Source organism: Benincasa hispida, chromosome 12 (assembly GCF_009727055.1).
Source record: "Benincasa hispida cultivar B227 chromosome 12, ASM972705v1, whole genome shotgun sequence".
In the NCBI taxonomy this organism is placed as follows: Eukaryota; Viridiplantae; Streptophyta; class Magnoliopsida; order Cucurbitales; family Cucurbitaceae; genus Benincasa; species Benincasa hispida.
Window position 1 is genome coordinate 62,623,070 of NC_052360.1, and position 72,089 is coordinate 62,695,158.

At 35.5% G+C, this 72,089-nt stretch overlaps 2 protein-coding genes across 3 annotated transcripts in view; one reads left to right on the plus strand and one right to left on the minus strand.

Annotated features, from left to right (window-relative positions):
• The window catches only part of LOC120068192, a 27,487-nt gene extending 16,850 nt beyond the window's left edge, over window positions 1-10,637 (plus strand). The window contains exon 3 of the mRNA XM_039019899.1: window positions 10,091-10,637. Within this exon, the coding sequence (XP_038875827.1) occupies window positions 10,091-10,374 (284 nt within the window). The 3' untranslated portion in view covers window positions 10,375-10,637. The remainder of the gene's footprint in view (window positions 1-10,090) is intronic.
• Window positions 10,638-27,612: 16,975 nt separating this feature from the next.
• Window positions 27,613-34,466, minus strand: LOC120067976 (novel plant SNARE 13). Of its 2 annotated transcripts, none has more exons than XM_039019635.1 (10): window positions 33,975-34,466; window positions 33,037-33,129; window positions 32,740-32,833; window positions 31,669-31,706; window positions 29,430-29,524; window positions 29,008-29,087; window positions 28,873-28,929; window positions 28,670-28,762; window positions 28,281-28,345; window positions 27,613-28,094 (listed from the first exon to the last, which is right to left on the minus strand). In XM_039019635.1, exons 1-9 carry the CDS (start codon window positions 34,049-34,051, stop codon window positions 28,316-28,318), a joined length of 657 nt encoding a protein of 218 aa, XP_038875563.1. In that variant the 5' UTR covers window positions 34,052-34,466; the 3' UTR covers window positions 27,613-28,094; window positions 28,281-28,315. The 2 variants fall into 2 exon arrangements, with proteins under 2 accessions (XP_038875563.1, XP_038875562.1); XM_039019634.1 differs by having other exon boundaries at window positions 28,281-28,355; window positions 33,975-34,458.
• Between the last annotated feature and the right edge of the window lie 37,623 nt (window positions 34,467-72,089).

Sequence of the window (72,089 nt, forward strand, 5' to 3'; positions counted from 1 at the left end):
TTGCAAAGAAACATCGAGAGGGTCAAATGATAAAAAAAGTTAACAAATTTTTTCTCGCCATTTTTTTTAGAGAAGTAATGAAAAAGATATGCCATAATAGGTAATAACAAGATTTGATGCAGAATGATACTTGAAGCGTCATAATAAAGAGAGTTCATGAATTATAAATAAGCAAAAGGATACTCCCGAAGACTTGCGCCCCAGATGATGTTTTTTACCGCATAGCCTGCTGTCATGACACCGTTTTGCTCATTCTTTGTATATTTTGGTATTTTCATATGCTTGCGTTCTCCACTCATCAAGTTTGACCAGTTGTAGATTTCTTACATCCCCTGTTGCTTTTAAATCAAAGTTAAGCTTCTTCACCGCACACAGCGTCTTATGCTCCGGCTCCAATGGCAAATAACATGCTTTACCAAATACCAACGCATACGGAGACATGCCTATCGGTGTTTTATAAGCAATTCGGTATGTCCACAACGCATCGTCTAATTTTGTTGCCCAATCTTTTCGCGAAGGCTTTACCACCTTCTTCAGTATCAACTTAATTTCTCGATTGGACACTTCAGCCTGACCATTTTTCTGTGGATGGTATGTGGTGGCCACTTTGTGGAGGATATTATATTTCAGCAGCAGATTCTTGACAAGTGGGAGCCTTCATCACTTATTATGGCACGTGGAGTGCCAAAACGCGTGAAAATATTTTTCTTCAAGAATTTGGAGACTACCGTCGCATCACTTACGACGCATGCTATTGCTTCTACCCATTTGGACACATAGTCGACGGCTAGCAGAACATACTTGTGACCATTCGAAGGTGGGAATGGTCCCATGAAATCAATGCCCCAAACATCGAATAACTCTAGTTCTAGAATGATATTCATGGGCATCGCATGTTTCCATGAAATTTTACCCGTGCGTTGGCACCAATTACACTTCATTGCGTAGTCTCTAGCATCCTTAAATAATGTTGGCCAATAGAACCCACTTTGTAAGACTTTTGCTACAGTGCGCTGCCCTCCAAAGTGTCCACTATATTGTGAATCATGACATTGCGATAATATGCGTTGATGAGCAGCCTCTGGTGCACATAGTCGCATAACCTGGTCAGACCCCCTCTTATACAAATTCGGCTCATCCCAATAATAATATATGCATTTATGTTTGATCTTCATCTGTTGGTGGTAGGTATAATCTTCAGGAAATTGCTCGCACACCAGATAGTTGACTATGTCAGCATACCATGGTAATTCTTCGATCTGAAACAACTGCTTATCTGGAAACACTGCGCTCACCTCTGACTCCTTGCGATCAACCTCAGGATTCTCCAATCTGGATAAATGATCCGCAACTTGGTTCTCCGTTCCTTTGCGATCAACTATTTCCATATCGAATTCTTGAAGGAGGAGAACCCATCTAATTAGCCTCGGCTTTGCGTCCTTTTTTCTCATTAGATATTTTATCGCCGAGTGGTCAGTATGGATGAGCACTTTTATTCTCAGCAGATATGCTCTGAACTTTTCTAACGCAAATATTAACGCAAACAGCTCTTTTTCTGTGGTGGTGAAGTTAGTTTAAGCAGGATTTAATGTCTTACTTGCATATGCGATGGGATGCAAGATTGTTTTTCTCTTCTATGCTAGTACGGCTCCCGTCGCATACCCGCTTGCATCGCACATTATTTCAAAAGGAAGTGTCCAATCTGGCGTGAGCAAAATGTGTGTAGTCGTTAATAGTTCTTTAAAATCATGAATGCGTTGGGGAAATTATCATCAAAGTCAAATTTCCTATCAGCTTCCAATAACGGACTCAACGGTCTTGCTATTTTTAAAAAATCCTTGACAAAACGTCTGTAGAATCCGACATGCCCGAAGAAACTCCTTACAGCCTTTACATTTGTTGGAGGTGGGAGTTTTTCAATTGTTTCTATTTTTGCTTTATCCACATCCAACCCATCCCGAGATACCTTGTGCCCCAGCACAATGCTTTCTTTTACCATAAAATGGCATTTTTCCCAGTTAAGTATGAGATTCGTCTCCTCACATCTTTTCAGTATCTTCTTTGGGTTGGCAAGACAAACTTCGCATGTGTGCCCATAGACAGTGAAGTAGTCCATGAAGATTTCAACAGAGTCCTCAAGATATTCTGAAAAGATGGCCATCATGCACCTTTGGAATGTGCTCGGCACATTGCAGAGGTCGAACGACATGCGGCAAAAAGCAAAATTTCCATATGGGTAGGTGAATGTGGTCTTGTCCTAATCTTCTAGAGCAATCATAATCTTGTTATACCTGGCATACCCATCTAGAAAGCAGTAGAAGTCATTTCCGGCTAGACGATCTAGCATTTGGTCAATGAACGATAGAGGGAAATGATCTTTCTTCATTCCCGCATTCAACTTGCGGTAGTCCATGCAAATACGCCACCCGGTGATGGTTCTTTGTGGTATCAGCTCATTATTTTCGTTTGGGACTACTGTCATGCCACCCTTTTTTGGCACGCACTGCACGGTGTTGACCCACGTGCTGTCTGCTATCAGATAAATAATGCCCGAATCTAACCACTTGATGATCTCCTTTTTAACGACCTCTTTCATCGTAGGGTTGAGTTTGCGCTGATGTTTGATCGATGCCTTGTGGTTTTCTTCAAGACGAATTTGGTGCATACAGTATGCGGGGCTAATTCCTCGAATGTCTGCAAGCGTCTAGCCAATCGCCCGCACATGTTTCCTATGAATGCTCATCAACACATTCTCCTGGTCTTCATTAAGCTTAGAGGAAATAATGACTGGCAACTTTTCATTCTGCCCAAAAAATGCATACTTTAGGTCATTCTGAAGGGTCTTCAATTCCATTATTGGTGGTTTTACTAAGGACGGTTGCGTTGTTTTTCTTTCTTTCTTTCTTTTTTTTTCCGTTGGCTCTTCTTCTTGGGTTGCGATCATCTCTTCTTCCTTGTTTGTTTTTTCTATGATCGCATTACATGTTGCAATGGATGCGCTTGCATCCTCATCTTCATTTTCATTGTCTGGTCTTTCTTCTTCATTCAAACTCTGGTCATCATCAGATTCATTCAGGTCTTCGTCGTCAGGAAACTTCATGGCACGGATGATGTTGAACTTGAGCTTCTGTCCATTTATGTTCAAAGTGATCTCTCCTTCGTGCACATCAATCTGGGCACGACCTGTTGATAAAAATGGTCGCCCCAGGATGATGGGCACATCTTTGTCGGCTTCGTAATCTAAGATGATTTAGTCTGCTGGTAATATAATTTTGTCAATGGTAATTAGCACGTCCTTCACCTCCCCTTCTGGATGCACCAGAGATCTGTTTGCAAGTTGGAGAGTCACGGTTGTGGGCGCAAATTGCCCCACATTCAGCTGCTTAAAGATCGACAGAGGCATCAAATTGATGCTGGTTCTAAGGTTACACAATGTTTGCTCGATGTACAGTCCTTCAAGGGAGCAAGGTATAGTAAATCTCCCAGGATCGCTCATCTTCGGTGGAATTATTGATTTCGAACTCTATGTTAAAGCCACTATGGAAAACTTACTAGTGCCCCTTTTCTTAGTTACTATAACCTTCAGAAACTTCGTGTATGCAAGCATCTTCTTAATCGCTTCACTGGACGGACTATTAATATGTAATTGTTTTAACATAGTCACGAAGCGTTGGTATTGTACCTCGTCATTCTTTTTCTTTCCGAGTCTCTGCAGGAAAGATGGTAACTGTACTCTCACGGTCCCATTCTCTATTGGCTTTGAGGTGGATGCAACTTCTGGCTCTATCACTTCTTTTTCCCCTTATTCTTCTTGAGTCATCACAATCTCAGGTTCCAACGCAATGGGAGCCGTCCGGCTAGGCTCCTTCCTTTCTCCCTCCACAGTTTTTCCACTCCGCAATGTCACGACTTGACATTGCTCTTTACCTGATCCCTCCGGGTTCCATGGGAGTTCCGTTGAACTCGACAGGGCCCCTTGTGGTCTGTTCTTTAGCTCACTCGCAATCTGGCCCATATGTAATTCTAGATTGCGGATGGACGTCGCCTGGCTCTGAAGCACAGTTTCGTTTTTCTTGATATACTGCTTCCGCAAGCTTTCAAAGGAGGAAGTTTGCAATGGTTGCGAGCTACTGGCTTGACTGCTCGTCTGACCGTTATTTCGTGGGAAGAATCCAAGTGGCCCTTCTTTTTGCGCCACATATGCTGCTGATTCTTCCATGCAAAGTTGGGTGGTTTCTCCACCCGGAGTTGTAGGTGTTAGAGAATGGATTATTTTTCACAAAGTAAATAGACTGTGAGTTCTGTGGGCTTTCTTTCATTGCGTGTCCGTCACCGCAAGTCGCACACCTTGCAGTGTTCTGATTAATTGCGTTTACTTGCCCATTTTGCGGTGTTGGGCTGTTGATCGCGATTCCTTGAATCAGGTTCATCATTGCGGTCATCTGATTCTGTAGTGAAGCAATAGCACCATTGTTTGCGTCGTTATCCTTGATTCTCAGTCTCTGATCGCTCTCTCTCCAATTCTCGTGATTTTTAAAGATGCGATCCAAGATGTTTTAGCCTCGTCATACGTTTGTCTAGCAGACCACCAGCGGCTGCCGCATTGGCAGCGGTCTCGAAGTAGGATTTAAACCATGATAAAAGATTTCCATTTGAAGGAAGTCTGGCAACCGTTGTATGGACAGTCCCGGATCAACCTTTAAACCTCGCTCAGGCATCGCTGAGCGATTCGTCCATGTCTTGTTCAAAATTGATTATTAGTTTCCTTCATTTAGCATTCTCAGTAGTGGGAAATATTTCTTCATTAAACTTCTCTACGACCTGTTCCAATGAAGTGATCTCTCCTAGCTCGAAGGAATATACCCATTTTCTTTTCTGATCACACAGAGAAAATGGTAAACAAAGTTAGTCGAACTTCTTCGGCAGAGATGTTCGAGAACACAAAAGTGTTGCAGATTTCTATAAAGCTACGGAGGTGGGCGTGCGGGTCCTTGCCATGTTGTCCTCCGAATTGTCCTGCAGTCTGGATCATCTACAGCATCGTCGGTTTCATTTCGAATCGACTTCCATTAAGGGTAGACCTTATGATTTCTGGCGAGAAATCATAGAGGTTTGGCGATGCATAGTCTCTAATGGGCCCATTACGATCGTTTGCCAGTAGAATTGGATTCGCCATGACGTTGTTTTCGTTTGGTGCTCCGTTTTCAGGCTACTCCGCCATATTTTCTTTATTTGGTTGTTGTTGTTGGCGGCTACTTCTTAGTCTCCGTCTGAACGCCCAATCTCCAAGTCGTAATTCGCCAGAGATTGAGAGTTTGCAAAGAAATTAGAAAAATTACCGTTAGCACACTGATTTGCCAAAGTCCCCGGCAACGGCGCCAAAAACTTGATGCATTGTTTTATAAGGTAAAAATATGTAATGAAATACGGTGATGGAATTGCGTTGAGAAACAAGTTTTCTTAGTGGAATCTAAGTATAAACCCCTTTGAGTTTCTTGGTAAGTCCAGGGTTGAACTTAGGGACTTGGAAAAATAATATGCGGTGATAATTTTTCACGAAAACTTTGTGGTAACCAGTAACTCAAATAGTTGTTTAGTGTTGTTGGTTGCGGTAATGAAATAAATAAATGCGGCGAATTTGAGAAAAGTTTGATTATGTGATAGATGCAATGAGTATGTGGAGGAACAGGTTGAGAAGGTCTTTAGCTAGCGTTTCCTGGGAATGCGTCAGACTATGCGATCGTGTTACACTCATGCAATAGCAAATCATTTTCCAATGCAAATGCGGTGCTCCTAAGTCTAGGATGCATGTGTTGAATGCAAAAGTGTCCATAGAGCTTATTTCTAAGTCTCTTCTTTTCCTATGCGATGATGCAAGATGTACATAAAAACAAGGTGATAGCACACAATCATATCCTATCTCTAGGATGCATGCGATGCGTTAATAGTAAACAGTGCTTATTTCTAAGCTCCTATCTCTTGATGATGCATTCTAATCTGACTCTTCCGAGTCTAGATTCTAACCTGATTTTTCCAAGCCTAGATCCTGTCCTTAGACTACCCTCTCGAGTATCTCTAATGGACGAATGAAGCATACATAATACAAGATAATCACATAGAATGAAGATCCTCAGTTATGCTAGCTAAGTGCTCCTCAACCCATTCAACAGATTTAGCTACTCATGCATAATAAACAGAGAGTGAAAAAATACAGAGAAGTAAATTCCATTTCTATAAATGAGTTTGAATACAAAATAACAATAGAAGAAAAAGGTAAAGAGCCTGGTAGCAATCCCTTGCTACCCAAGGCTTTTACACTGGTAACTTTATTCGGTTCAAAAGATATTCCTGCTTCTACAGGAGCTGGCCCTCTCTCTGATCTTGATGCTTCCGGCACTCTCCCAAGCTCACTGAGCGATCTATCGGCACAACCTTTTTCTCTCGCTTCCGCCTTAAAATAAAAGAAAATCTAAGAACAAAGCTACTCTAACTATGGAAAAATTCTCTAACTCTCCGAACCTACTGAACTTCTTTTCTGAAGGATGCCTTCGGTATTTATAGAGCCTCGGGGTGAAAGGCGGCTTCTCTCTTATGATTGCACAGATGAGATGACTTTAATTCTCTGACTGATACGCCGATTATTTGTCACTGAAAAGCTGAGTGTACTTGTTATCGTTAGCGGCTTATCAAAATAATTCGAATTCGACCGTCATCAGCTTTCTGTCCCATCGTGATTAATTATGCCTTTCACCCAGATGCACCCACCAAGTTGCGCTGGCTCTATGCAACAATCCTTCTTGAGTAGATGTTTGCGAGCACAAATCACCGCAAAACCTTACGGTAATACTACGCTCGACCGTTGATTTCTTGTGATCGCACTTTTCGCCTTGCGTCAATGCATATTATGCATAAAAATACAACAATTAACTTTTTTTATGCGATGAACGCATGCGACTGCAATGTTATGAACTTAATGCTTTTTGGACGCAATCTAACATATTTTATCAATGTAAACCTTCATTGTTTAATAACTATGCACTGTTATAACGTGCATTTCTACTCATTATTAGGATCCTCCCTAAGGTGATCGAATGGGAAAGTTGTAAGCCTTTGCGGGGCCCTTCCCACAACGATCAGGATGTGCGAACGGTGTTACAATGTAGACCTTTTCAGAATCCTCCCTAGGGTGATCGAATGGGAGAGTTGTAAGCCTTTGTGAGGCCCCTCCCACAACGATCATGATATGCGAACGTTGTTACAAGATAGACCTTTTCGGGATCCTCCTTAGGGTGTTCGCATGGGAGAGCTGTAAGCCTTGGCGGGGCCCCTCTAATGACGATTAGGATGCACGAACGAAGCTGCAAGGTAGTCGGTGATCGAAGGAGGGGGTTATAAGCCTTTGCGAGTCCCCCATGACGATCAGGATGCACGAACGGTGCTACAAGGAAGACCTTATCAGGATAAGGTGATCGCATGGGAGAGTCGTAAACCTTGGCGGGGCCCTTCCCATGACGATCATGATATACGAACGGTGCTACAAAGTAGACATTTTCGAGATCCTCCCTAGGGTGATCGCATGAGAGAGTTGTAAACTTTGGCGGGGCCCCTACCATGACGATTATGATGCACGAACGGCGCTGCAAGGTAGTCGGTGATCGAATGAGGGGCTCATAAGCCTTTATGGGTTTCCCATGATGATCAGGAAGCACGAACACGGGCATGAACAAGGATACAATAGATAGACCATGCCAAGGTCGTCCTTATGTGCACCAAAGACGGGTTGGTGAGATTAAAAAAAATTGTTTTGTTGTGCTCCTTTGGTTGCACTGTAACTCCTACAAAAAAATAGTAAGGGGGCGAGTTAGTAAAAAAAAAAAGAAATAAAAAAACATGTGAAAAAAAAAGTGTTGGAAAAAAAAGGGAAGGAAAAAGAAAGAAAGAAAAAAACATTGAAAGAAAGAAGAGGAAAATGAGAAAAAGGAAAGATTTAGAAGAAGAGGAAAATGAGATAAAGGAAAGATTAGAAGAAGAGGAGGAGAGGATAATGAAGGGGTTGATTCCTAGGTTCCATAACAAATTAGCTAATCTAGATCAAATAAAGATTTGATTCAAAATATTAGATTTTTTTATTAGATTTCCTAATTTGATTATATCCTAATTTCAAATTAAATTAAACAAATTCTCTATCTAATTTGATTTTATTAGATTTTTTCCTTAAATTTACCTTCAATTAAGATTTGGACATAATCCAAATTTTATTCAAAATCAAATTTAAATTATGGATAAAATCACAAATTAAAATTTGGCCATATTCCAAATTTTATTCAAAATTAAAATTTTCAACATTGAGATTAAATTGTAAATAAAATCTCAAATTAAAATTTGGACATATTCCAAATTTTATCCAAAAATCCAAATCATCTACTTTTATCCTCAAGCCAAATTTAGGATAAAATTTCGAATTAAAATTTAAGCATATTTCAAATTTTATCCCAAATCTAAATCACCAATTCAAGCCAAATTATTAAGGATAAAATCTCAAATTAAAATTTTGACATATTCCAAAATTTTACCTCAAATTCAAGCTAAACTTATGTGCTAAATTCATAGTTTGACTACACATCAATTGAGGTCAAATTCAAGAACAAATATATTTGGATTTTAATTCCAACTTTATATTTTTTGAGATTTATTCACCCATATATGTGCATAAATCTCGAAAGGGGCATTTGTTGAATGAAAAATTTTGGACCAATCACAAGTTGTCATCATTTACTAAATTAATGACGAAATTTCAAATCATTAAATTTGAGCTCAATTAGGAGTGGACATTTGTCTTGAATTGAAGTCGAAGACAATTTTCGATGACGCCACGTGGTTTTATCATGGCCGTTGAAATTTGGCTCCATTTGATATTATTATTTGGGTCAAAGTCCAACTAAGCCCAAAAATAGGTTGAATTTAACCCCCAAATGTCAAATCAAGCCTAAATTCGATTAATTGGGCCCAAAGGCCAGACCCATTGATCAACCAAGCCCAAGTCTACCTGTGAACTCTATAAATAGAGAAGCTCTCCTCATTTGGAGGGGTCAACAATTCTGCATTCTAGAGAGCTTAGAGGGAATTCTCTACAATCGGAAGACTCCTTGACTCATGAAGCTGACCACACTTGAATACTGAAGTCTTTTAAAGATACAAACATTCTTCCAAGACTCGAAGCTTAAGAACATCCACACGCCCTACTTCTAAACATCAAGCGTACACATTCAACCGAGAGAATCAAAAGATCAAGTACTAGAAATTGAACCACATCGCATCAAATTAACATCAACATCAATACCAACTTATGTTCAAGTCCACGAAATAAGTTTCTCTAGAAGCCTTGTGCAAACACTGATCATTCAAGAAGATCAACAAACCTAAAGGTCGATCGTCCCAGAATATCATCAAGCCCAAAGGTCGATCATCCAAGAAGATAAACAAGCCCAAAGGCCGATCGTCTAAGAAGATCAATAAGCCCAAAGGCCGATCGTCTAAGAAGATAAACAAGCCCAAAGGCCGATCGTGCAAAAAGATCAAAAAGCCCAAAGGCCGATCGTCCAAGAAGATCAACAAACCTAAAGGCCGATCGTCCAAGAAGATCAACAAGCCCAAAGGCCGATCATCCAAGAAGATCAACAAGCCAAAGGCCAATCATTCAAGAAGATCAACCAGCTTAAAGACTATAGTTTATTTTAAAAGCATCAAAATATTATGTACTCACTTTCCACAAAATTAATACAAATACAAAATTCAAGTTCCACGAAATAAATTTCTCTTGAAATCTCATGCGAACATGTGTATATATATTTTTTTTCAGTTTATTATTAATATTAATAATAACAATATTATTAGTATTCTTATTATTATTATCATAATTGTTATTATTTATTAAAAGAAGATAACAAAAAACCCTAAATCTCATTTTCTTCATCTTCTTCACTTAGCCATCCCAAAAATCTCATTTTCTCCTTTGCAATCTCATGTCTTCGATCGTTGGTTTTGATCGTTGGTTCAACAACTCTTTCTTGAATTTTATCATCTTGGCTAGCTTTTAACGACCACCCTCACCAGGTTGTCGATCTTTTTTCACTTGCACACATATTTTCTGCTTTTGTTTATACTTTAAACTTCATTTTCAACAATGACGTTCTGGGATTGATAGTGTTTAAAGTTGGCTTTCAAGATCCAATGAGCAAAATAGTCACAGGAAATGAAGATGATGTGACTCCCTACAACTGGTTTGGTGTCAAAAGCAATCATACTTCCAATGGTCACATCGTCATAAAGTTGCAATTCCTTCACATATTCATTTGCCAACAACTTTACTGGTAAAATCAACTTTGCTCTTTCTCATCTTGGAGGAAGTCCATTGTTGTATACATCCATAAGTTTCTAATGATCCTCATGGACTGCTCGTCATCTTCCCTTGCATAAAAGATCATATTGGATGATTTTTAATTTTGCTTCTGGAATGTTTAGATCTATGTATTTGTGGTTCTGGAATGTCTAAGTAGGCTGTATTTTTCGTATTCCTATTATTTTGGAAGGAGTGTATCTCTACATTTTTATTTGTACTTAATTATGTTATTTTAGAATAGTTTTGTCATTTACTAATTAGTATTTTTTATTATATAAATTCGTTTTGCTATTTTTATAATTTTGGAACTTTTTTATCATTTTTCCAAATAAAACTTTAAATTTGCTGTTTCTTTTTTCCCCTCAGAATTAATATACTTTTGAAGGTTAATTTTAAATCATTACTTAAGAGATATACGTCTGAATTAAACCTTAACTCAAAACAAATAATCTAATGTCTAGCTTGTTTCAAAATCTTGATGTCTTTTTTAGGTTTGCAATATAAATGATAAATGCATGATGAAAATGTAATGCAAAAACTTGTATATATATGTATTTCTATGTAAGCATGAAATGAATCAATACTATTGCTCACACGAAAAACTAGGATTAATAAGGAATTATATCCCATCGAATTTGAGGACTAACAGACTCCATAACAATGTTTTTGGAGAAAGGGTCAAGTTTAGGGATGGCAACGGGACTGGAGTGGAGTGGGGATACACCCCCATCCCCGTCTCCGTGAAGATTTTTATTCCCCATCCTCGCTCCATTTCGTTTAGGGAGGTCGGGGTTGGGGAATCCCCGTGGCAAAAAATTTCCGTTTTTTATTTTTTTTATAATAATAATTAAAAACAAAATCAGTAACAATGTTACTGTGTCGGTTTTTTAAATTATTATTACTATTATTATTATTATTATATATTAACAATTCAAAAAAATCGGGGCAGGGTTGGGGACAGGGCTCCTCTCCCCGTCCCCGATCGGGAACCTGATTTAAATCCCCGGTTTGATCCCCGTACCCGGTCAAATCGGGGATTCCCTACCCGATCACCTATGAACTTATGCATCACAGGGACTTTATGAACTCTACGAACACCTATACACGACAGTTTTGTAAGGCATAAATGCTTTTAGTTAAATAGTCGATCTTCTTTTAATCTATTGGGTTGTGTTCTTTGTTTTAGTATAAAGTTAAATTTGTGATTCTTTTCAATGAAATTACAAGATAATATTATCATGACTAATGTGCAATGGTTTATATATGCACGATTAAGTAAATCACGTGTACATGTGCATTTTGCAATTTTTTAAAGTTGTTATTAACGTTACTTGGTTTTATTTATTTATTTTTTTTTCTAATTTGATATATAATGTTAATTAGGATGTTCCTGGAAAAAATCAAAGAGAAAGTGTAGAAGCAAGAGGAATGAAATGATTTAATATTATTTTCCAATTAAAAAAAGCATTGAAAAAGGGTATAAGTTGTTTTATAATCGAATAAAATTGCGATAAATATTTTATATCATTGCAAGTATTCTTGCGATATTTCAAAATATTTGTTGCAACTTGCAACATGATACAAGACGTCGTAAATTGCGACGTTTTTAAAACATCGTCGCTAAATATCTTTTCTGATGGGGCTTTACCAGTGTTCAATGTGACATTTTTTTAGCAAAGATTTTTTTAGTCTTTAGTGACATTTTCATTTTGTTTGCAAAATTTGCATTTTGTTGTAGTGTTAATTCAATACAAATTGTAAAGTATAAGGATCAAATTGTTATTTATTAATGTTCAAAGACTAAATTTATATAAAGTTGAAAGTATAAGGATTAAATTGTTACTTTAATGAAAGTTGAGGGACCAAAAGTGATTTTTGACCTATTATAAACTAGAAGCAAAATAATAACAAACATACATGTATATATGTATGTATATTCACAACCATTTTTTCTACAATTACCAGTATTATGTTAACTTAAGTATAACTCAATTAGTTTAAAATATATATTTTCCAACAACAAAAAAAAAAAATTATTTGTATTTGTTAAACACAAAAAATAAAAAAGCATAACTTACTAAATAAAATCCGTTGTTACTAAATAAAATATTTATTATCTTCTCTAGGATGAATCATTGATCCTTTTGACAAAGGAAAAAAATATAGGCTATGAATAGAAACATAAATAGAATAATTTATTGAAGTCTTTTTAGTATAATGGAGATAAGGGGATTCGAACCATAAACTTTTTTTTTTTTTTATGTTACTAATACACTTATTAAACTTGATGAATAAGTTAGTTGGCCTATTATATATAGTGAAATTTTCGCAGATAAAAAAAAATGTCAAACTATTTACAAAATAGTAAAAAAAAAAAAAATACTGTAGACACTAATAGACTTCTGTCAATGATTATGTAGTATTAATGATAAACTTCTATTTTGTATAAATAGTTTCTCTTATTTTTTTTATTTTTAAAAGAATCCTTAAATGTATAATATTTATTATAACTATTTTATTTTTAAGAAAATAGCCAAAGGTTCGTATGCCCTCTGCCGCGTTGGCATAAATTTCAATATTAAAATTGCCAACATATTATATAAATGATCAATGATTCGTCCACTGATGTGTCCCCAAGTCACAAGGTGGTTGGAAGAAATTATTGGAGTTATGCCATTTTTATTTTCCATCCAACGGCAAAAATAAAATAAAATAAAATAAAATAAAAATTTAACGGCTTAAAAAAAGTGTTTATGTCAATATGTGGATAATTCATTTGCTATGTATTGGTATTATTTCTCTTGAAATTGGAGGTTCAAATCTTCATATCACACATTTATTGTACTAAAAAAAGATACTTGAAAGTCATTTCCAAATACCAAAGTTACGAAACTTCTCATACCATCTTTCCATCATTTCAATTTGTCCCTTATTACCAAACACACTAAGAATTATATCCCTTATTTTCATCATTTTCATATGTTTATTTGCCAACAAGAGCGTAGTTCAACTGACATAATGTTCATACTATTAATCTCGTGGTTTGAGGTTTGATTCCCCCACCTCACACTTTAATTACAATACCTCTTCAAAAAAAAAAAGTCATTTCCAAATATTTTTAATTAGTTCTTTTAAGAAGTGATGTCTTCTTTAATTATGTGAAAATAGGCATGCATAACAATTATTTTTCTATCTAAAAAAAGAGAAAAAAAGATATCTTTTAATCTATAATAATTATTATTGTTGAATGTCACAGTCGTACTTCTCCAATCGTGCGGCACCATGATTCACACGCTTTCATGATCAACCTTAAGGGAAACTCAAGTCCCAATTCACTTTTGCTCGACTCTTTGAACCTTCGTCAAACCTTAGGCAAGATTCTTTCATCCTTGTCGTATCTCTCTTCATCATCTAGGTTCTCAACAACACGTTTTTTATACTTTTACATCACTTTGGAACTTCACCAGGATGAGTTTGTACCCTTCGTTGGGCCAAAACAGGCTTATAACATTTTATTGATGCTTACTGGATGATTTAGACACTTATCAGTGCTTACAGGGACATAACAATGCTTATCGGGCTCTATCAACCTACTTCAATGCCTATCAGGCATCTACCAGCCTAATGGTCGACTATCGGGCTTTACTAGGCCATTACAATACTTATCGAGACAACTCGAACAAGTATTAGGCCAACCAGGAACTATCGAGTACCACTGATTCTTCAGGATGCCATCCTGAGTGTTGAGAAGTCATTAGCTTTCTCTCTCCTGCTCGGACATGCAACAACCCATAGGCAACAATTAAACTCGTAACTTCTCGGACATCCATCCATCCGGACATAATCGAGACTTAGACCCTTCCGAGTCCTTGTTGAATCAAAACAACATACCGGGTGCTACCCCAAACCTCTGGCCCATGGGAAAGGGTGCGATGCTGGTACTCCCGTGCTGTCCGACAGTGTCCATGAGATCATATTCTCAATGGAAGACACTCAAGACACTTGTCTTGCAATGCTCGCTCACGCCATGACACACGCATGTGCCATGAGATAGCTCACTTAGGCCAAAGGGCTCAGGGGTGGTGGAGAGTTAATACCATGCCTCCCCCCATAGTGCATTCTGAACATTTTTCTCTTTGCCACCCATGCATATGAAATGTGGTGAATAGTCACTCACTAACGTAGAGCACCCGTTTGAACTTTGATTAACATGAAATTTGATGTGCTTACATGTCTTACCAATATGTATCTAACTCTAGAGCTGCACGTCCAAACTTGTGACGGAACCCCACCTTCCAAGGTCACGTCCAGGGCCTCATCTAGCTCTCACTAAGCTTGTCACTAATACCATCAATGACATGGTTGCTTGTCTTTCTACTTAATGTTCAACATGGCATGCTTGCCCACTTATGTTGGTTGGATGATGCACCATCCTTCTTGGTCGCATTATGGCACTTCTCTTGACCCTCTATCTTTGCCTAATGTATCGACACTCGCGTGTTGCCACTGAACTGTCTACACAAGTGGGTTCACAATCTATTATCTCAAAGTTAGATTGTGACACTCTCCATCACTTAAACTATCATCGTCCTCGATGACAAACTTGGGGGTGCAATCCACATTCATTCTCTTTGGATTTCAACACTCTCCTCCACTTAATCTCGACATTGTTTCGATGATGATCCGAACACGAGTTGGCTTGCTAACGAACTCACTGAAATAATGTGTGTCAGACCAAGTATGGAAAGTGCCACTACGTATGAGCTATCCCAGCCACGAGCCATCTCGTGCCCTATTCTAGGACTTGGCCTCCGAGACACAAAATACGCATGGCAAAAGCTTCAACATCCTCTCGCCTCCACTAAAAGGGATATCTTCTCATCCCACACAACTTGGCCGTCATCACAGCCATAACATACTCTCTGAGCACATATTAAGATACACCACTCGGGGTGAGGCTTATAAGCCTACCACGGAATTTCACTCATCATGGAACCTATCCACACGTTTGCAAAGTTTGAAAACAAAAACACAATCCTCTTCTTGTCGGCGCTACACTCCAGCCGACTCACTGGCCATCTCATGTGGCAACGCTACGAAGATACGTCTCTTGCTCTTGAAGCAACTTCTTTTCTTTCTCTGAACTGCCAGACTGTTGACCATCTTCAACGCATACTGGCCCAACAATTGTGAAGCCGTCCTACTTAAGCATGTGGAATGACTTAAGGGACACACTGACTCCACATAAAGGGAGCATTCTCGTGGGACAATAACCCATTCTTGCGAGTTACTTCCCAATCACTTGGCTCTGCTAGCCATGACGCTCACCCATACAGACTCTTGATGCACAAATGCAATTGATCGACACATGCCTTCCTGACCCCTGGTTCTTCTACTTGCAACCATTAACACTATCCCTCTGGTGGTGATGGTTGTTTCAAAGGCACTCTACCTAGTATACCTTATGTACTTCTTTTTGCCAACAGAACACCTAAACTCTTGGTAAACAAGCTTGGTTCTTAATTCCTAACGAGACGAATTTCCCTCAATGGCGAAATCCGGCTTCAACTCACACACTAACTCTGATACCGACTCATATCTACCCTGTTAAATTAGCACTCTTGACACAATTGTGAAGTCTTCAATTCACCATCGATTTTCTTTCTTCTGTCTTGTCTGACTCCACTAAAAAGGAGTGGCTTTGATACTAAGTGTCACGGTCGTACATCTCCAATCGTGCGACATCATGATTCACACGCGTTCATGGTCAGCCTTAAAGGAAACCCAAGTCCTAATTTACTTTTTGCTCGACTCTTTGAAGCTTCATTGGACCTTAGGCGTGGTTCTTTCATCCTTGTAGTATCTCTCTTTATCATCTAGGTTCCCAACAACACATCCACGATACTCTTACATCGCTTTGGAACTTCACCACCGGCATGAGTTGGATCCTTTGTTGGGCCAAAAAAGGCTTATAACACTTTACCAAAGCTTATTAGGTGATTCAGACATTTATTGGGGCATATCGGGACATCAAAATGTTTACCAGGCTCTACTGGCCTACTTTGATGCCTACTAGACTTCTACCAGTCTAATGGTCGCCTACCAGGTTTTACTGGGCCATTACAATGCTTACCGGGACAACTCGGATAAGTATTGAGCCAATCGGGAACTATCGAGTCCCACTGATATTTCAGGATGCCATCCCAAATGCCCGGATGTCATCGGCAACAATCCAACTCGTAACTTCCTAGACATCCATCCATCTGGACATAATTGAGACTTAGACCTTTCTGAGTCATTGTCGAATCAAAATGGCATACCAGGTGCTACATCGAACCTCCAGCCCATGGGAAGGGGCACAATGCCAGCACACTCGTGCCGTCCGACATTGTCCATGAGATCCCATTCTCGATGGAAGACGTTTAAGAAACTTGTCTTGTATTGCTCATCCACACCATGACACACGCATGTACCATGAGGTAGCTCACTTAGGCCACAAGGCCTAGAGGTGATGGAAAGCTGACACCATGCCTCCCCCTATAGTGCATTTTGAACATTTTCCTCTTTGCCACTCATGCATATGAAATGTGGTGTACAACCACTCACCAACGTAAAAGCGTCCGTCTGAACTCTGATTGATATGAAATTCAACATGCTTGCATATCTTATCAATATGCATCTAACTCTAGATCTGCTCGTCCAAACTCGTGACAGAATCCCACCTTCCGAGGTCATGGCTCGGGGCCCATTTGACCCCCATTGAGCTTATCATTGACACCATCGATGACATGGTTGCTTTCTTTTCTACTTAATGTTCAACATGGCATGCTTGTCCACTTATGTTGGTGTGTTGGATGATGCACCATCCTCCTCGGTCACATCTTGACACTTCTCTTGGCCCTCTGTCTTTGCCTGATATGTCGACACTCGCGTGTCACTACTACACTGTTTGCACAAGTGGGTTCACAATCTACTATCTCAAAGTTAGATTGTGACACTAAGCATTCAACCTTGCAAAAGTGGGGTACTACTAGTTAGACATGTATGACAACTTTTCTGTGAGTATGTAAAAGCATGCCTTGTGCGTCAATAGGACAAGGTTGAACAAGATAGACTCTGAAGGCTCTTAGAGTCGTACCACAAAGAGTCAAAGACCATAGAAGAGTGTCTCCATAGATTATTTTCACAACCTTACCAAATAAAAAAGAGAAAGAGAGTTTTAGTATTGATCTTGTAGTGGATCGAGTTGCAAACAAAAAGACAGATGTAAATCTTTTGGAATGAGACCTTCAATATTTCTTATGTCATCGTACCTCTATAAAGATTTTTATTATAGATTTCTGCCTAAGACGAGTAGTTAAGAGATAAAATACAAACCAAATTGGCCAAAGTGAGCTTAGCTTAGTGGTATTGGTTTGCACTTTGATCCAAGAGGTTAGAGGTTCAATCCCCTACCCTTTTTTTGTTGTACAAAAAAAAAAAAAAGATGAGAATTGGATTTTACGTGCAACTTTGTATTTTTGTTTTTTCCTTGGTATTTTCTGAAGAAACCTATGATGAAAGTTTATAGCTTTAAATTAACTTTTGTATCTTTCTTTCTAATGCTGTTTGTGCTTTGATCTCCCTCTTCAGCCCAATACGGGGAAGACACAATCACATCCATGATCACTTGAATCTCACCTCGGCAAGCTTAATTCAAAGCTTAATCTTGCTTCTGGGAGCTACCTTAGTCAACATATCTGCATTGTTCTTTTCAATGTGAACTTTCTTCAAACTCAATCTCTTCTTTTCAATTACATCTCGTAGCCAATGATATATAATGCAATGTGTTTGGTATGAGCATGATACATTGAATTCTTGCTCAAATCCATAGCACTTTGACTATCGCAGAATATTACACACTCACCTTGCTTCAAACCCAACTCTTGAAGGAACCTTTTAAGCCATAACATCTCGTTGCTTGCTTCCCTTCTACAATATACTTTACCTCAATTGTAGATAATGCTACGTTTTGTAGCTTGGATTGCCATAAGATGGCCTCTCCTAAAAATATAAACACATAACCTGAGATGGACTTTTTTTTATCAAGATCACCTGCCATTTTGCATCAATATAGCCTTCGAGTATAGGTTTGCTATTGCACTGTTTCACCCCAAAATGTCTTAGAAATATTGGACATTCTAAGCATGCACTTCATCTTCTCCATGATAGTTCTATTTATCCTCTTAGCAACTCCATTGTGTCGTGGTGTAACGGGCTCTATCTTTTCATGTCTAATGCCATGTTATAAACAATAATACTTGTACTCATTCGAAGTATACTTACCACCATTGTTAGATAAAAAACACTTCAATTTTCTTTTGGTTTCCCATTCTACCATGACATGAAACTTTCTAAAATGTTGAACACTTGGCTTTTTGTCTTCAACATATACAATCAAGTTCTTTGAGTAGCATCATCAATAAAAGTGACAAAATATTTACTACCAACAAGAGACTCCACCTCAATAAGACCACAAACATCATAATGTATTAACTCCAATTTTCCTTGCTTTCTGGTGGACTTTCCAGAAAAAGAAATTATATGCTGGTTATTTGCCAAAATGATCCCAAAAGTCAAGAGAAACTATTTATAAGAGGGATGAGAGATCTACCTGCCAACAATTTAATCCTCTTATCACTCATATGCCCTAGCCTTCGATGCCACAGATTTGGAGAATTCTTTTCTTCAACTGCATTCAGCTCAGAAGAACATATACTCAAGTTTGTATTATATAACGAGCAACACAACTCACCTTGAACAACTATTATTGAACCCTAGATAATTTCCACCTACCATCTCTGAAGGCATGTCGAAATCCTTCTTGATCAAGGACATTTGCAAACAACAAATTAAGACATAAATCAGAAATATGACACATATTCTTTAATGTAAGTGTGCACCCAACTCTTGTCTTCACACAAATATCACCTAACTCAACTATGCTAGCTGAGCTTTTATTTCCCATCTCCACACTACCAAAATTACCAGATTGATAGTGTTAGGGTTGATGCCCTAAATGTCGTAAAACCCTATAGTTTGTAAACATTATATGAACAAACTCTTTATGTGATTAATAAAACATGTGATATTTTATTCACTATTTCTATAAAATATGTGATATTTTAGTTGCATTAACCACAAACCAATAAATTAACATCCAAGGTGTTACGAAATCGATAATTAAAGAACACAGAAAGGAATGTAGAGATAGAGAAGATCGACACACAGATATACGTGGTTCATTAACAGTGTGTTAGCTACGTCCACAAGCAGAGGGAGAATAATATTATTTGAGAGAATGTTTTCAGAAAATTACATCAAAACAGCGCCTCTAGGGTTAGAGAGTTTATATAGCACACTACTCTAAACCCTAGGGTCATAATCGTAAATAACTATAAATAAATAAATATGCTGAATACGAAATCTGAATAGGTTTCGGGGGCGAGACCCCCGTACTTGGTTATTCGAAGTGCCAACAAACAGATTCAAGGCATTTCAACACAAGGTTATCTTTGTAACTTAAACATGTATGTGGAGACATACGGTTGGATCATATTTAAGTGATAACCTAAATGGTCTGTAATATATGGATAAGGCTAGATAGCTTATCCTGGTGTATCCTAGTGACACTACGAGTATGGCCCACTTTGTAGGTGTTACAATTGTTGTAGAATGCTACAAATGATCTAATCCTAATCATTCATGTATTACACATGCGAGCGGGGATGTTCTATACAAAAGAGTTTGTGTAAGACCGGACCACAAAATTTTTAGTCTCATTATATAACATTGTTCATAATAGAGACTTACATTTCACCAGGATGACCATAGGTAACATGACCTGAATCCTGGGGGTTGTATGGGGCGCTGAGATGATATAAGATGTGGGGAGTTCTGATGTTTGGAGAGTTCTGATGTCTGAGGAGTTCTGATCGAGTATGCTCAAGCATTGAGATGATATATGATACACGGAAGGAAAATGACGATGAGATATAAAACACGTTTCGAAAATGGACTCACAAATAATTAAAATCAGTGAGATAGGATAATGGGCCTCCAAACACTGAGATGATATAGGATGTAAGGATATATCATCTCATGTTGGACCCCTAAACAACCCTTGAGTGAGTTGTGAATTTCTACCTATGAGGGCAGACCTTTGATTTGTATGAGTGAGAATGGTCAGATTGTTGACTTAACAAGCCTACCATTTTGGAGATTTGTCTGATTGGGGAGCTGGGAACGCAGCTACACAAGATGAAATTCACTCCTTTCCCAAAGTAGGGGTAAGTAGATAAATTGCTCCCTTAAGGGCTGATTCCGGGTCTTAAACAATGCGACGCCACACCCTCTCTTGGCCCAAGAGAGGTTTAATCATAGTAGAACTATGATCTATTATTCATTAGAGAGATCAATGGTACTTACGGAGATAGATGTGACTACAGAGACAAAACGGTAATTTGACTTAGTTGTATTTACGAGCAATTTGTGAAGCGGTCATCATACTATTAATTGGTTATATCCAATAGACACAGAAAAATATCTGTAGTGCGAAGAGTGCAGCTGCTGGTTTTAGTGGAGTGCCCAACAGATAACGGATGGTGAATAATGTAGTTAAAGAGTTTAATTAATTATTCATGTAACGTTGGAGCTTCAAGCTACAGGTCCATGAGGTCCCCTCAGTAGCTTAAAAGGATTTAATTGAGAATCCGTTTTTGGATTAATTTGAATTATTTAAATTAATAGAGAGATTTAATTATATATGATATAATTAAATTATTTCAATTATATGTGATATAATTGTCATAATGTATTTGATACATTATATTTTAATGGGAGAAAATTAATATTTGAATGAGATTCAAATATATTTTTTATGAATGTGATTCGTAGTTGTTAAATTTAATATAAATGAGATTTATATTAAATGTCATTTAAAAGAGAAAAGAGACTATAGTTTATATTGTATGTGATACAATATTAAAACTATAGGCTATATGTTATTTTTGATATAACATATAATTTAATATAAATATAATATGATAACTATATAAATATAATATGATAAGTTAGTTATCATATTTATTTATGTTATTTTATTATTATTATTTGAATAATAAGGAAGGGAGTTACAACTCCCTTCCCCATTTTTAAGTGGGTGGTTATGTTCTTTATGACAAAAAAGAATAAAAGAAAAATTATTTTTCTTCTTCTTTCATGTATTTTTTTATTTGCAAGAGTATTGAACGATTGAGTTTTACAGAAGAGTTCTGTATCTTTTGAGTGTTTGTGAGAAAGCTCTCAATCTTCTTCCTCCATACATTAACCTTTCCCTCTAAAACCAAAATAATCAGAGCCCACCACTCCTGGGTTCTCAATCCAAGAATACCGAGAACTCCATTGTAGTTGTGTCTGGGTTTCTGTTCAAGGTTATTTTGAAGAAGGTCTTCAAAAAGGTTCGTGTCCGTTCGAGGGAGGATTCGTGAAGAAAAAAGCTTTTCAAAGATGATATTTTCTGAACTATTTTCTTGTAAAAGCATGTTGTAGTTTAGTTTAAATGCATATCTATTGTATGTTTATTGTAAACTTTGTATTCGATAATTAATAAAATTTGGTCTATCCACTTCGTTCAAGGTTCTCCTCACAAGCGTTCCTTCAAATAGTTCATGAAACACTATTTTTTTTTTTGAAACACAATGGTATGAAGCATCTGAATCTACCAGCCACTTTATGTTTGAATTCTCTACATGATGACACCCACTAGTTTCACAAATCAAGGTGACAACATTATCACTCCAAGGAATAATTGCTGCAGTATTTTTATCATCTTCTTCTTTTTATGAATCTTGCTTCTTATCTTGTTCTTTCTTCCAACGGTCGCAAAACTTTTTTATATAACCAGGCTTGTTGCAGTAATGACATGTTCTAGTCTCTTTGTCTCTAGACTTGGACCTTCCCTTTGAGTTACCATGACCTTTGGGTCCCCTACTTTTATTTCTTCCACGATTCTTAGCAACAAGAGCATGTGAATCATCAACTTTCATCTTTGTTCTTCTTATCTCTTCATTGAACATGCTTTGTTTGATAACATCTAAAGATAAAACACCTTCTGGAGCAGAGTTATTAATAGTCGTTTCCCAACTGTCTGGCAAAGAACTCAACAAGAACAAAGCCTACAATTCATCATCAAGATCAATCTTCAAAGCAATCAACCTATTAATAATATCCTAAAAGTCACTCAAATGCTCAGAAACAGAATTCCCACCCTTCAATTTCAAATTAACAAGCCGCTTGATTAATGAACCTTTGTTATGTGCGGTCTTCCTTTCATAAAGACCTTCCATTTTTTTCCACAACTTATATGGGTCGGACTCCATAGAAACATGGTTGAAAATGCTAATATCAATTCGTTGCCGAATAGTCCCCAAAGTTTTTTTCTTTAACTTTCCCCAATCATTTTCTTCCATTCTCTCTATTTTTTTTTTTTTTTGTTTAGAAATTGTGCCATCAACTTTTGTGATTGTTTCAATTGGATCAAACAAATCTTTGCAATACAACAAATCCTCCATCATCAGTCTCCAAATGGAATAATTGGTTGATGTCAATTTAATCATTAAACTACCTCCATCATTACTAGTAGACTCTATAACAATGATTAAATTAAAAGCTACTCTGATACCAAATGATAGGACCCAAATAATATATCAACAACCCATTAGGATCTTCTCCAAGATAATCAACCAAACAATTGTACTCTAAAATACCAAAAACTAATCATCAAATAAACATCAAGCAATCAACCAATAATGGACAACAATAAACCATAAAATTTTGGAAGACTAAAAGCAAAGAGTACACATGAATTATATGTGAAAAACAGGCGGACCAAATTTCAACACGATCCAACAGTTCAAACTCTGACAATCAATAACTTTGTGAAAGCTATTGCTGAAAATTCGAACTGTTGTCTCTCGCTCCGATTTTCTACTTCTTTTTTTCACTATCTTCTTCCTTAGGTCATACCTATATCACATAGCAGAAAACCTAGGGCTTTCAAGATGGGTCAACCCAAAAAAAAAATTAGCCTCAATTAGGTCAAACATATTACCCAACATCTTGGGTGACAAAACACAAGTTTAAAAATAAGTGATTTTTACATAAAAAGCCATCTTTGGCCATATATTTCCATAAATGTCTCTAAATTTGATTTTTTTTTTTTAAAAAATTTAATATTATTTTTTTACAGTTTTACCTTTTTTATATTTATTTATATACATTTTTCATATATATTTTTTCTATTTTTTTTTTTTTGAATATGTAATATTATTATACAACCACAAGAGAGATCCCACTGACCGGGATCAAGGCACCAACGCAGAAAGAGCACCTACAAAGTTGCATAATGGCGAAAAAACAGAACCAACAAAAAGGACAATACGAACAAATAACAAAACATCCAGAAGAACAAAAAATACCTCACAATCCGGGGACCTCAGAAACTAGACAAACAGTGTTAAAGTTACCAAACAAAGAACGAAGAAACAAACAAACTAGATAATTCCATGAAGATCATTCTGCCATGAAGCAACACGTGCACGAACCATAGAAACAATAAATATATTTTTCCTATTTTTGAAGCTCCATTAATGATGGAGTGAGAAATACGTTATTATGGAGAGATAAATACTTTTTTTTCCTATTTAATCAAATTCGTTTTTTTATATTTATCTTCCCTATTTTTTATGTCCCTTAGTTATGAAGAGAGAAATACATTTATTATGGAGAGAGAAAATATATTTAATATATATTTTTTTAATTTTCATTTGGAAAGAGAAAATGGTATTTAATAATATTTTATTTTCCATTTCGTTTTTCATGTTTATTTTTTATACTATATAATATATTTCATTGTTTGTTTTGAGTATTATGTGATATATTGTATGGCTGTAATATATTCCATCGTTTATTTAAATATGTTCCAACAAATATATGAAATATAATGGTAAATATATTTGATATATACTCAAATACAACTCTGGTTTCATGACAACTTGTTGGTTTTTTTAACGAATTCACGGTTATTTTTAAATATACCTTAGAACATTATGTATACTAACCAAATTTAAATATACTAAAATAGATAATTATATCCATATGACAGTACAATATAAACTACAGTATATTTCAACACAGAACATACATATAAGCATATATATCATAAATGTAAATATAAGAGAGAAATGCCCCTTTTTTCATTTATTTATATTCGTTTTTTCATATTTTCCCTATTTTCGAAGCACCCCTTAGAGAAATCTATTTATTATGGAGAGAGAAAATGTATTTAATATAATTTTTTTTATTTTCAATTGGAGAGAGAATATGCATTTAATATATTTTTTTTCCATCTCATTTGTAGAGAGAAAATGACAATAATATGATTTTATTTTCCATTTCGTTTTTCATGATTTTCGATATTATGTGATATATTCTATTGTTTGTTTTGAGTATTATGTGATATATCGCGTGTCTGTCATATATTTTATCGTTTATTTGGAAATGTTCCAACAAATATATGAAATATATTGGTAAATATATTTGATATGTACTCAAATACAATTCTGATTTTATGGCAATTTGTTGGTTTTTCTAGCGAATTCATGGTTATTTTTAAATATACCTTGGACAATTGACATACTAACCAATATATGAAATATAAATATATTGAAATAGAGATAAATTGTATCCATATGACAGTATAATAAAACCACATTATATTTAAGAACATATATATATAAGTATACATATCATAAAACAAGAAATCTAAATACAAAACCATCATCGTTTATATAAAATAAATGATTCTATATATATTACAGTATATATATTTACATATCTGCTTGTCCCACTGTGCTGTCAACTGAGTATGCTCGGCCCGTCGCGCCGTCGACTGGATTTGCTTGGCCCACTGTGCCATTGACTAGATCTGCTCACCCGTCGCTGTTAACCGGATTTGCTCGCCCCATCGCCGTCGATTCGTGTTAAGTCGATCGTGTCGTTCCGTGTCGTGTCGTCGATTCGCCCTATGCCTATCGTCTCCTGCCTGCAACTCACACTGTCGGAAGGAGAAAAGAAAGGGATGGGGAAGGAGAAAAGAGAGGGAGGAAGAAGAAATGGCCGTGAAGCATGGGAAGAGGGAATAATATATATATTTGTTTGTGGTACCAAGGCCTAAATGACATTAGTGGACAAATAAAGTTGAATAGACGTTTTTTTTTTTCTAAAAATATGAAATGTTCAAGACATTAATGTAATATAGTTCTTATTTTAAGGCCTTTTATGTCGAAAACTCTAAAAATAAAGCTTTACTTGTGTAACAAGTGGGCTAGACACCCAACATTTTTGCCTTAAATTTCTCTATTTTCTTGGTAACTGGAAGAACTGGTGCGATTACGATTCGAGTTGCTAGTTCTTAAGGATTGTATTCTTATAACACTTTCAAATTGAAAGTTTCAATTGTTCTGTTTCCTGAGTCGATGATAACGTGACTGAATACGATAGGACATACCGTTGGTAACTTCCTTTTCTTTTGGTAGATTGGAACATTTTTTGACAAGCCTTTTGTTTTTCCAAAGTTCATTAAGCTAACTCATTCCTCTGTCTCTGACTTCTCATGCAGGACTCTCAAGTTATCATGTATTCTTAAAAAAGAAGGTGTAAGACCCTTAGTTAAGGAAATAGTAGGATAATTAGTGAATATTAGTATGGTTATTAGAAAGGGACATATTAATAATTGGGTAGTAAGGTTGTTAGGGTTTTAGTTATAAATAATGAGAGTCAGGGCTTGTAGAGAATGTGGAGAGTCTAGTCCTCTCAAAAAGTTAGGGTATATCGTAGTTTCTTCATTGTTATTGCAATATATATTCTATCTTCAGTGTTCTTTGTGTTCTTATTTAGAAAAAAACTAGTATAGGTCAATTATGATCGGAATTTAGTCTGATGTGGTATAGTCAATTATGATCGGAGTTTAGTATGATGTAGTATTAAGGTAAGATATTCTCTCCCACAAAGCTACCAATTGAAATTATATCTAGAGGTTAAAGTCAACATTAATTCGTCCATGTGTCTATATATAGTACAATTTATTTCTAACTAGCAACCATAAAATTCAAACCAGTCGAAATGGTTGAGACGAAGACTATGCTCAAACAACACCTATTGACGAAAGATTTATGGTAAATCTCTCTTCTAACGTCATTGAAGAATTTGTTCGATTAAAAATAACAGAATGTCTCTATATATTTTTTTCTACAAAAAAAGAAATAATAATAAAATTGTTATCAAGCAAATTTAGACAAAACATTTAGAATCATTTTCTAAATCCTTATCCCAGAAAACAAATGGTTTTAAGATGTGTGTGTGTTGGCATGTTTAATGCAATATTTAATGAATGGCTAGAAGGGATATTGAAGATTCATCACGAAGAAAGTAAATTCTATCAAGATGTTGGATAGCTGATGCAAGTGGCAGCAGTCGCTTTTGTTATCATCTCAATATATGCAATTGATCCGTGTAATTAAAAGTAGACAACAATGGAGTCCCTTGAATTCAGAGTTTAGTCTTTTCATCTTGATATAAGTGACTAGTTTTAAGAAGTGGAATCATACATACACTATTTGCACATTTTTATTCAAAGAAATGCATTTCTCTACTTCTTAAACCGACTAGTATATACTTTTAGGGAGCATTGGTTATAAACACTCGGTGGAGAATTTATAATTAGAGCTGGAACATGTATAGATGTCAGCACATTAATAAGGTTATTAAAAGTTCGTTTTTCATCTTTTCATTTAATAAAGCTACCACATTCTTCAATTCATCCATATTCCACGTTAGATTATTGCATTTTCTTTCAAGAAATGCAATAGGCTAATCTTTTTGAGTTGATATGGACAACTTCAACTTAATCACTCCACCAAATCCTTGTATATGGCCATGATCAGAACTCAAAACTGTACTAAATGCATCTTCAACCACCAACCAGACGTCTCTCCTCATAACTGTTATTTCATTCAGTACTAGAAGACCATCCTGAACCAATAATTACTATTTACTAAAAAGTGAAAATATCATTATAGTAAGAGTGCAATTGAAATACAATAAAGAAAAGAGAATGATTATCAAGCAGTCGGCAGTGGGAATGGAATTGATATGCTATAAGACACATTGTCTAAGTGTACAGAACAATGTTAAGTGGGTAAATTCCGCAAGACATGAATCGCCTCAAAGTAAAACATTTACACAGGATCACAATACTGTAGTCTCTCTTGAATCTTTTTTTTTTTAAAAAAAAAAACCAAAATCACAACCAAACTATATGCACATCTCAGCCAAGAATAGATTGAATTGCATACAAAGTAAAGCAAAGCAGACGAATTCTCACAATTTCGTGCCTCGATGCCATCTTTAAGCAAGAATGTCCTCGAAATAGATAACCGGGAAGACCTACACCTTCCTAAACACAAAAGTACACCTTCCTAAACACAAGAATTTACTCGAAATGTTCGGTTGTCCTCAGATACAAAAGCCTCCTTGCAGGAGCTGGAGGTGCCAGTCCAGGAATATCCCTGATGTCTTTGTTGTTGGGGTTCACAATCTGAACATTTACACATCATAATCAAACTTGTAATTACAAAAAGACACCAAATTTGAATACTTTTTTTTACTTCTTTTTTTATTATTATTTTTAGATTTAAATTTGAATGCACTTCCAGTACCATGGAATGGAACTCTCTTCTTTCAATGTTTTGTTGAACAAAATGAACTGCAAATTTTAATTTACCTTAACTACGATAATGGCTATCACTCCACAGACAATTAGGAACAGAAACAGCATGATGCATTTATCTGTAGCAACCTTTCCAAAGAAGGGGAGGGGAGAGATTAGTCCCAGTAAGAAAACCAAAATGTTTATTTTTTATTACAGGTTAAATTACAAATTTGGTCCCTATAGTTTGGAAAAAGTTAGAATTTAGTACATACGATTTGATAAAATCCTCATAAATAGTCCTTGATGTAGGAACTATTGATGAGAGAATTATCAAACCATAGGGATTAAATTCTAATTATAAACCATTGAGACTAAATTCTAACCATTTTTCAAATCATATGGATCAAAATTTCAATTTAACCATTATTTTATTATTTGGGGTGGTTTGGGGGGAGACTTACCTGTCTGCCAATTTCTTTCACAAGTTGGGAAGCCTTCTTAATTGAAAAATTAATTGTGTCAAGCTCATTTACTATACGGCCCATTTGCTCAGTCTGAAAATTTAATTGGGAAAAGTTAGGCGAATACCTGGGCAATTCTAATAATCATGTCAGATAGGGAATATACTTTTAACCATAAGGTGTAATTTCAATGTTGAACGTACTTGGCCTTTTAATGTAACAGCAGTTTGAGTTCCCACTTCAATAGTTTGTTCAACCACCTACAGATAGAAGTTTAGCATTGGAACAAAGGGGCTAGAAATGATAAAATCACCCGGTTCAAGTAGTTCATTCTTCACCTTTTGCGTGCGTTGAATAGCCTGATCGGTCTCATCCATTGTCTTCTTCCCAGCATCAATAAGTTCTTGATTCGTCATTGCTACAGCACAAAGTCATGCCAATAGAATGAGAAAAATAGATACTATTGCAATTCCAAGCATATAAAATAAGAAGCTGTTTAACGATTTTATCTTCAATTGCTTGCTTTACTAATTACTACCTTATTGGGGAAAAATAAAAGGTCGAGCATGAAGATATTTTTTGTCACTACACTCTTATTTTAGTCAAAGGCCGAAAAAGAAAATGAATAAACATGAAATTGTTTTGGTTAAACAATTTTGATTCTCTTCGTTTTGAATATATATATATATATATATATATATATTCCAGTAGGCATGAGAATTTTTCTATGATGCCTACAAATATGGAAAATATAGCTTACACGACGCCATCTGAATATTATCATCAGCTGTAGGTTCACTTACACCTCCCTCATCAAATAGCTCAACCCTTTTATTACCAAGACTATTCATGTACCTGTAATTCATTCAGCAATAAAAAAAAATTAGGGAACTCACACCTCAAGCAATTTGATTCCAATATGCTGATAGAGCAAACCACTGAATATGCTGAATTATGTGAACCACATTCAATTACCGAGAATGGGAACTAACAATTCCAGCGGCTTGACAACATTTATTTTTAATATGAGAAAACCATGTTTTCATTGAGAAAAAAATGAAAGAAGTGGCATTACAACATACATTAGCACAAGACCAAAATCTAACTGACTCCGTTTTGTCACACCTTTTTTATCCTTTTTCTAATAGGAAAAACTAGTCATTAATACAGTGACAATGTTCGACAAAGGTAATGATTCCCCCACTCCCATATTCAAGAAAAACAAAGAAAACTTCCAGTAAGTAAATTACAAGGCAAAATCAATTACAAAGCCATGTACAACAAGCAACTAGGGTCTGAGTGCTTATTTGTTCACTTTGGTTAGGGATATACTTGTACATAAACCTTTCTGCCCCCATTTCCCACAAGGAAATTTGAAAGGAAGCATTTGGTAAGATAAACAAGGAGAATGGAAGTGCTTATCTGTAAACTTTAAGGAGAAATATACTTGTATACATACTTCTGAACTTTTCAGCTATTCAATGATAGGTATACTAGGTGAGACAAATACCATCAATGCAATTGCTTCCACTCGCTTTGTATGTTCTATTGTTTCTTTTCAGTCATAAACCTCAAAGTAGAACTTCAATTTTCTAAAGCCATATTTTTTCGACTCAAAACAATCAATACATGTTTTACCACCTTCTCTATCTAGCAAAGACCTTAAATCACATACCCTCCTCCCTCCTTGTCTCTCTTTTACATGAAAGGGCTCGGTGAACTGAACAAGCCTTATCATCCTTTTGTAATACTTGCCCTTGCTTCAATTTTGTCTGCAGCTTGAACACTACATCCAAGCAGATTTTCATACTTTCTTCGGGCACTTCCCTTTCCATATACCTCGGTAATATAACTTTTTACAACCCCTCTTTATTGCCACAATGTTATTATATTTTAACGAGAATTCCTCTGATGGACGGATAATCAACATCTGGCTGACTATTTGCTTTGTTAGGAAATCCAGAATTGTACCTTCTTTTTTTTTTTTCTTGAAACAGGGACTTGGCTCCACAAAAAAATCCAGAATTGTACTATTTACTTCTTCAATCTGTTTAGTAAACCACCTGAATTCACCCAAATTTCTCAAAAGTTCTACCCTCCCGGTTAGAAAATGTAAAACTTGGTTCCTGATTTACATCTCAAAACATATATGAACCTCCACGTCCTACCATAATATAAGCCTTTTGATATATATTTTTATTTCCTTCTATTGCACCTTTTCATATGTTATGGAGACCCAACCTCCTTGCATTTCTTTCATCATTTGACAACTACTTTCGCTATCAAAATAAAAACCAATAATTTATGACTCATCATTCACATAGAAAATCCATTTGATTGCAAGAAACTATTACTCAAGTTGTTTTCCCAGATAAAAGTAGTTCTTCTCACCTTGTACGGTTTACAACCTCTAATTGGAAAGGCCAACGCAAGTATTTTCTTTTGGTAATTACTTCCACACCATCAATCTAGATTTGAGGGTCTTTTTGAACCCTTTCTTGGGGAAAAGGGACACCTCAACTCTTCGTCACTTAGGTTGTTCTGTCTGGCTTATTGCTTTTTAAATGAAATTCTTCTATGTTTCTCCTTAAAAATAAAAAAGGGAACCAGACTTCCATTGATCCAATATGTACAAAATTGAGAAGAACTGGAGTCAAGGGCAGGTGATGTATATTTCTGCACCCACAAATATTTTACCGCCACAGAAGGGAAGCACTTTTGATAGTTTTTTTTTTTAACATATTAGCTTTCTAGCTATGTTGTGGTGCAAATGTACATCTTTCTATAGCTCTTATAATCACTCATTCCTTTTTGACCAATTGGAAAATGCTTTTGCAACACATTTGTTCTTTTGTAAATTTCATACATCAATGAAATTTATTTCTCAGCAGAAAAAGGGTAATTTATTTATTATTATTATTTTGCTAAGAACTCATTCGCTCCTAAATGATGTACTAAACTTGTACTATATTGAGCAAAAAAGGAGGAGGAGGACTTACGTTTTCCTCAATGCAACAAATGAATTCAGCTCTTTGATCTGCAGAAGAAAATATTGTAACAAGTACAAGATCAATTAAATTTTAAACACTGTAAAGACAGGTTTCCAATGAGAAATATTTAAAACAATATCAACAACTGATATATGCAACTCAGCAATTAGAAATGTATATTTTCATCCCGTTCATATATATTTTTGTCATTTGACAGCTCAAAGGGCAAGTTGAAAAATTCTCCATCCATGAAAATTGTGTAGGATAGAACCCAACTCGATCCAATCCTTGGTATTCGGTATTCACCTATACACGATTTGTAAAAGACTCAACTTGGGTAATTGGGAATTGTCGACTGCATGGAAAGACTTGCAAGAAATTGAAGCATTCTAGGACCTACTAGAAACTAATTATCACCCATTCTCAGAGTTTCACCTTCGATATAAGGTGTCTCATCCCCAGAAGTAATGCTGGACCTCCCAGTTAACGTGAAAAAAAGGAAACTAGCCTTGTTTGTTTGTTAGTTGGGGGGGATTATAAGCTGTCCAAGGGTCATGGACTCATGTGAAAGGGCATCTTTTGGGTAGGTACACATGTGCAGGAGAGAACCAGCCCTGTTGAATTGCCTGATACCCATCAGCATCAGTTTTGTACAGTGCTATGGCACTCTTTGCAGTTTGCCCTTCTCTGTATGTAAATTATAGACCTGATAGGCTGATACCCATCAGTTCTGTTAAGAAACTTATCGAAACTGATAAAAATTCTTTTAGACAGCTCTGATGCATACACACATCTAATATTCTCGAGTATCTCATTACCCTATGAATCTTGAGTCAAATGACCCATGAAAGGAGATTGAAAAGTGTATATTCTAATACTGAATACGTTATGATACATTATGCATTGGTTTTACAAATCAATTCACACTCTAGTTTATGATTTGGCAACCTCCATTGAAATATCAAATAACATCAAATTGGTTCACTTAAGCTGCTAACCGTCAAAACTTTGTACAAGTACCTCCTTCACTAGATGGCATTCAAGTCCTAAGTTTGAAAGAGAAAATAACAATGAACTAACCATTGATTGCTTCTCATCATTGAGCTGCTTATTCACTTCCGGTGGATTTTTACTCTCGTCCTCCTTGATTTCACGATCAAAATCTTTTATTAATCTGCAAGAACAACTCCATTTTGTGTATAAATATTTACAAAGAACATTAATAAACTAGGAAGCTTGTCAATTGAGCATCAACTTTTCTCAGTCTGGTATTTAGTGCAGAGACTGCATACGCATGACTCAAACTGCAATTTTCTTTATAATGCACCAAGAGAAGCTTCCACATGTTCAAAGAACCATGTGCTGGTTTTTCAATACCTTTTACATTCCCTCATCTTTCCTGTGAGCTCCTCCAACTGCTTACTTTGTCTATTGGAATCCTTGATCTTATCCAGTCTTTGAAACCCATTTCTGATGGACAGTAGAAATCAAAGAGGATATCATAATGCTGATAAATAGGATAACCACCATAATGCCGATACTGTTTAAATAGAATCAAATTCAAGTGATATTGCAGCATTACCATACAAGCCACTAAATTTAGGACTAAGTTTAGGATGATAGTGAGAAAATGGTATCAACTTCAAAGACTTGCACTATAAGGTTCTCATAGAGCTAGTGGCACCCAATTTAATAGATAAATTTAGAGAACCACATATAAACTTAACTACAAGGATTCACAGTACTTAATCGACTTAAGATTCCACTCCACAACAACTTTGTTTAAAGTTTTCTATTTTTACAAAAGCTAAGCTCGCCTACATTTTTGTGGTTTAATTGTTCACTTTTTAAAAAGAGGTTTAGAAATCATTCAAATTTCAAAAATTAAAAAAAGGGCTTTTCAAAACTACATTTTTCTTGTTATATTACGGACCAAAAGAAAAAATAGTTTTAGTAAATCATCATAATATTAAAAACAAAAAAACCTTCTCAAATGAACCCTAACTTTTCCTTCTCCAAATCCCCAAAGGAAGTCTACTGAAGGTAGGATCCCAGAATTCTCGGACAAGTATTAAGTATTAATAAAATCAAATATGTAAGAAACTCCGACAAGGAATAAGATTGGTCTCTCAATTAGTGTCACCAAACACTTCCAAATCCCCTAAACCAAAAAATTACACAAACGAATAGGAGAACATCTACAGTGAATTGGTCGTACGTTTTACACAAAGCAAAAGAAGCTAAAGATACAAGAACACAAAACACAAAACACAAAAAAGATAACATAAATCGAGAGTAAGGAGAATAAAACATACGAAAGAGCCCGAAAATTGTCACGAATTTCACCATGGATCTGCTCTAACTGAGGACTCATCTGCAAGCCGCTGGCCATTTCGCCGGAAGTGTAAGCTGCGACGATCTGGACAGTTTATTGCATCTATAGAATTAGATATATAGCATGTAATCCAAGTAAAAAGGAAGAATGGGGGAAAATCCGAAGGAACCCTAGTGAGAGTGGGAGTAAAGTGGGTGTAATGAAAGCGGAAAAAATGGTGAAAAATAGAGAATCGAAGAACACAGACGGAAATTGAAGAGAAAAATGAAGAACTCGAATTGACGAAAATGATGGAGATGGAATAGAAAAGATGAAGATCGAGGGAAAGGAAGAGAGAGAATGTGTGAGATAGGCTGGCAATGGAAATGGGGAAAATTGATTAAATTGAATTAATTTGGTATTAAGTTACAGAGAATGAAGATTAATTAATTAATTAATTAGCGGATGAGAGAATTTTAGAAACAGGCGAAGGGAAACAGAGTGGCTTGTTGCTGTTTGTGATAAACTGCTTGTTAAAAAATGGTCAATAAGGGTCCCTTTGGTTTGGATTTTATTGAAGGATTCTTTTGTCCCTTGCTTTCGTGTCTGTCCGCCCACCATTTCAACGGAAAATTATTTACGACAATTTCTAATACCATCCTACTACCTATAATTTTCGAAATGATATATTAATTTATTCGATAGCTTTCACATTATTCTTACTACAATCGTGTTAAACAATAGATAGAAGTAGTATTGAAATTCTTTCTATTATGAAAGCATTATAGTTTGTTTTTTCTAAATTATTATATTTTGCAACAATCATGTGACTGTCTCGTAATAATTGTTTGAATCTTACTCTTGTTTCTTCCTTGTTCTTGTTAGTCGCTTTTGTTAGTTCTCTTTTTTCCTTTTAGTCGATTCTCTCTCGTTTCTAACTAATGTTTCCTTTCATGTGTGCTAACCGAAAGAAATTCAATCATAATCTGTACATGTGCACAATTTCCCCAAAAGAATTAAAAAAGAGCATACGAAAAATGAAAATGGAATACCAATGATAGGCCCACGTTAGTTTCGACGTGTGTTGATACGAAAGGATAATGTGGATGGTGATTTCAAAACCTAATAGCTCAAACAATCAATGGTTATGAATGTTTGTTAAAACAAATGGGCCTTCTTTAATAGGATTTCCTTTCTTTACAGAAGCCTAATAAGAAGAGTATCACTTTATCTGGCCCAGAAACAAAGAAAAGAAATTTTCATATGTGATTCACCTTTAGCCACATAGCAGAGAAAAACAAATTGAGTAAAAATTTCAGGTAATTAGCCTTATCTCCTCATTCTGTCAATTTCATTCTCTCACTTGGGGTTCTAAAGCTCTTTTAACTTCTCTCTTTTGTTCTTGGTCATTTCATGTAGATCGAAGAAGATTTTTTTTTTAAAGAAAATGAGCATGCAACTTATGAGATGAAAAGAGAAGAAGAAAATCTACATAAGATTATAGTGGTTCAGTCCAATAGACCTACATCCACTATCCACTGTCAAAGGTATGAGTTTTTTCTTTTATTCAAAAGATTTTATAAGGTGTTTCAGATCTTTTTAGATTTTTATGTCACATCTATTTTTCCTTCCAAATCTGTTTTATATACACAAATATATTTGTAAGGAGGTTGCAAAATAGGTAAGCTAAAAAAATAACTTTTTCAGATTATTTATTGTTTCAACAAATAATAACAACTTTATGTTTTCTTGTAATAAGTATAGATGAATTGTAACTTCAGCTTTGAAGTTTAAATGTAATTGTTTAGCTCAGTTTCTTTTACAACTCTTCACCTTGAGCTAAAAATTACTCATACCTTGACTTTGTTTTGTAGCTTCACCCTTCAACTGGATGGTCTACTATTTTAAGTAGACCTAGACAGTATTCTAGCTTGGACTGAGGCACTGCTTTAGTCAGAAAATCATATAAGTTTTCTTCTATCTTAACTTTCTCAATTTTTATTTCACATTTTTCTATTTCATTTATGATGAAATGCATTCGTATATCCACTGTTTGGTTCTATCATAAAACTGAGGGTTTTTAGTTAGGCAAATAGCACTCTAAGTGTCATATTTAATGCTCACTGTCTTCTGATTAAACCCAAAGTCTAATAAGAGTCATTGTAGCTATTTAGCTTCTTTTGACAACTTCTGTTAATGCAATAAATTCTTCTTCTGTTGTAGATAGAGCTATAATGGACTGTAAATTAGATTTCTAGATAATAGTATTACCTCCAAATTGGAAAACATACCCTATGAGTGACCTTCTTTTGTCTAGATCACTAGCAAAGTTTAAGTTAGAGTAGCCAATTAGACTTAGGCTAGCTGAATCAGAGTGTCTATATAAGAGGTCCTTCTTTTGAGTGCCCACTAGGTATCTAAATATCCACTTTGTTGCCTCCCAATGTGCCTTCTCTGGATTTCCTAGATGTCTGCTTACTAAGCTAGAATAGTGAGCTAAATTAGGTCTTGTGTGCACCATCAAGTACATTAGGCTACTTGTGGCACTTGAATAGGGAATTTTCTACATTAATTTCTTCTGTTCTTCAGTGGATGGAGAGCCTTTGGCAGATAGTTTAAAATGTTGAGCTAGGGGGTGCACACAGCCTTGGCATTTTCCATGTTAAACCTTTTTAGTACTTTAGTTGTATAGTCTGACTGACATAGGAACAACTCTCCCTTATTTCTGTTTTTGTAAATTTTTATCCCTAGAATTTTCCTTGTAGCCTCTAGGTCTTTCATATCAAATTCCTTGCTCATTTGAGCTTTAATTTCATTTAATTCACCCATATTACTTCCAGCCAATAATATATCATCTATGTATAGTAGAAGATAAACTTCTTCCTTATTCTCATACTTCCTTATGTAGACATAAGAATCATAGTTGCTTCTTCTAAACTGTAGGCTCGATATAAACTCATCAAAACGCTTATACCAACACCTTGGAGACTGTTTAAGCCCATATAGAGACTTCGTCAGCAAACAAACTTGATCTTCTGTCCCTTTTTTCTTGTAACCTTCAGGTTGAGACATATAAATAGTTTTTTCTAGCTTTCTATGTAGGAAAGCTGTGGTCACATCTAGCTGTTCTAGCTCCAAGTTTCTGCAAACTACAATAGTTAAGAGCATTCTTATAGAAGTATGCTTCATCACAGGGGAGAAAATGTTATTGTAGTCTAGTACATCTCTTTGAGTGTACTCCCTAGCTACTAGTTTAGCCTTGTATCTCACTCCACCTTCATCTGCCTTCCCCAACTTTTTCTTAAATAACCACTTGCAGGACACAACTTTCTGTTTAGGAGGTAGGGTAGTCAAAGTCTATGTCTCATTTTTATATAAGAAGCTCATTTCATTGTTCATTGCCTTCATCCACTGTTTGCTTTCTTTGCTGTTAACTGCTTCTTCATAGCTTTTAGGTTCATCATCATTTAGGTCATCATAAAGGTTAGCAAAAGCAACATAATCATCCTCTCTATACCTTTATGATGGCCTTATTTCCCTTATAGTTCTGTCTCTTGTTAGAGTGTAGTCTGTTAAGTTCAGAGGTTGAGGTTCTTGGGTTTCTACTTGGTTTTCTACCTTTGTCCCTGTCTGTTTTTCTTTAGTCTGATCAGGGTGATCGATTTGAATAAGATTGAAAAGAGTTTGAGGAACATTAGAGAATTCAATCTCAGAGTGGTCTTGAGTCATTGTACCATTACCTATTTCAGTTGGTTTATGTTGAGGATGATGCCCTAAACTCTCGCTGGGTCCTGTAGTTTGTAAACACTTGTATTGAACAAACGCTTGTGATGTAGTAATATATGATATTTTCTTCACTGTTGTCTATGAAACATCAGATGTTTTATTTGTTTTATCACAAACCAATAAATTAAAATCCCTAATTTTCGTTGTAACTTAAGCATGCATGTGGAGATATATAGGTGAATTATGCCTTAAGTGATAACCAAAATGGTCTATAGTATATGGATATAGGACGGAAACCTTATCCTGGTGACACTATGGATGCGACCCGCTTTGTAGATTATTACAAGTGTTGTGACGTGCTACAGATGGTCTAATCTTGATCATTCATGTGAAGACATGCGAGCGGGGGCGTTCTATACACAGGAGGTTGTATAAGACCAAACCACGAAGTGTTATAGTCTCGTTATATAACGTCGTTCATGACAGAGACTTCACTTCACTAGGATGACCATAGGTAACATGACCTTAATCCTGAGTGAGTTGGGAACTCCTGCCTTTGAGGGCGATTCTTTGATTTGCATAGGTGCGAGTGGCCAGATTGCCAACTCAAACCTACCACTTTGGGGATTCGTCTGATTGGGGAGCTGGGAACTCAGCTACACAAGATGGAATTCACTTCTTTCCCGAAGCAGAGGTGAGTAGATAGATTGCTCCCTTAAAGGCTGATTCTGAGGCTTGAACGATGTGGCACCACACACATTCTCATGGCCCGAGAGGTGTCCACTCATAGTAGAACTATGAGATATTGTTCATTAGAGGGATTAGTGGTACTTAAGGAGTTAGATGTAACTACAAGGGCAAAATGGTAAATTGGCCCAGTTTTACTTACGAGCATCTGTGAAAGGTTATCGTACTGTTGATTGGTTATATCCGATGGACATAGAAATATATTTATGGTGAGAAGAGTGCAATTGTCGGTCTTTAGTGGAGTGTCCGACAGTTAACGGATGGTGGACTCGTGGCTAAGGAGTTTAATCAGCTATTCACGTACCGTTGGAGCTTCAAGCTACAGATCCATAAGGTCCCTTTGGTGGCTCAATGGATTCAAGTTGAGAATAAGTTTTTAGGTCAGTTTGAAGTGTTCAAATTGACAAGAGGGAGTTTGATTATATATGATATGATTAAACTGGTCAATTATATATGATATAGTTGACATGATGTACCAGATACATTAATTAGAGGAAAAGGATATAAATATGATTTATATCTAGTAGAGGAGAAAAGGACTATGGTTTAAATGTTGCATATAATGTGATATTAAAACTATAAGTTATAAATATAATATGATAAGTTAGTTATTATATTTATTTATAATTAAACAATTATAAGATAATTATTGGTCGTACATGGAAGTGGGAGGTTGCATTTAATTTTCATAACTGATAATCGTTTCACAAGTTATACACTGTCTATTGTTTAGCTAACGAGAGCATACACGAAAACTCAAGTGTTTCCTAAACGATCATGTACACGCGCAGTCTCCTTAAACAATCGTATAGCTTATACTAAGCGATTGCGCGCCCGAGTGAGATTTACTAGATGATCAAGACACCTTACCTATACGATCGTATACCTTTACTAAACGATCAAGCACCAGTCTATACGATAGACTCTAAATTCTTCCACTTGCTTGGTCGTTGAATACGATCGTGTTTCCTCCTTTCCTCTACCAAATCCAACAGAGCCCACACTTCCTGGATTCTCACTCCGAGAATACCAAGGTCATTGAGTGGTGATGTCCAAGTTGCTGATTGTTCGTGTAGAAGACCGTTCGTTTGTTGAGCGACAACGAGATTTGGTAAACGATTGGCTTGGCGTTGCAACGACAATGAGAGGTTTTATTCTTGATGAGAGCGAGAGATAAATAGAAGAAAAGTTCTTCAAAGGTGAGCCTCTTGTTCCTTTGTATTTAATTTGTTGAAAACATGCCGTAATTTCTTCTGAAATGCATAACTTGTATGTATGTTTGTGAATACTTGTTTTTTTGTCACAATGAATTTGGAACGATCTTGCTTCCGCTCATAGGCACTCTTTGATAAGAGTTCCTTTAGTTTAGAATCTTTAGAGTCCATATAGAGTACTTCTTCTCTGAATACAATATCTCTGCTGATTATACTTCAATTGGATTTGAAATCACATAACTTGAACCCTTTAGTTCCTTCTGGATAGCCAATAAACATATACTTCATAGCTCTAGGTTGAACTTTCCCCTATTCAACATAAATATATCTCACATAGTCAAAAGGCTTTAAGAAAGAGAGGTTAGGATGATGCCCTGACCAAACTTCCTCTTTTAAAATCAATAGCTGTGCAAGGGCTTCTATTGATAGTAAAACAAGTTGTAGTCACTGCCTCTGCCCAAAAAGACTCTTCCACTTTAGCTTCTGAAATCATGTATCTTACTCTCTCTAGGATAGTTTTATTCATTCTTTTAACTACTCCATTTTACTGTGGAGTGTAGGCTACTATTCTATGCCTTGTAATTCCATTCTCAGCACAAAAACTGAAGTCATTGCCTAGGAATTCTAAACCATTGTCTGTCCTTAAGTATTTTACTTTCTTAATAGATTGATTCTCAATAATATATTTCCAATTTTTAAAATTTTCAAATGTTTGATCTTTGAATTTTAGCAAAAACACCTAAACTTTCTTTGCGTAATCATCTATTAGAGAAAGAAATACCTTGAACCACTCCATAAAGGAATCTTTGTAGGTCCACACATGTCAACATGTATGTAGCTTATAATTTCAGTGGTTTTGTGAGTCCTCTTCACAAACTTCTGTCTCTTAGACTTCCCATAGATACAATGTTCACAAAAATTCAGCCTCTTAGTACCCTTTAACTTTATCAGTCCCTGTTTCTATAGCTCTTGAATTCCCTCTCACTTATATGTGAGTCTTCTATGCAGCAAGTCAATCTTACCCTCTTCAAGCTTCTGTGCAAGTGTTTGAGCTGACAATGAAACATTTCTCACAAAGTATAGCCCATTAGACTTCCCTATTAAAGATAGGTCTTCCACCCTTTGAAATATCTAGGCTTCCATTTTTCCTAACAAACACACATCCTTGGTCATCAAGCATTCCCATAGAAACCATATTTCGTCTAAGCTATGGATCATGCCTTACTTCTTTGAGGAGTATGTCTTTATTATCTTGAAGTTTAAGCACCATTGAGCCTATTTCAACCATCTTACAGTTGTGATTATCTTCCATGAATATTGATCCACCATCCCATGATTTATAGGAGATAAACCATGCCTTTGATGATGTCATGTGATAGGTACAACCCGAGTCTAACACCCAGTCTTCTTTAGATTCATGGCCATTTGCTCTTTCCTCAATGGTCACAAGAATTTTTGTGAATTCAAATTCATCCTTCCTAATAGAAACATCTCCTCTCCCATGTTCCTTTGGCCTTTTAAAATCCTTTCTATATGGTTTCTTCTTTCTGTCAGGACAATCTCTTTTGAACCGTCCTTCTTTATGGCAAAAGAAACATTTTAAAACAGATTCATCCCTCTATGCATGATTATTCTTCTGAAAGTTAGATTTTCCCTTTCTTGAGAAAGATTTTCCTTTTGTAAACAGTGATTCAGCATCACCACTGCCCTTAGATTCAACTTAAGCTCTAGCTCCTTACTTCTCAAGGCTATGATTACATTATCAACAGAAATTGAATCTCTTCCATATTTCAGTGCTGCCTTCACATCTTTATAACTATCATGTAAAGAGTTTATCAAAATTGCTGCCTCATTGTTTTCTTCTAGCTTGTCCCCTATTTGAGCAAACTCATTTGTGAGTTTCTTGAACTCATCAAGATTCGCATCTAAGGACTTTGAAGAACTCATTTTGAAGGAAAACATTTTCTCCCTCACATATAGCTTGTTAGGCATATCCTTCTTCATATAGAGCTTCTTCAGCTTCTTCTGTACCTTATAGGCTATATTCTCGTTGATGATCTGTCTTAGCACACTAGCTGAAATATCCAAGATCAATGCTTCATAAGCCACTTGCTCCATATTCTATCTTTTTGATTCAGTGAGAGTTTTAGGTAAGGATTTAGGATCATCAAAAACCCTTAAAGCATTATGTGAAGCCAAAAAAGTTTGAATTCTCTTCATCCACAACTGAAAATTCCCATTTCCTCTGAATTTTTCCACTTCATACCGAGCAACTGTCATTTTTGACTTTCTTGATGTTCTTGATAGGTTTCTTGATGAATCTTGGAGCTTTCTTGAAAAACTAGCTCTGATATCAGTTGTTTAAACAAATGGACCTTCTTTAATAGGAATTCCTTTCTTTACAGAAGGCTAATAAGAAAAGTACCACTTTATTGGCCCAGAAACAAAGACAAGAAATTTTCATATGTGATTCACCTTCAACCACATAACAGAGAAAAACAAATTGAGTAAAAATTTTAGGTAATCAACCTTATCTCCTTATTCTGTCAATTTCATTCTCTCACTTAGGGTTCTAAAGCTCTCTAACTTCTCTTTCTTATTCTTGGTCATTTCATGTAGATCGAAGAAGGAATTTTTTGAAGAAAATGAGAATGCAACTTATGAGATGAAGAGAGAAGAAGAAGATCTGGATGAGGATTATAGTGGTTTGGTCTAATAGACCTACATCCACTATCAAAGGTATGAGTTTCTTCTTTTCTTCAAGAGATTTTTTAAGGTGTTTTAGATCTTTTCAGATTTCTTATATCATCTCTATTTTTCTTTCCAGACCTGTATTATATACATAGATATGTCTGTAAGGAGGTTACAAAATAAGTAAGCTAAAAAACAACTTTTTTTTTTCAAATTATTTATTGTTTCAACAAATAGTAACAACTTTCTGTTTTCTTGTAATAAGTATAGATGACTTGTAACTTTAGCTTTGAAGTTTAAAGGTAATTGTTTAGCTCAGTTTCTTTTACAAGATTGAAGATGAAAACGAGAGAGATGAGGAAAATTTTATATGTTTAATGAATGACAAATACCATAATATCACACTAAGCAAAAGGTCATTAGTTTCATAAAGTGGGTCAAATCACATTTCTAGGGCCCTTTTTTTCGAGACATCCGTATTATTATTCCCTATAAGGGATTAGAGATGAAATCAATTTTCATCCTCAACTTGTTAGGTTGTACCAATTTTACACATCCTAACCTTTTTAGTTTCATCATATTAGATATTAAACTTAAGTAAGTGTTTACAATTTTTACCCTGTTTTAATTTATGCTAATTTGGTCACTAATTTTAGAAAGAAACTATGGAATATTTTTCATAAACTCATGGATTTTAATTGGAAAGACATTAAATTAAATCAAACAAAGTAATTATAAAAATTAATGGTTTCAAATTGGGAAGATAACATTAAAAATCAATCCTAAATAAATAAAAATTTTCTACCAAAGATGAAGAGATCTCTATATTTTTAATTTACATTAAAAATTTGTAATTTTAAAGAGATAAAATGTAGCCTATTTAGGAGTGTACATGGGTTAGGTTGGGTTGGAAGATTTTTTGGACCAACTCGAAAATTTGGGTTGATCGGATTGACTACCCGAATGACTCGAATAAGGTCTCCAACTCAACCCTTAAAATTCAGGTTCATTTTCACAACAATTGGAGAGTTTTACTTTAAGAAAATTATAAAATTAAAGCACAAGATAAGAATATAATTAATAAATTAGTTAAAGCTTTGACAATAGGATAAATTATATATATAAAAAGTTGACCATTTAAAAAATACGTATTCTAGATAATATGTTTCTATCATTATAAAAAAAATTATAATTATTTATATATAAACCAAAACTAATTCTAGATGTGTGTACATTTTAAAATTTTAACGTATATAATTATTTTTTTAATAATGATAATGAGTTTCTCACTAAAAAATGATGAGTTTTAATATTATACATTTAGAATTACACTATACATTAATAGTAAAATAAGTTTATCACGATTTTATAATAAGTAGCGACATAAAAATGAATTTTTTTTAAAAAAAGTGAAACTACACTTTCTTATTATAATGGAAAATAAAATAAAAATATATTACATGCATCACATTTATTATTAGAGTAGTTAAACAAAGACGTATATTATTATAAAATTATATTTTTACTTGAAAGTTAAATAATAATTGTAATTCTATGACTTAGTAATTAAAAAAAAAAAAAAAAAAAAGAGTTTTCCCAATAAATTTAAAATTTAGTTTAAAAAGGTTACAACTTTTAGTATTAAATTAGTTAGGTTAAAATTATATTCACATGACTCATAACATATTAACAACTAAATAGTAATATATTATAGAAACACATAAAATAAATCTTAATTAGTATTTTACAAACTAAAAATAAATTTGAAATGGCAAAACCTCTGTAAATATTTTCAAATAATAATAATAAAAAAAAAAACTTCTCCAATTGACTGAGTAAAATTTTTTGTATTTTACTATATTTGTAAATAAGATGACCATTTTGTTATAAATGAAAATAACCCAAAAATAAATCTATTAAATAATATTTGAACCAAATTATAAAAAAGTGCCTATTTTGATTTTTTAAATAAAAACACACGTGCATTTGTACATGGTAAAACACTACTTTTTATAAAATATAAAATATAAAATATCTTCAAAACGATAAAAAAAATGAGGGTAGGGGAAATTTGGTGAAATCTTTATGCATCGATGCTAACTCTCTAACCACACCATCCATGGTTTTAAAAACATCAAGATCAATGGTTATTTTGCATATATATAAGTATTTTGTATATTTGTATATTCCGTGTCTCAGATAGGTAAAATACACAGGTATTTATACACATAAAACTACCTAAAGTTAGGTACGTAAAATCTCTAAGATCTTCAACAACCCACTAAAATAAGCCTACAAATATATAACCACCCAACAACCTTATAACTTTTAACATTTCCCCCTCAAACTCAAGGTGGTAGAGAGAGGCCAACTTGAGTTTGCAAGATAACCGACCAAAGTATGCAGGAGAGAGCGCTTTAGTGAAGATGTCAGCCGGTTGCTCAGTCGTAGATATGGCTTGAAGGTGCAGGGTGGAGCTTTGAAGATGATGACGAACAAAGTGACAGTCAGTCTCAATATGCTTCATCCGTTCATGAGAAACATCATTATGAACAATCTGAATAACAATACGATTGTCACAATGAAGAATAGTGGTAGAGGCCTGGGGAGCTCTCATGTCAGCCAGGCGCCAACGAAGCCATAATACTTTTGAAGTAGCATCAGCAAGTGCTCGATATTCCGACTTTGTGCTAGATCGAGAAACAATAGTTTGTTTCTTACTTCGCCAGAAGATAAGAGAATCACCCAAATAAAAATAGTAACCTGTGGTGGACGTCGATTGGTAGGATCACCGATTCAGTCAACATCAGTATAGCTGAAGAAAACCAAGGAAGATTTGGAAGAGAACTAAAGACCATGTCCCAAGGTGCCTTTAACATACCATAGAATACGAAGAACAAAAGTAAAATAAATAGTGCGAGGAGCAGACATGATTGACTAACTACATGGACCAGATAAGCAATGTCTGGACGTGTCACGGTTAAGTAGATGCAACTATAAACAAGTTGTTGATACAGAGTGGGATCCTCGAGAGGAACACCATCAAAAGAGGTCAAGCGAACATTGGAGTCCAACGGTGTTGGTGCAATGATAGCATCAATGATATCAGAATGCACCAAAAGATCAGACGTATATTTTGCCTGAGATAAATAATACCCATAAGAACACTATCATACTTAAAAACCAAGAAAATAACTGAGAGGTCCAAATTTTTAATCTTAAAGTGTTCTCCAAGATAGCGTCGTAAATCAAATATAGCATGAGGATCATCACTAGTGATAATCATGTCATCCACATACAAAAACAGAAGAATAACTCCATGCAGAGTCTGATGAGTAAAGAGAGTTGAGTCATGAGCATTGGAGACAAACTCAAGTTGGGCGACAGTGGCATTGAAGGTTGCAAACTAGGAACGGGGCACTTGTTTTAGTCCATACAAAGCACGTTGAAGAAGACATACTTTTTGAGATGGAGAAGAAATACTAGACAGTGGATTCATATAAACTTCTTTAAATAAAGTGCCATTGAGGAAAACATTCTTGACATCCATTTGAAGAAAAGGTCATTGTTTAGCAGCGGCTACGACTAACAAACTTCGAACAGATGTCATTCAAGCAACGGGAGCAAAAGTTTCCTTATAATCGATACCATACTTTTGAGAATATCCTTTGGCGACCAGACGAGACTTATACCATTCAACTAACCCATCAGAACGACTCTTGATCTTATAAATCCACTTACACTTGATAGGCTTCTTACTAGGAGGTAAGTCAACAAAACCCCAGGTATGCATCTTCTCCTTCAAAGCCTGAAGTTCCTTATTCGTCGTTTGCAGCCAAAGAAGGTTAGTACGCTTCCTGATAAGAAGGTTCAACCAAAGACATGATAGTGAAAAAAATAGTGATAATCTCTGAGATGATGAGGATGTAGGGATTAAATCCCCCCACAGCAAAAAAATTTAGACCTAACTCTAGTTTTAATACCAAATAGACATTACATTGGAAAACAAACCTAGGTTAAACATATACTTTCAAATATTAAAAATAGTAAATATATTTAATTTAACTAAATAAATTAAATCGAATTTAATTTATTAAAAAATTAAATTAAATAATTAATAATTAACTAAATTAATTAATAATAATTAAATATCTCCTATATTTAATTAAATTTGTATTAGAATTATATTCTAATACATCCCTCTCACATACCATATAGTTTCAATTCAATTAATTTAATCAAATCATGTTTACTTAAATATAATTAAAATAATTAATTCTCCAATTAATTAATCATTAAATATCACATATTTAATTTAACCTTATAATTGAATCACATTCAATTATCTTTCTCTCATAAAATCTATAATTTTAATGTGCATCTTATGTGCATTATTTTTAACTTATAGTTTTAGTATGAAATTAATTCATATTACATTTAATATTTGAAATCCTTCAAATATTTAATTCTCCCATAAATTAATTTTTAAATCAAATTCAAAAATAAATTTATATCATAAAATTTAATTAAATTATAAACTTTATATTATAATGTATCAATGTACATTATATTATTTTCCCTTAGTTAATTTGAAAAAGTCAAATTACTTTAATTTTCCCAATAGCCTTTTTCGAGCTATTGGTAGGACCTAATAGACCTATAGATCAGAAGCTCCAACGATATGAGATTAATTAGCTAAACTCATTAACCAAGTTAAACAATATTCATTAACTGTGGGTACACTCCATTATAGACTCACAATTGCACTCTTCTCACTATAGATATATTTCTGTGTCCACGGATATAGACCAATAACAGCAAGTTAGTCCCTCACAAGTGTTCGTAATACCAGTTGGGTCAAATTACCGTTTTACCACTGGGTTACTTCTACATCCTTAAGTACCAGTGCTCCTTTAATGAACAACTTGTTTGTTGTCCAACCAACAAACAAAAATCTCTCTTGGGCCAATCCGAGGGTAGGGCTCTATGTTCAAGACTCAGAAACACCACTTAAGGGAACACTCATCTACTTTTCTAAAACAGGAAAGGAGTGAGTTCCATCTTATGAAATTATGTCCGCAGCTATCCACTCAGTTTTGTCCCCAAAATGGTTGGCTTATTAGGTCGGCGAGACAACCACTCTCACCCGTACAAATCAAAAGACAATCCCTTATGAACAGGAGTTCATAACTCACTTAAAATTGAGACTAAGTTGCCTAGGTTATCCTAGTGAAATAGAAACTAACTAGTCAACAATATTACAGCTAGAGGTTACTATTTTGCAGTATGGTCTCATGCAAACTCATTGCTGAAGGATCTCTTAACGAAGAGCATCTATGAGCTCATTCAGATTTATCCGATTTCACTGTGATCGAAATACACCATATACATTCAAACACACAGTTATGAAAATATACAGTAATTAATGGCATGCTTTGAACAATAAATAACAAGGGAGAGAGTTCTCATACCAGTTGAAGACGCTCTTCAAGCTTTGGAACTCAAATACAGCGGAGGACCTCTACGCGATCTACAATCGCCCAACAAATGCGTCGGCTACAGCAGCACAATCAATCATGAACAAATGAACGCAGCAGGGAAGACACCACCAAAAAGGAGCCCTTGGTATTCTCGGAGTGAGAATCCAAAGTGTGGTCTTTGGTGAGTTTGGTAGAGGTAAGAGGAAGAACAAATCGTGTAGACGATAAGCAAGTGGGAGATCAAATAGCTAAGTGCTTATCGTTTAGAAGAAGCTATACGATCGTGTAGGTTTTACTGAATGATCATTTAGGAAAAGCTAGACGATCGTTTAGCAAACACGACACACTATACGATCGTTTAGGAAATCTATTTGATCGTTTAGGAACTAACGTGCGATCGTTTAAGCGCGAGGTGTGTGATCGTTTAGGTGTTGAGCGACTATCGTATAGGCTCTCGACTTATGCGATCGTTTACGTTTCCACACCAACGCCAAAATTTTCGAACTTTTCGAACTTCTGCAAAATGAAACAAAATTTCATTTTATTCTTCGGTTACAATAACCTATGCGGTTTTTCCCACTAACGCACATTCGAGAGGAATTTTAGGCCAATTATCATATAATTAATCTATTAAATAATTAATGAATATAATCATACTATATTCTTACCCTTGTTGGGATTGGTATCCTAATTCTCCCGGAGTCTGTTGTTTTGTAAAGATACACATTGTTTAATGAATAAAATAAGTGTTATTTAATTCTGGCATTTACTCATATTCAATAAACAAAGCTCCTTAGTTATCTTATGTGAACTTAAGCATGTATATGTGATATACAAGTGGATCATACCTTAAGTGATAACCTAAATCAATCTGTAGTATAAGGATTAAGGTGGGATACCTGATCCTGGTGACATTACAGATACAGCCCGCTTTGTAGAGGTTTGCAAGTGTTGTAAACTACTACAATGGTAGATCTTGACCATTCATGTGGAGACGTTGAACGGAGGTGTCCTATACAAAGGGTTTGTATAAGACCTGGACCACGAGATAACTAGACTATGTATATAACACCGTTGATACTAGAAACTTGCATGTCACCTAAACGACCATAGGTGACACAACCTCAATCCTGAATGTTTTGGGAACTCTTACCTTTGAGGGCGGTCCTTTGATTAGTATGGGTGAGAGTGGCCAAATTGCCAACTCAACATGCCTACCTTTTTGAGGACTTGTCTGATCTGGGAGCTGGGAACTCAATCCACAAGATGGAATTCACTCATTTCCTGAAGCAGGGATAAGTAGAGAGATTGCTCCCTTAAGGGCTGATTCCGGGGCTTGAACATGGTGGGCACAGCTTCTCTTTGGAAGAGAAGACTCAGTCATAGTAGGACTATGACTTATGTTCATTAGAGGGATCAGTGGTACTTAAGGAGACAGATGTAACTATAGGGGCATAACGGTTATTGGCTCAGCTGTACTTACGAGCGATCTGTGAAGGGTTGTCGCACAATTGATTGGTTAAGATGGACACATAATATATCTGTAGTAAGGAGAGTTAAGTTGTCGGTCTTTATTGGAGTGCCTGGTAGTTAACGGATGGTGGATCCCGTGACTAAAGAGTTTAGTCAGTTATTCACATACCGTTGGAGCTTCGGAGCTACAGGTCCATGAGGTCCCCTTGGTAGCGTTCTTGGTGTTGATTTAAAATGTTCAAATTGACAAGAGGTATTTTGATTATATATGATATAATTGGTATGATGTATAATATACATCTAGTGGAGGATTGATGTAAATGAGATTTACATTAAGTACCATGGAATAGAAAAAGAACTATAGTTTATATGTTTCATGAGATGAAATATTAAAATTATAGGTTATAAATATAGTATGATAAGTTGGTTATCATTTATATTTATAATAATATTAATTATTAGATAATAAATACTTTTTCTTTTAAATAACCAAAGTAGTTGGTGGTTATTGGATCATGGTAACCGTGAGTTTAAAAGGAAAGTGGTTTCCTATTTTGAAAATATGTTTTTTCTACAAACATTTGAAAAGGTTTTTGAATTGTCTCTCGTGAAAAAGAAACTCATGAAGTCATCAAGTAAATACAGATTTACTAAATGACGACTGGGTGAGCTAAACATCGTGCAGGTGCGAGCTAAACGATCGTGCAGTGTTTATTAAACGATCGCATAACTTTGCTAGACGATCACTAGCCCAAGGTAAACGATTATGTAGAGTCTGTAGGCGACAGACCGAGCTAAACGATCGCATAGCTTTTGCTAGACGATCGCATAGCTTTATCTAAACGATTGGGCATCGACCTATACGATAGGTCTCTGCCATCTTCCACTTGCCTAGTCATGTACGTGATCGTTGTTTCCTCCATTCGTCTACCTCATACCAAGTCTGAACAGAGCCCACCCTATGGATTCTCACACTGATAATACCAAGGTTGCCTTGTTGGTGGTGTCAGACTCAACTCAACATCGTCGAGGTTTTCTGGAGGTTGTTCGTGTCGCTGAGGACGAGCACGGTGTTCGCACTATTGCAGAGGAGATCGTTGAGGATGAGTGCAAAGTGTTTGTGTGGTGTTCGTTGCGGTGTTGCGGTCGTGTAGATCGAGTGTTCATGGTTGTTATTGTTTAAGCGGTCGTGCAACAGAGCGTGGAGACGCTTCTGCCTATGTACGTAGAGTTTTATTCTCTGTTTTTTTGTATTTTACATGCTGTAATTTCTGTTTGAATCGCATAACCATTTGTTTGAAGTCGATTGTAAATGTTTTGTTGATTCATGATTGTAATTTAGAATAGTCTTGTTCTGCTGCTCATGGAAATCCCGATTCTGATTTCCTTCAACCTTATAGTTTGATATCACATATCTACTATAGTAATTTCTCCTCTACTTGATATAAATCATATTTATTTCTAATTTCCTCCAAAATGATGTATCTCATACATTTAGCCAATTATATCATATATAATTAACCAGCCCAATTATATCATATATAATCAAACTTCCTCTTGTCAACTTGAACATTTCAAATTAACCCAAATACTGATTCTCGACTTTATCCAAGCTACCCAGGGGGCCTAATGAACCTGTGGCTCGAAGCTTCAACGGTCCGTGAATAGCTGACTAAACTCTTTAGTCACGAGATCTACCATCTGTTAACAGTCAAACATTCCATTAAAGACCAACAACTGAACTCTTTTTACCACAGATATATTTCTGTGTCCATCGGATATAACCAATCATGAGTACGATGACCCTTCACAAATGCTCGTAAGTACAGTTATGCCAAATTACCATTTTGCCCCTGTAGTTACATCTCACTCCTTAAGTACCACTGATTCCTCTAATGAACAATACAACATAGTCCAACTATGTGTGAACTTCTCTCAGGTTAAGAGAAGGTGTGTGATGCCACATCGTTCAAGCCCCGGAATATGCCCTTAAGGGAGCTATCTATCTACTTATCCCTGCTTCGAGAAAGGAGTGAATTTCATCTTGTGTAGTTAAGTTCCTAGCTCCCAAATCAGACGAATTCATAAAATGGTAGGTTTGAATCGGCGACCTAGCCACTCGCACCCATACAAATCAAAGGAATGCCCTTAATGGCAGGAATTCCTAACTCACTCAGGATTAAGGTCATGTTACCTATGGTCATCCTAGTGAAATGAGTCACTGTCATGAACGGTGTTATATAACAAGACGTTAACACTTTATGGTCAGGTCTTATACAAACTTTTTGTATAGGACGCCCCCGTTTGCATGTCCCCAACACGAATGATCAGGATCAGACCAACTGTGACAAGTCACAACACTTGTGACCATTCCACAAAGCTGGCTGCATCCGTAGCATTACCAGGATAAGGTTTCCTTCCTATATTCATATACTACAGATCATTTTGGTTATCACTCAAGACATAATCTACTTGTATGTCACCACATACATACTTGAGTTACATACAGATAACCAGGGATTTTAAGTTTATTGGTTTTGAAGGATCTTATACCAAAGAGTTCCATGAGCGTGTTCGGATCGTCCGATCTCACCGTGACCGAAATACAAATTATACATTCAATACATACAGTTATGCAAACAAACACTAATTACCAGCATGCTATGAACAACAAAATAATAAGGGAAAGAGTGCTATACCCATTGAAGATGTTCTTCAAACTTCAGCATTACAAGCAGCAGAAAACCTCCACCTGATCTACCAATGCCCAGCGGAAGCGTCGACTGCAGCAGCACGAACAACCACGAACACGAATACCATGGGAACGACACCACTAGTAAAGAGCCTCAGGTATTCTCGGAGTGAGAACCCAAAGCGTGGTCTTTGGTAATTTGGTAGAGGAAGAAAGAAACACGAATCGTGTAGGCGATAAGCTAGTGGGAGGGAAAAATCACTATCGCATAACAGACTGCTTATCGTTTAGGTGAAACTACACGATCGTGTACGTTTTACTGAACAATCGTTTAGGAAAAGGTATATGATCATTTAGCAAAAACGGCACACAATACGATCGTTTAGAGAAGCTATGTGACCATGTAGAAAATAGCGTGCAATCGTTTAAGCGCGAGGTAGATGATCGTTTAGGCGAAGAAGAGCTATCGTATAGTCTCTAGATTCTTTAAGCGATCATTTACAATTTTCCAATGTGCGCTTCCGAAATTCTTTTTTGGGCGATTGAACGACGATTCAAAAATGAAAACATTTTTCATTTTAATTCATTGGTTACAATAATCGACGCTGCCCCACTAACCCACTTGTGAACGTGAATTTTGGATTAATTATCATATAATTAATCAACTAATTAATTATTTAAATATAATCATATTATATTTTTATCCTATAGTTTGATATCACATATCTACTATATATTTTCTCCTTTATTTGATATAAATCATATTTATATCTAATTTCCTCTAAAATAATGTATCTCATACATTTAGCCAATTATATCATATATAATTAACCAGTCCAATTTTATCATATATAATCGAACTTTCTCTTGTCAATTTGAACATTTCAAATTAACCCAAACACTGGTTCTCAACTTTATCCAAGCTACCCAAGGGACCAATGGACTTGTGGCTTGAAGCTCCGATGGTCCGTGAATAGCTGACTAAACTCTTTAGCCATGAGATCCACCATCCGTTAACTGTCAGGCATTCCACTAAAGACCAACAGCTGAACTCTTCTTACCACATATATATTTTTGTATCCATCGGATATAACCAATCATGAGTACGATAACCCTTCACAGATGCTCGTAAGTACAGGTAGACCAATTTACCATTTTGCCTCTGTAGTTACATTTCACTCCTTATGTACCGCTGATTCCTCTAATGAACAATACAACATAGTTCAACTATGTGTGAACACCTCTCGGGCCAAGAGAAGGTGTGTGGTATCACATCGTTCAAGCCTCGGAATTAGCCCTTAAGGGAGCTATCTATCTACTTACCCCTGCCTCGGGGAAGGAGTGAATTCCATCTTGTGTAGCTGAGTTTCTGTCATGAATAGTGTTATATAATGAGACGTTAACAGTTTGTGGTCAGGTCTTATACAAACTCTTTGTATAGAACGCCCCTGCTTGCATGTCCCCAACCCGAATGATCAAGATCAGGCCATCTGGGACAAGTTAAACACTTGTGACCATTCCACAAAGCGGGCCGTATCCGTAACGTTCCAAGGATAAGGTTTCCCTCCTATATCCATATACTACAGACCATTTTGGTTATCACTCAAGACATGATCCACTTGTATGTCACCACATACATGCTTGAGTCACATACAGATAACTACGTATTTTATGTTTATTAGTTTGTGGTAAAGCAAATAAAACAAGCAACTGAGCAAAAATACAAGATGTGAAGTTAATATCATATATTAACAACACAAGCATTCGTACAAACCATTTACAAACTACAAGACATGAGACTTTAGGGCATTAACCCCAACAGGTTTGTGGTAAAGCAAATAAAACATGCAACTGAGAAAAATATAAGATGTGAAGTAAAATATCATATATTATACAACACAAGCGTTCTTACAAACTGTTTACAAACTACAGGACACGAGACTTTAGGGCATCAACCCCAACAATGAACACATTGAATCATTGTGTTTGTATCAAATACAAAGTGGGTCGTATCCATAGTGTTACAGGATAAGGTACCCTCTATAGTATAGGGATAAGGTACCCAACCTTATCCCTATACTATAGACCCTTTAGGTTGTATCTTGAATAATGATCCTCGTATGTCTCTACATACGACTCAAGACTCATACAACAATCCAGGATGTTAGTTTTTTAGATTAGAATTATTTGGGCAAGATTAACATAATATAAACAATAACGCTTTATTGAAAAACATCAATAATAATTTATTAATGAACAGTCAAAAGTTATATTTACTATCTATGAGTTTTAGGTCCTAAAATTCAACAAACTCCCACTTGAACTAAAACTCCTATTTATGGGATATATATAAAAATAATCCAAAGCTAGAAATGTCATATGTATAATGTACATCACATGGAAAGTAAATATATAAATACAATAAAATAGGGCATTTTTATACCCATTATATATCTCCCACCTGCCCTAGGTTATATTATATACATGTCTCGAAGACCTAGACTCTCTAGATGACTCTCAAACACTTTAGCCGAGAGAGTCTTCATAAATGGATCAGCGATATTGTGCTCCAAAGCGATCTCAGTGACAATCACATATCTTCGTTGCACAATCTCTCGTATGAGATGATACTTCCTTCTATATGCTTTCCTCGTTTATGGCTGTGAGGTTTTTCGAATTGGCTACAACCCCACTCTTATCAAAATATAACGTAATGGCAAGTCCATATTTGGAAAAACTTCCAAATCTGAGAGGAACTTCCTGAGCCATACTGCTTCCTTAACTGCTTCATAAGAAACTACATACTCAGCCTCTATAGTGGAGTCTGCTATGCATCCCTATTTGATGTTACTCCAAACTACAGCTCCTCTATTAAGGGTGAACACTTACCCTACATAGATTTCCTAGAATTCTTGTCAGTATGAAAGTCAGAGTCGGTGTATCCCGTAAGGATCAAATCCTTAGCCCTATACACCAGCATGTAGTCCTTCGTTCTCTGAAGATACTTGAGGATATTCTTAACTGCTGTCTAATGGTCTAACCTTGGATTGGATTGGTACCTACTGTCTATCCTTACAATAAAACATATGTCAGGCCTAGTGCAGAGCATAACATACATTAAGCTGCCCACAATTGAGGCATAGGGAATGCGTATCATATCCTCAACTTCTTGAGGTTTCTTAGGACAGTTCTCCTTAGACAGATGAACCCCATGTCTAAAAGGCAACAAACCTTTCTTGGAGTTTTGTATCAAATACCTAGACAATATCTTGTTGATATACGTTGACTGAGACAATGCTAGTGTTTTGTTCTTACGATCTCTGATAATCTAGATCCCAAGAACATACTGCGTCTCTTCCAAATCTTTCATTTGGAATTGGGCTGCTAGCCAGTTTTTTATGTCAGTCAGGTACCTTACGTTATTCCCAATAAGTAAGATGTCGTCCATATAAAGTACTAGAAAAAGATACTTTACTCTTGATGATCTTTTTGTAAACACAAGACTCATGAAAAAAATTTGATTGCAGTATCAAATTTAATATTCCAAGATCTGGACGCTTGTTTCAACCCGTAAATAGATCGATTTAGCTTGCAAACCTTTTGCTCCTGACCTTGGATTATGAACCCCTCGGGCTGACACATAAAGATATTCTCTTCAAGAATACCATTTAGAAAGCAATCTTGACGTCTATTTTTTATATTTTATAGTCATAATATGTGGCTATGGACAAGAGAATTCTTATGGACTTGAGCATAGCAATAGGAGCAAAAGTTTCCTCATAGTCAACCCCTTCTCTCTGGGTATAACCCTTTGCTACAAGTCTAGCTTTGAAGGTCTATACCTTCCCAGCTGCATCTCTCTTTCTTTTATAGATCCATTTGCACCCAATGGGTTTTACCCTTTCAGATAGATCTACTAGTTCCCATACTGAATTGAAGTACATAGACTCCATTACGAGGTCCATGGCTTTAACCCATTGGTCCTTATCTACGTCATTCATTGTCTGTCTATAGGACAATGGGTCCTCAACACCATCATCAAGTATGATAACTTGAGTTTCAGTTAAACCCAAGTAGCGGTCGGGTCTTGTTATGACCTTTCCACTACGTCGAGGCACTCTTAAGATTTAGAAGGACGAGATGGACCTAAAGTACTGGCTCCTTCATCAACCCTTTTGAAGGACCAAATTCATCTTTAACAACATTTGTTGGCTCTTCAGTAGCTTCTCCTAACACTAACTTATTACATGGTTTATGATTCCTCATGTGGTCTTTCTTCAAGAAAGTAGTGTTTGTCGATATAAACACTTTATTTTCTTATGGGTTATAGAAAAGACCACCTCTTATTTCTTTTGGGTAACCAACAAATTGGCACAACCTTGAACGAGGTTCCAATTTCTTAGAATTTATCACAAGCACATATGCTAGACAACCCTAGATACAGAAATAACGCAAAGTAGGTTTACGCTCCATCCATAACTCGAAAGGTGTTTTAGAAACACTTTTGAAGGGAACATTGTTTAGGATGTGAACTGCAATATCTAGGCAATTGAGCATAGCTCATCATCGAGCGAACCATGTCTAACAAGGTTCTATTCCTCCTTTTTGATACACCGTTCTGCTGAGGTGTACCAGGTGCAAAGAGTTGGGTTTGGATTCCATATTATATCATATAGTCCTGGAATCTTTGATCTATGTACTCTCCACCTTGATTAGATCGAAGTATTTTAACTGTTTTACCTAATAGGTTTTCAACTTCAGCCTTATACTCCTTGAACTTTTCAAGGGCTTTAGACTTATGACCCATTAGGTATAAGTAACCATATATGGAATAGTCATCTATAAAAGATATGAAGTATTCATACCCTCCTCGAGCTTTTACATTCATTGGACCACAGAGATCCGAATGTACCAACTCTAAGGGTTCTTTGGCCCTATAGCCTTTTCCAATAAAATGTCTTTTATACATTTTCCCCTCAAGACAAGATTCACAAAGTGGTAATGAATCATCTTCTAACTCATTTAGAAGTCCATTCTTTACCAAACGACCGATCCTATCGATGTTTATATGACCTAGTCTTAAGTGCCAAAGATAGATATTATTACTTTAGGAGAAATGCATTGCCTTTTTTTTTTATTGAGTATTAGCAATTTTAAACATCTCATGATTTAAAAGTGCTTTTATTTCAGTTGGTCTTAACACATATAAGTTGTTTTCTAATTCAGCAGAACAAATATGTACACCATTTTTCGAAATGAACGCTTCATTAACTGAAAAATTTCTTGAGTACGTTTGTTCTAATAAATAGGAAATAGATACTAAGTTCCTTCTTATCTTAGAAACTACATACAGATTTTCTAATAAAAGAAATGTATTTCCATAAAATAACTTTGCATCTCCCACTGCACGAGCTGAAACGACATCTCCCGTTCTGACCTTGAGCATTATTTCACCATCTTCCAGCTGCTGAAAGGAATTATTTCCCTGTAAAGAAGAACAAACATGATTAGTTGCTCCTGAATCAAGTATCCAGGCAAACTCATCATGCTTAATAAAGCATGTTTCTAAAACAAGTAAATGAAATTTACCCTCAGTTTCCTTCTTTTTTTCAGCGAGGTACTTAGGGTAGTTCCTCTTCTAGTGTCCATCCACATTACAGTGGAAACATTTGCCCTTGTCAGCCACCTTGGCCATTCCCTTGCCCTTGTCAGTAGCGGCAGGAGCCTTCCCCTTGTTTCTTTTCTTCTTCCGAATCTTCATAGAAGCAGAAGATTAAGATACAACTTTAGTCCCAGAGGATGAATCTTTGTGTAACTTTCTTTTGGAATGGGCAACGTTTGGCTCTCCTTCTATCTGTCTCTTATTTTTTAGAAAAGACTGATAAAATTGTAGCTCATTTAGAAGACTAGTCAGGTTGAATTGAATTTCATCATCGCATTGTTGTGAAATTGAAGAAAACTCTTCAGAAGAGATTCTAGGATGAACGCAACCTGACTACGCTCATCTATAACCGCTCCATTTGCCTCTGCAATGTTAAATTGGACCATCATGTCCAGGACATGTTCCCAAACAAATGTGCCCTCTTTCATGCGGTAAGTGTAAATGTACTTGAGGGCATCATGGTGGAGTTGGTAGGACGGATATCTAAACATCTCCTGGAGAGATTCCATAATCTCTCTCGCTATGACCATAACCTCATGTTTCTAGGCCAAGACATCAGATAAGCTGGCCAAGATATAGTCTCAGGCTTTTTCATTTGCCTTTGTCCAACAGTCATAAGCATCCTTTATCGCTTGGGATGCATTACGAGAAGGGGCCGGAGGACATTTCTCCGTTAAGACAAACCACAGATCGTCTACAATAAGAATCGTATTCAAGTTGGACTTCCAAGTAGAATAATTTTCACTGGTTAAATTTTCATTTTTAAGTAGTGTTATCATAGAGGAAGACATTGCTGAAAATAAACAATGACCGTATTAGTTATCTTTACCTTAACCTATCACACAAGCAAATAAATACGTAAAATCCAATCAAATTCAGCAAAACAAGTAATCAAAGAACCCTAAGAAACTATTGATTCAGTTTTGCAACGATGCTCAGAGGTTTAGTGTAACTGCCACCGAAGGGTGATCAGCTACTCCTTCTCTAAAATGAGACAAGTCTCAGCTAAATCTAATTCCAAAATAACTCATATTCCTATAGATTTTAGCTACTGTTGTTCGATCAAGGATTTGTTAACACATTTAACTTATCCATAAGTGTAACCCTCTCACTTTCAGATCCCAAAGGTACGCATCAACAGGCTACCGTTAGGAAAGACAAATGTTGATAATTAACCTAAGAGACCCTATCCTTTCTAGGAGTTCATGATGTTATGAATCTTATGATTAGACCCTTCGAAGGGATGGTTGCTCCAGGACAACACGCAAGTAGATCATAGGAATCTCACGATGTGACCTAGGGGCGGAGACCGAGGGATACGTTGACACGTGTCCCGCTTCCACTTACTATAGACACTTTCCTCATTCACCTTGTTATTGACCCATACAAACACTTTCCGATGGGAGGCCATGCCTAAGGCGACATGAAGCCAAGTATGGATCTCACTTTTTGAATATAGAGATGTAAGACCAAAACTTGATTTTAATATCTTGTTTTGTAATTTTTCTCCCACTAAAGTGTCCTACCGTATTTTTTAGGGTTTATTTAACTTAGATAAATCCGAGTAAGTAATCTTTTTAAGTCTATTCTTATTATAACACTTTCAAAAAGAAAAATAATCTATGTTCTAGGTGAATTAAACTCCTTTAATTAACCTAGTGACAATGCATACTAACATCAAACTATGATTAATTCAACTCAGGTTCCGGGTCAGTTCTCAGGTAGGAGATGTTTCATTAACCGTCAAATTAAAAACCCCCAACCTTAGATAGAACTTCACCAGTAGAGTTTCCTTATAATCATAGTAATATTTTTTCTACTTAGTTCATTAAAACTATTTTAAAAAACAAAGAAAAAAAATTCTAATCTTATTAGAAGTTGATCTTAGGTCTAATTAATTTTAAACATTTTAAAATTAATTTATTAACCTTATGATCCTATGTTTGCATGCAATTCTTGATTATAGATTGACGGTTTCTAATCATTAATTAAAAAAAATCAAATTTTAATGATTAGCCTTATAATCATGAAGTTCTATGATTTTAATTAATAAACAAACCATATAACATGCGTTGCATAATTTAATATAACAATTACATTAATACTATGTGTGTGATATGCTCAATGCATATTTATTTTCATATAATAATATAGCATTTTATATTAAAACAAACATGAAAATCAATTAAGCATGCTCAAAACTCTATAATAAATATAACTCTTTATATTTATCTAAGTAACTACATGCTTCATGCTTTCTTAGTTTCAATATATATATAAATATATATATATATGTATATAACAATTATATTAATAAAGAAATTAACCTATCATGCATACACTATATATTATAACATTTATAATATAAAAATGTATGAATATGTTTAACCTAAGGTGGGATTATATCTAAATGACATCCACAAAGCATTTAAATAGCTAATGAACCGGTTAATTGGCCCCTAGGATAAAATTAAAGCGAAAAATTACATTAATTTTACTAATTTTATCTTAGTCTTTAATCGCACCCGAACTAGACCAAAAGAGCTCAAACCGTACAAAAAAAAAAAAAAAAAACTTTCAAAACGGTCAAAACCACTTAAACCGTGCTAAAAAAAAACTGAACTAGGCCAAAACCGCTTGAATCAGACCAGAAAACTATTGCCAGCCGAGAACCGGTCGAATGAACCGTACCTCCTGACATCACATTGACGTCAGCCTAAATGTGAAGCTAAAGTGACAAAACCAGACGAATCTATCTCCACTTGAATCGGACCGTGCGAACCGTTGGGGCTGATGTCATGCTGACGTTTGATACTGACGTCAGCTTTTCCCTTTGCTTCCGCCGCTGCTGCCATTTTCCGATTTTTCCTTTTTTTTTTCTCGATTGGCAGCCACTAATTTCCTCTGTTGTTGGCCAAAATTGGTCCTGATCTACATCATTTTCAACCTAATTCTAGACACGGACTTACATACTCGATCTACATTGAAATGCCCAAAACGCAAAGGCCTTTACATGATCAAATCACATAAAATATGTAAATCTATGGCCAATTTAAACCCAAATAATTTACAGCAAACCAAAAACATTCATTATGCATTTAATCCCACTTTTAAATAATGCAAAATTAAAAATGATATTAGAGAAGACTCTGATACCAATTGTAGGGATTAAATCCCCGCGCAACGGAAAATTTCAGATCTAACTCTAATTTTAATACTAAACAAACATTGCATTGGAAAACAAACCTAGGCTAAACATCTACTTTCAAATATTAAAAAAAAAAAAAAAAAAAAAAAAAAAAAGAAAGAAAGAATTTCATATCTTGTTGGTGAAAATCCTATGTTGGAAATATACACAGCACTCCCAAAAGGCCTTCACTAGTATACTCTGTTGTGTCTACTGTGGTGGGATCCCCTTTTCTTGATTTGAGAGAAAGAGAGAAGAAAATTTGAGAGGAAAAAAAAATTATAGGAAGAATTTTTTTTTTTTTTTTCTCTCGTTAAGCTAGAGGGAGAGTGAGAGCGAGAGAGGGAGAGGGAGAGGGCAAAAAATAAGGGAGAAGACCCCTCTCCTCATAAATCTCATAACTCCCCAATGTGGAGAGTTACATAATCTCCTTTTTTTTAAATTTTATTTATCACCAGTATCCTCTGTTGTGTCTACTGAGGTGGGATGGTGGGATCCTCTTTTCTTAATTTGGGAGAAAGGTAGAAGAAAAATTTAATCAAATTTAATTAAATTTGTATTAGAATCACATTCTAATACATCCCTCTCACATAACCTATAGTTTCCATTCAATTAATTTAATCAAATCATATTTAATTAAATATAATTAAAATAATTAATTCTCCAATTGATTAATCATCAAATATCACATATTTAATTTAACCTTATAATTGAATCACATTCAATTATCTTTCTCTCATATAATCTATAGTTTTAATGTGCATCTTATGTGCATTATTTTTAACCTATAATTTTAGTATGAATTAATTCATATTACATTTAATATTTGAAATCCTTCAAATATTTAATTCTCCCATAATTTAATTTTTAAATCAAATTCAAAAATAAATTTATATCATAAAGTTTAATTAAATTATAAACATTATATTATAATGTATCAACATATATTATATTATTTTCTCTTAGTTAATTTGAACAATTCAAATTACTTTAATTTCCTCAATACCTTTTTTCGAGCTACCAGTGGGACTAATGAACCTATAGATCAGAAGCTTCAACGATATGAGATTAATTAGCTAAACTTATTAACCAAGTTAATCAATATTCGTTAACTGTCGGTACACTCTACTATAGACTCACAGTTGCACTCTTGTCACTGTAAATATATTTTTGTGTCCACGGATATAGACCAATAACATCAAGTTAGTCCTTCACAAGTGTTCGTAACACCAGCTAGATCAAATTATCGTTTTACCCCTAGGGTTACTTCTACATCCTTAAGTACCAGTGCTCCTCTAATGAACAACCCGTTTGTGGTCCAACCAACAAACAGAAATCTTCTTGGGCCAATGAGAGGGCAGTGCCTTATGTTAAAGACCCAGAAACATCACTTAAGGGAACACTCATCTACTTTCCTAAAGCAGGAAAGGAGTGAATTCCATCTTATGAAATTACGTTCCTAGCTATCCACTCGGTTTTGTCCCCAAAATGGTAGGCTTACTGAGTCGGCAAGCCAGCCACTCTCACCCATACAAATAAAAAAATAATCCCTCGTGAACAGGAGATCATAACTCACTTAGGATTGAGACTAAGTTGCCTAGGTCATCTTGGTGACATAGAAACCTAACTAGTCAATGGTGTTACAGCTAGGGGTTACTATTTCGCGGTCCGGTCTTATGAAAAATTAATGCATGGGATACCCCCCACTCACATGTCTCCTACACGAACATGTTGAATCATTGTGTTTGTATCAAATATAAAGTGGCCCGTACCATAGTGTTACAGGATAAGGTATCCAACCTTATCCCTATACTATAGACCTTTTAGATTGTATCTTGAACAGTGATCCCCGTATGTCTCCACATACAGCTCAAGACTCATACAACAACCCAAGATGTTAGTTTATTGGATTAGAGTTATTTAGGCATGAGTAACATAATATAAACAATAACGCTTTATTGAAAAAAAACAACAATAATTTATTAATGAACATTCAAAAGTTACATTTACTATCTACGAGTTTTAGGGCATAAAACCCAACAGAGGATTCCTATTATTGGAGTGGATCGGTGAACAGGTGCAAGTTCTAATTCCACATCAAGGGCAGATGGTAAATCCGGGAGCGCATCAGTGGAATAAGATGAATCAAGCTTAGGGACAGACAAAAGGGAAAGGTCAGGTAAAGAATCACAGGCAATGAAGAGATCAGTAGAGGGATAAGTGAAGAATGGGTGGGGGCTAGTGAGGGAAGAATGAAAATAAGATATACTGGAGAACACATGATGTTCCTAAATCGTGACATGAAGAGAGATATGAAGCCTTTTAGAAACAGAATCCCAACATCGAAACCCTTTATGCTCAGTTCTATAACCAAGAAAACAACATAGACGAGCTCTGGGTCTGAGTTTGGTGTGTTCACGAAGATGGAGAAGGACAAAACACACACACCCAAAAACTTTGAGATGAGAGTAAGAAGAAGGGGTACCATACAATTGTTCAAAAGGAGATAGATTGTGAACAACTACAGAAGACAGACGATTGATGACATAGACACGTAAGGGAAACCTTACCTCAAAATTTCTTAAGGCAAGACGCAGAGAGAAGCTGAGCATGGATAACATTCAGGATATGACGATGTTTTCGCTCAGCTTGACAATTTTGCTGGGAAGTATAAGGGCATGAACGTTGGACAAGAATGCCTTGTTGGGTAAGGAAAGAAAGTAGTTGATAAACCTTATACTCCATTGCATTATCGGCGCAAAGAATTTTGATAGTGCGCAAAAACTGAGTGTGGACCATTTTAGCAAACTCAATGTAGATTTGAGGTAAGGAAGAGCGATATTTCAGAAAGTATATCCAGGTAAAGAGGGAGTAGTAATAAATAAATAACACAAAATATCGGAAACCATTGATAGTAGAAGTAGGCGCAGGACCTCAATATCAGAATGAACCAGACCAAACAGAGTATTACATAATGAAGTAGAAATAGAAAAAGATAGAGCAGGTTGCTTTGCAAGTTTGTAACGTAAATAGTCAAAAGAACTGAATTGTGAAACATTATTCAAACTACCAACATAAATTAAATAACAAATCTTGTCAGAGGATGCATGACTAAGGCGCAGATGCCACTGAAATGTACCAGTATCAGTGACAGCAGGAGAAAGAAGTTGGAGAATTGGTGGCTGAAAGAATGTGAGCTCAAATAATCTTCCCACTTTGCGACCCGTACCAACTATCTAACCTGTTCGTGGATCCTGAACTTGACAACCACGAGGGGAAAAGAAAACAGTAAGTCCGAGGTCACACAACTGAACAATAGAAGTAAGATTAAAACTCAGACTAGGGACATGGAAAGTATCAGAGAGGGTTATAGTTGGTGTATTAGCAGTACCAATTCGAGAAATGATCATATGGTTACCATTAATAGAGTGAACGGGAGGAAGAGATTTGACAGAGGTAGAGGAAGACAACGGAGTAATGTTGGAGGCCATATGATTGCAACAAGTCGAAACAAGGAGTTAAGATGTACCTAGTGCGACAACAAGAGCATACACACTAGAAGATACACCTATTTGAGCAAATTTTGAAGGTCACTGATCTGGAGACTCGAAGGAGTGGAAGACGTCATATCAGCAAACATCATAGTAGTAACAACAGGTGGAAGGCCATACTTGGTAGTATAGTTAGGGAGGCAAAGCGGTCTGATAGGACAACTTTCTAAAATGTGACCATGCTTGTGGTAATACCTACATTCAATGGTAGAGAAATTAGCAAACTTATGACCATGTGATTTGCAGGTTTTGCAAAAAGATGACAGTGAAAAAGTGTGAATGAGTGGTTGCAAGAGCAACCTCCGATGATAGAGAAGAGACCAGCCTAAGCCTTTTTTTTTCCTCAAAGAGGATTTCCTGAATTTCAACATCGAGAGATGACAAGGGACTACGACGCAATAAGGCATCACGAACAGATTCATATTCTGGCCGGAGATGCATAAGAACCTTGATGAGTCGGAGATGATCTGGACTAGTTTTGGCCTGATCTAACTAAGTCCAAATGGGCTGAAGAATGGCTAGATACTCATTCACATATTGCTCGACCTTCTTATTGGTACTGACCAGGGTAGAGTGCAACTAATAATAGTGAGTTAGACCAATGGTTTGGAACATGTAGAAAGTAAATCCCATAGTTCTATAGCTATGCTGGATTCATCAAATTAGGTATGAATGGATAGAATGTAAGTGTTACCCAATTAGGTGATGATTTGGTTGTTTTTGCTATCCCAATTCTATAATCTCTCAATAACTTACTATCTTCTTCAGTGGCATTTTGGACAGGTTGGGCGACATCCCCGGTAACAATCCACCATAACTTGCATCCAATCAAGAAACTCTTCATTTTACAGGCTCAAGTGATGTAGTTGGTTTCGTCAACACAATGCTAATAGGATGAAAAATATTAAAATTTTCAATTAGAATATAAATTGAATGGAGACAAATAGATTCACAAGAAATATGGCTCACTAATCGGCTTGGCTCAACACCAGGTTGACCGCCTCGGCTTGCTAGAAATATGACTCGGCTTGGCTTAAAATGTGGCTCGGTTCGCAGGAGTATAACTCGACTCAGCTAGGATTTGGCTCGACTCGGAGAGGCGTTGGCTCGTTGGCTTTTCCTTTTTCCTCAAATCTGAAGCGTTTGTCTTTTACCTTTTTCTCAGATTTGAAGCATTTGCTTTTCCTTAGATCTGAATTGGACTTGGGGTGATGTGACTCGAACAGACGCAATAGAGGCAGATTAATTCTAGATTTGTAGCGGAGGTGGGCGGAAGAGCTCACAAGTGGTGTGATGGCAACTGACTTACTATTGAACGAAACCGATAGTGACTTCGATGGCTGGGTCTGAAGCAGATAGGAAGGGAAATAAAAAAAATTCACGAACGAGTGAGTTTTACGTAGTTGGGTCTGAAGCGGATGGGAAAGGCATATAGGTAAAGGCAAAAAGATGTTGGCTGGGTGAGTTTCACAAAGCTTCACGGCGGTGATCGACGGACGGGAAAGGCAGAAAGACGTTTAGCTCTGATACCATATAAAAGTATTTTGTATATTTGCATATTATGTGTCTCATATATGTAAAATACATAGGTATTTAAACACATAAAACTACCCAAAGATAGGTATGTAAAATCTGTAAGATCTTCAACAACCCACTAAAATAAGTCTACAAATATTTAACCACCCAACAACCTTATAACTATTAACAACATAGAAGAAAGAGAAGGAAAAAATGAGTGTAGGGTTAATTTGGTGAAAGAGAAGAGAGAGTAAAAAGAAAGTTATACAAATATTTCTCTAATATTGTGCAATATATATAGAGATTAAACTTTTTGGAGAGAAGAGGAAATTTAATGACGATACAAATAAACTTAAGGAAAGAATTAAGAGCTAATTGATTTTTGTCGATAGAAAATCTTTGCCATAAACAAGGTGAATTTTGTGTTGTCAATATCAAAACGAGGGATATGGAAAGAAAGCAGGTAGACTCTATAAGTAGATCTCCAATTTATGCTCAATTTGCTAAAGCTTTAAATAGCCTTTCAAAATTTGTGCATACAAAGCTTAGGATAGAATGGACGAGATTAATGGGAAATCCATGGACAATAATATTAGATTTACCATTGTGGACATGAGTGAAAATCGATGACTTTTAGTCCATTTAGAAATCGTGGGTGATCTTTGAAGGGATTAAATCCTAAGTGGTAGTGATTGATCTTCTTATCGTTAATTATGATTTAGAATTTATAGAAAATACAGAAAAGGAAAAACAATGATTAAGCATGCTTTTTTTTTTTTGTTTGTTATTACTGTAGAAGGAATATAGAGGGAAAAGATGATTATCTTTGAAGATCTTTCTTCAATTTCTTTTTCTTGGCAAGTTATCTCCCTCAACGAACAAATTGGACACCACTGTTAGGATTCCTCATTATATCTCTAGCAAGGGAATTGAAATTTTGCATAGAGTTTTCTCTATAAAACTCATTTGGTTTTAATATGAATCTCATTCATGTCATATGAATCATATTCAAATATTTCTCTCATATTATATAGTTTAGTTGTGAATCTTTTTTAACTTTATCTTATAATGTATCAACATACATTATATTACTTGTATCTTATATAATTAATGCATATTCATTTTATTTAATTTTAACAATTAAAATTCTTCCAAAACTCTTTGACCCTTGTTTTTACCGGTTAGTGGGCTAGCAGGAGGACCTAATAGACCTATAGAGATTAGATATCACACCCCTCCATAGTTTAGCTCATCTAATCTAGCTAGAGATGTGAAGACGACAGATACCATTTCCTCACTGGCACCTATCGCCCGACCTTCTTATTTTCGACCCAATAACTTATAATTTACCAATAATATATCACATTATATAGTAAAATTTTACTATTGATTCCATTAAGGAAATATTCAAGTTACACGACAGGATTTCTACAACTCGAACCAACACTAATTACAACTTTTCATTACATGCTTACAAGACTATGCATAAATCTCGTCATGCGTGCACGCAGAGCTATAACATATACCTCACCACAGATTTAGGCTCTCGGATTTCTAATTTGGCCTTTTTTGGGCGCCAACAATTCTCTGACAATCTGGGTGGTGCTATAGAAATGTATTCACATAGCATTAAAGTAACTTCACTATGGGTACAAGATTCAATGGTTTGAAGTCATTTTTCATAACAAATCATCACTTTCTGTTAATATTGGTGAACAACACAATGCGTTCAATCATTTTATAAAACCAGGTTTCAACATATGACTAGCTAAATCATGTCTGAAAGTTTAAAACTACTTTCAATCACATGCCTGAAGGGATTTGGAATTCCCACAGCGGAAGTCTATGAGCGACGGATGTCTTCGAAATTCGTTTATGAAACTCAATTAAATAGAGAGACAGAAACTATGGATAAACATACACCCTTAAGCATACTTTCTACGTAATAAAATATAGAGAGGAAATGGTTGGTGAGAACACTGACGTTTGAAGAGCCAATTCTTCACGTTTCCTCTCCAATGAGTGTTCACAAACATATATCTTCTACTTCTCTCATTCACAGCACCACAACACCATAGCAAGATCACGAACCTGGCAATGAGGACATCACCACAATGTTATCTTGTTATTCTCAAGGTGAGAATCACAAAGAGTTTGGTGGGCTTCTATGTTTAATTTTTGTGAAAGGAGATGAATAAGAGTTATCTGAGAGCTTTTTGGCAGAGGAATTAAGATCAAGATCTTGGGTGAGATCTTTTACGTAGAAGAATCATTGCACGTTCCATTCTTTCTCTTCTACCTCAATGTTGTCATATGAGAGATAACGAGTGAGGGAGTTATGAATAACTCCCAAAGAGTTAATAAATTTGAATTTCAAAAATTCAAATTTAATTTAATTATATACATTAATATAAATAAATGCAACTATATGTGATATCCCATATAATATATAGCCTATAGTTTATTATATCACATATATTATAATCTATAGTTTATATTCTCTCATATAACCTATAGTATTAAAATGAATCATATTCATATTAGTCTTAACCTCTAATTTATATATGAATCATACTCATATAATTAATATTTTGAATTATATTCAAATATTTATTTCTCTCATTAAACTTTTTATTATAATGTATCACATACATTATACTAATTGTATCTCATACAATTAATGCCCTTTAATTAATTTGAACAATTCAAATTAATTCAAAATCAATTTGATTCTCATTAATCCTTATTGAGCTAACATAGAGACCTTATAGACCTACAAATTGAAGCTCCAATGATACGAGATTAATTAATTAAACTCTTAAATTAAATTAATCCCCATTCATTAACTGTTGGCCATTCTACTAAAGATTGATAGTTGCACTCTTCGCACTATAGATATATTTTTATGTTCATTCGATATAACCGATCAACAGTTCGTTGACCCTTCACAAACTGCTCGTAAGTATAGCTAGGTCAAAATTACAGTTTTACCCCTATAGTTATATCTAACTTCTTAAGTACCACCGATCTCTCTAATGAACAACTAGTTGTACTCCCACTATAACTAGACCCCTCTCTGGCCAATGAGAGAGTAAGGTCCCTCATTGTTCAAGACTCAAAATCAACCCTTAAGAGAGAAATTCATCTACTTACCCTAATAACGAGAAGAAGTGAATTTCATCTTATGTAGTTGAGTTCCCAGCTCCCCACTCAAACGAATCTCCATAATGGTAAGAATATTAAGTCGGCGAATCTGGCCGCTTTCCCCTATGCAAATCAAAGGACCGCCCTCACAGGCAGGAGTTCACAACTCACTCAGGATTAAGGTCAAGTCATCTATGGTTATCCTAATGAAGTGTAAGTCTCTTCAAGTAACGACGTTATAAAGAGAGATTAATCATTTCGTGGCCAAATCTTATACAAACTCTTTTTATAGGATACCACCACTCACATGTCTCCACATGAATGATCAAGATAAGATCATTTGTAACACTTTATAACAATTGTAACAATTACAAAGTGGGTCGTATCCGCGGTGTCACCAGAATAAGGCATCTGACTTTATCCATATGCTACAAACTATTTAGGTTATTACTTAAACATGATCCACCTATTTTGGAATACAGAAACATACAACGGAAGAACGCAGGATCATTAAGCATTATGATTCCTTAATTTTGACATCAAAATAAGCATGTTCATAGGGTATTAAGAGGGTTTCAACACATACCTTTGAAGATCCTCTTCAAACACGAATTTGAGCTGTAATCTTCTCTAATTGAAGTTGTGGACCACCAAGAGATATTCTCTACTATTCTTAGTCTTGAATTTGAGTGGTGGAACTCACAATTGAGCTGAATTTTGTGAAGGAATTGATGTGGGTTTGAAGAGAAAGAAAAACCATTTTTGCATAAACTAGTTTTCAGCCTTTTAAAATTTTCAATCTCTAAATTGAAGAGTTTTATCATTTTCTTTCATGTAGGTACTCAAGAGACCAATTGATGTCACTTCAAATGCATGGAATTAATGGGCAATGTGTGTGAATTTAGGAGAAACACCTCCTTACTTCACCAAAATGTGGAAAAGTCCACTACTGAGTTTCAATTTCTATTTTCAATCTTTAACTTTAATTAATTTTGAACAAATATTTCAATTTTTAAAACTGAAATAAAAATGAAAATTAATTTTGATTTTTAATTAATTAAACAAATTTAACTAATTAAATAGTAATTTAATATCAAATATTAAATTAATCACATACCTAATTTTAAATATGAATTATATTCATGTAATTAATATTTAAATCAATATTTAAATATTATAAATTCTCCAATTTCATTTAATTTTGATAAATTAAACGTTAATTAATTATATCAAATATAATTATACAAACCCTAATTTGAATTTGAACTATTCAAATTCAACCATAATTCAATTTGAACATTTCAAATTGAAATTCAATTTGAACACTTCAAGTTGATGTCATTCCAAATTCACTCAATTTACTAATTCAAGGTGTTCATGTTTTACGAACTAGTAGAGGACCTTTATGGACCTACTGATCATGAGCTCCAACAATTTGAGATTAATTGGCTAAAACTCTTTAGACTGAGTTAATCAATATTCGTTAACTATTGAGTCACACCACTATAGCTCGATAGTTGCACTCTCCTCACTGTAGATATATTTGTGTCCATTTGATTTAACCATAATCAGTAAGCCCACCCTTCACAGGTTGTTCATAATAATGGTTGAGTCAAATGTTATTTTACCCCCGAAATTACGTTTTGCTTCTTAAGTTCTACTGATCCTCTAATGAACAATTGGTTTTAGATCCAATCACTAAACCAGATCCCTCTTGGGCCAATGAGAGGGTGGGGCCCCTTGCTTAAGACCTGGATTCAACACTTAAGAGAACAACCTTCCTTCTATCCCTAAGTTGGGTAGGCGTGAATTTCATCTTGCATCCTATGTCTCCAGCTATCTACCCGATCTTACCCCTGAAATGGGAGGCTTATTGAGCCGACGCTATTGAGCCACCCTCGCCTATGCAAATCTAAGGATAATCCCGAATAAATAGAAGTTCATAGTTAGCTCAAGATTAAGATCGAGTTACCTAGGTCATCTAAGCAAAATAGCCAGTCTTAAACAGTAAACAACGTTATAAAGTAAGAGTGACTTATTTCGTGGTCCGATCTTACGCAAGCTCATTGCATAAGACACCCACACTTTTCATGTCAATACATGAACTTATCAGGATCACTTCATTTATAGCACCTTATAACAGATTGTAATAACGACAGAGTAGGCCGCATCTAATAGTGTTACCAGAATAAGGTACCCAGCCTTATTCATATACTATAGACCGTTTTGGCTATTTACTGAACTTGATCTACTCTTACGTCTCCAAATAAAGTTCAAGTATTCATATAATAATCATGAATCTTTAGTTATTAGATTTAGTCTTTAAAGTGAAATTTTCAATTCAGTAACAATATTATTGAAGAAATGTTGAATAACATCTTTATTGATAATATAAAATGTTTAACTCTACAAACTGTGAGTTTTTAGTGCATACAACCCAACAAACTCCCGCTTGGACTAAAACTCTAATGGATAAATATATATACTAGGGCATCAATAAACTAGGGCATCAGATACCCATTATTTCTCCCACTTGCCCTAGTACTAAGTATCTCGTAGTCCTAGTCCCACTAGGTAACCCTCGAAAACTTTAGCTGAGGGGACCTTTGTAAATGGATAAGCTAAGTTGTCTCGTGAGGCTATCTGCATGATAATCACGTCTCCTCTATGTACAATCTCCCTGATGAGATGATGCTTTCATTCGATGTGCTTTCCTTGATTATGACTTCTAGGTTCCTTTGAGTTACAACTACTCCACTGTTATCACAATATAGGGTGACCGGTACGTGCATATTTGGAACCACTTCCAAATCAGTCGGGAACTTTCTGAGCCATATTGCTCCTTTTGTTGCTTCACTTGCAGCTACATACTTAGTTTTCATTGTGGAGACAACAATACAACTTTGCTTGATACTTCTCCACACTAATGCTCCTCCATTCAGAGTGAATACTGACCCCGAAGTTGATTTCTTTGAATCAATATTGGTCTAGAAGTCAGAATCAGTGTATCCAGTAAGGATCAGATCCATAG

Excerpts from the sequence above, each read along its gene's own strand:
- LOC120067976 (XM_039019634.1), bottom strand. The coding sequence starts at position 34,051 with ATGGCCAGCGGCTTGCAGATGAGTCCTCAGTTAGAGCAGATCCATGGT. Across the intron at positions 32,834-33,036 it reads AAGATGAGGGAATGTAAAAG|ATTAATAAAAGATTTTGATC; the intron begins GTATTGAAAAAC and ends TTGTTCTTGCAG. Across the intron at positions 29,525-31,668 it reads TTTGTTGCATTGAGGAAAAC|GTACATGAATAGTCTTGGTA; the intron begins GTAAGTCCTCCT and ends AATGAATTACAG.